The following is a 72,089-nucleotide window of genomic DNA, read 5'->3' on the forward strand; positions in this document are numbered from 1 at the left end:
TAAATTTTTTTCAAATTTAATTAAATAAAGTTTATAAAAACAAATTATGCTTTTTATTTTTGAGATATTTATGTTTCAAAATAAAATTCTTAATGAGAAATCTTGTATTAAATTGTTGTATAATGTAAACAGTCGTCAATGTTATTTGTATTGTTTTTTTTATAATACAGAGAGGATTAAATTTTAGCAAGTAATATGTTTTTATTAAAGTAAATCAGGCCTATGAATCTGATGTGCTGAGGCAACAACAACTTTATAACATATAACGCCACCAAACAACAGTGCGAAGACTCCAAGTCAGTCTGGGAGGAGTCCTGGTCAGTCATGTCAGTCATTTTATATTTTTCTTTTCTTTTTTAAGTATTATATTTTTTTTGTTTTTAATTTAAATAAAAATTATTTGTTTTTTTTAATACGTAAAAGAGTTCGATTAATTTGAAGGTAAGTATCAAGAAGTTTGTGGTAACAAAACTTTAGCAAGACATTATTATATTTATTTCTCTTCCAATACTCAGTGGTCAGTCGATAAATAGTACAATTTTGTCGAGGTTTAAGAGATCCCACTCTCAAACATCCAGTAGTCAATTGTTCGAGAGTAAAGCAACCTTAGAGTTATAGAGTATAAATCCTGCAGACTCTTATTAAACTATCCTTTGGACTGTACTCCTTAACGTGGTTACCAAAGGACGGTTGAGTAAGCTCTTGCCGCTGGTATCTATATTTGATGGTTTGGGAATCGGAAACCGAGATTCCTCTTATATGCGTCTAGCCATTGCTTGGTGTATACGACAAAATCATTAATCCTTGAAAATTAATCTTAACTTAACTTGAACATTTTATAAATTTGAAATCATAAAATAATTAACATATTTTCGCGATTTTGTTAAATCATGTTAAAATTTGATCAAAACATTTTTATAAAAAAAATCGTTTTTTTTTTATCTTTATTATTTTTAAATAGCTATTATAAAATGTAAAGAGAAACTTTATTTTATATTATCAAGTTTTTTTGATCGTGCTTACATTTTTCAAATGCATCGAAAAGCAATAACAAATACAAAAATAAAGGAAAAAGAATAAAAAAAAAATAAAAAAAATGAACAATTAAAATTAATTATTATTCAGAATTTAAATTATTTTGACATTTTTTGTTGTAGGTTTGTGTAGTATATATTGGATAATTATTTTATGTAATACATTTTTTATTACATTTTAAACATTATTTGATTCATATTTAAGCATAATCAAAATTAAAATACCGTCAAACTTTTCATATTAACTAAAATGCATTTAAGTTTACACTTAAAATATTAGTTCAAGATATTTGAACCTATTTTTTTTTTATTTATTTACTTTTTTTTTGAATTGTTGTATAAAAAAATTATATTCATTTTAGATTTTAAGTAATTTTTTCTAATATATTCTGATATTTTAGTATATGGAGTTGAACCTATGTTATTTTGACAACATAAGTTACGGTCATCGTATTGCTTTTTTAAGTATTAGACGGATATGGTATTAGGTTTTTGTAAGTAAGAATATACAAAATGTATCTAATTACATATGTTTAATATAGGCAATTATAGATATCTAAATTTATATAGATACAGATATGTTTTTATTATGCTACTATTGCTACTACATTTTAAAACGTTACTGATATTAACCTGTCAAAGTTAAATGAAGTCAATTTATTAGCTATTTATGTAGAAACGTCATCACTCAATAACTGTTTCTCTTTAATATATATTTTTCAGTTATCAATATTGTAATAATGTCGTACTATTGAAAAGGAGTAACTTACACTTAAAAAAGATTTGATCAGAATACATGTAAATTAAATTTTGATTTTTATGTTACAATACTTGATGGCTTATTAATAAAATATTTGCATAAATAATGGAAATATTATTATTTTCATTTAATGAAAAAAACCAAATTCGTAAAATGTTAAGATATGTACAGAGATTTTAGAAATAAATACCTATATGTATCGCTGTCTAATATATTTTTAAACTACGATATCGATCATACTTGTAGTACCTACTATATACCTTTATCCTTCCTAGGATTGTTCCCCAAGGTTTTACTAATTTATTTATAATGTTGGGAGATTGAAAATACTATAGATTGAAAATGTAGTGTTTGGATTTAAAATATTTTCTAATGTCTAGGACTAAATAAAAAGACTAGGAAATAGCTTTGCTGTATAGTATAGTTACATGAGCTTATCTTTTTCCAATTAATTTTAAAAATACTGGGAATTTTTTTCTATTGACCCCCCCAAAGTATCAACTAGGACCATTTTGTTACTAGAAATTACCATCAAAATATGATTGATGCATTTTTCTGTTATAAAACGTGATGATAACAGACACACACACAAAATACATGAATGTAGAATCAATGTATTCATTGTCCTCCTTAAAATCTAAAATAAAAATAATTAAAAGTTAAGGTATGAATAAAATTATATATATATATATATTTATGTAAGAAACGATATTGTATAACATTGTATTATTAGATAAAAATCCATTACTTTTTTTTTTTATAAAGGTTAAGCCGTTTTTTAATTATATTATATATTAGACTGTTTAGTACTTAATGCATTAATATACTTGGGTCCTAGATACTTGAATCAACTCGTAAAATTAGTCAGATTTAAATTTAATCATATCAATTAATATTATTGCATCAGATTTTTGACCATTGTGGTTAATACTTATTAAAATAACATAATTACTATATCTACAATATATTAACATGGGCGTCTTCTTATAGGTTTGAGTAGAGCATGTATCGAACAATATATATTAAAGGCGTTTATTAAAACTTGTATAAAAATAATTTCCTGATGTAACAAGTCAAGCTATTATTTGATGGATTCTTTATTCTGGGCTTCTTCATCGATAATCGATATCAATCTATGGTATTACTTTGAGTTGTTTTTATAGAGAAACTAATATTCACAAAATCTGGATCAAGGCTGAATTGGAAGGTAATAATTAACGATTCTGTAAGAAAAATATATAGATGTTTAATTTTTTTGTATTTTATAAGCAATGTTAGTGGTGATACGATGATTTGAAAATTCAATGAAAGAACATAAGGGTATAGTTATAGTGGGTACATATCAATTGTGACCTGAAAAACATAATATATAGAAATATATAATAAATGATAAATAAAGAATTCGTTGAATTTATAATTTTAATATCTATAATCATGTAATATTTCTAAATATTTCTAAAATATTAATATATATTTTTGATTTAACTAGAGAGTTCAGATTAAGTTATATTCAAAGTTTTACTTTAAAAATATCTATCATTCTTATTTTTCAAGTATGAACATGTAGGTAATAATATTTATATAATTTGAATTTTGAAATGGGTCGGTGTCGGGTGCAATATTATTGATTTACCGAATACCTTTTTTTAATTTATTTTTATCAAATTTTATTTTTTATTTTCTCCTTTGACTTTTGGTACAAATTATGCGTGTCCAAAATGAATACAGTCCCAGAGTTGGCCTTCCCCTCCTGGTCAGGCTCAGGAACATTTCGATTACTGACCGAAATTCTGCAGGCAAGTATGAGGTAATATACATGAGCAGTTAGCAGCAGGATTTGGCGACCGATCGACTGGCGATAGACACACGCACACACATGCTTTTTGAACAGACCCTTTGAAGCAATATTATTACTGCAAGTACATAGGTATATATAACTAATGTTAGTATATATATTGGTTGCGGGGATGTTTCGTTTAAGGCAAGGGGGATAGCGTTCGCGCGGGCGCGCGTGCAGGGCGGATGGTGTAAAAGATTGCGGGGGCGGGACCGACGCGGAGTTAGTGTATATAACGTGTTGTCATGGGGTGTCAAGCCGCACACGACGTTTAAAAAAATATCGCGGCTGACTATAGTATTTAATATTATCTATAATAACATATTAGATCCATTTCCAGCACATCTCGTCATCGCATGCGGCCGTCGTTGGTCTGATATCCGCGATCGAGTCGATTTTTTTTTCGCAACAAAAACATAATATTTTCACTCTCCGGCACCACACGCGCACGTTAGTGCCACAACTTGGATCCGTACACCTTTGAGTCGTCATCGTCGTCGTCGTCCGCACACACGGCGTTGCACGCAACAGGCTTTTGATCTGCCACTGCCTTATACGCCAACGGCACGCAAACGGCGTACACGCGTGTACATTTAACACCGTTCGTCTGACTACCGGATAACCGCAGAAAAGGTTTGTACCTTAAAAATAATAATAATAATAATAATAATAATAATAATAATAATTGTATATTTTTAAAATACTCACTCCCATAATATAATAGACACAACAGTATAGTTGATATTCTATATTTTTATAGTTTAAAGAATAATTTTTTTTTTTTTTTACTATTTTTTATTATTCAAATAATAAGCACAAGTGTCGATATAATGATGAAGACTGTGAAAAAATTTGGTTTTAGATTTTTCAATATTCTTAGTATACCTTTTTAATTACTTATAAACTATTGCGTAATCAGCATAATTTTAGCTACAAAAATATTCGTGTACAATGGAATGATTTAGTTTTGAAATATAAAAAGTTTAACTGCAAACATAAAAATTATTTAATTATTTTAATGTACACGTAATTATTAAATATACATACTTACTAAAATAATTAGATAAGATTTTTTAGTTAAAATACGTTATCAATCAATATAATTTTCAATATTTATAAATTAGTATATTAATATATTATACCTACTTATCAGCAGCATTCTTTTGAAATATTTTAAAATATATTTTATTTTCAAATTCTGAAGAAAAAACACGGAAAAGCAGTGTTATACAATAATAAGTTTAAATAATAAAAACGATTTAAATAATAATAATTAGTCATACTGAAAATATACGTATTTTGAAATTTATTACTGTAATATTATAATGTATAATATTCCTGTTTTTCTGTTATTATTTAATCATAAAATACTAAACATTGAAAATATATTTATTGAGATAGTAGAGTTTATTGTTTAATATTTGCAGATAATGCATTATTCATTTTTTCCTTGAAGGCAGTTTTTTTAGTAAAATTTTTGTACTGTCAATTAATAATTAATTAAATTAGTCCTTTCCACATAACCGATTAAAAAAAAAAGTTATATGATTTCTTCTTAACTAGTTAACTGTACTTGCCATGATACAAATTTGTTGTTTAATTAATTTAACTCATTGATATTAATCTGTTGATTAAGTTGTTAACATAGAGATACTTATAATTCTATTGTTCATACCCCCTATAATATACTATGTACAAATTATATTCGAAGTAATATTGAATATAAATCTCAATGTTGTAATTCAATAAAGCTAGTTGCTTGACAAAATATCAAGTAGTGAAAAAAATGTTTTGTTAACATTACATTTTTAAAATATTTAAAAAAATTTTCATGCATAATATATTTGTATATTAAAATAAAAAATGTTTATTTTTTTTAAATTAAAAATAAATAAGAATTATAGTTTGGATATAAATTAATAATTGTTGATAATATTTAAGAACGTTATTAAAGAATAATTAAAGTGCATTTTTAAATTATATTACAAAAAACCAATTAAACGATAATTTTAAGTGTAATATATTTATCTAAGTAAAGTATTAGTTATTCAAATTTTAATAGTAAATAGTGTTGATAAATAAATAGAACACTTTGTGGCAAATTTTTATCAATTATAGTTATTAAAATGTGGGAACAAATTTAAATTTTAGTCAGGATATTTTTTATATTATTCGACTTTTGAAAAATGACAAACACTGTAATTAACTTCAGACTACTCCATTCGATATCATCGTATTATTCGTATTATCATGATATCGTAATATTTAATTGTTAATACACAATTATTTGTCAATGTTTGGTAGTTGAATAAAATAAATTTTAAACGTTTTTTCATTCAAGATGATAGTTGTATAGCTTGAAATTATTTTAGTTGTCTTTAGTTCTAAATTTATGGCTATATTTTATAAATTTGAAATTCTATGAAACAATATGGAAATGTTATTATAGAAATAAATAAGAATCAATAATGTTTTGTTGTAATACATAATAATAGTTAAATTCTAGGGATAGCTGATTTTATGTATAATTATAATGTTTTGACGATATAAGTTTTTATCACAATATTTATCTATTTCTATCATCACATATAATATTGTAATTTTATTCAAGATAGGTATAATTACATAGTGTATAAAGTTCAATAAAAGAAAAATTATTTTCAAAAATACAAGTAAAATTAAAAGTTATAATATAAGTGTAGTAGAAGTTTATAGAAATACCATTTAAAGTTTAATATTAAAAAAAAAATCGTTATTTTATACGTTCATCAAATTTTTGTATAAAAAATTTGAAACTTGTAAGCATAAATAGATCGAATAATGACAAATTTCTACTTCTAGAATCCAAATTATTGCGATATTCTATATCTAATATTATTTCTAGATTCAATTGACTGGTTAGATATTGAGAGAGGGGAAGCGTGTTTGTACTTATTTAGAAAAATCTCTATTGCGCTTAATAAAATTAAATAACGTTAAAATAGTTTTTGTGCCTCATATTTATACTTTATAAATCAATAAATTTAGCAACATTGCTAAATAAATAGCATAAAATATATTATAACTATTTTGGTTAGGTTAAAAATTTTTCATCGTTATTGTCTGATCGCTTTAATTTTTATTGTTTTTATTTTAAAATTATTTTTGTTACTTTGTAACTAAACATTTTTATAGAATTAATTGGTGATGTAGATATATCTCTAAATTTTTTAATGCCTTGATGTTTTTTATCGTGGCTTTATTTTTTGTTTGTATAATTTTAACAAAATTTATGTATCTGTTTAAAATTCTATAAAGAGTTTTATAAATTAAATGATTGACAGATGTACATTAAAAAAAACACAAATTAAAATGCTTGTGAAATAATTTATACGCGTTTGTTGTCTGTGCTTAATTATTACATCTGTATGCCTATAATTGTGAGGAAAATACAATATTTTTGCTTTTAAAATTTTCAACTAAATAATCAGATGATGATTGTATTTTTTAATATAATTTTCGAAATTAGTTTTAACAATCAATCTGATATTTCAAGTGGCTATAAAAATGGAAGGTCAAAACAATATTGTAAACATATTCCATCTAAAAAAGTGAAATAATATGCTAGTGGAAAGTTTTATTTCAAATGGCAAAAACTTAAAATTTAGATTTGAACATACATGATTCATATTTTCGAATACTAATATAAATATAAATACAATATTTATAGGCTTTATCACATTTTGATAGTAACAAATTAAATACCAGAGGTATATAATGATTATTATAAAAGTCATTAATGGTAAAAAATTTAAAGTAAAATAGAGTACAACAAATAAAATATAAATATACCATGAACGTATACTAAGTGATTATTTTATCGGACAACACTTAATATTTCAAAATCTTTTAACATTTAAAAATATTATTTTTATATAATTTCTAGACAATATAAAACATTTTATTAATTTATTTTTTTATTCAATTTTTTAATATTTTTTTTGTTATATTTAAGTTTTTTACTTTTTTAAATAACATATATTTTTAATGTTATATTCTAAATCAAAATATTTTTCGGAGTATTTCGATACACACATTTTGAAATTCATATGAATAGCTTATGAATTATAACTTATAAGTAAGTATTTAAAGTTTAGGTAAGCGGAGTAATAGAACAATATTTTGCTGGATATCCCCGTAAACTATAAGTACTTATAATTCATAAAATTATCAACCGAATTTTCATTTTTATTTATCGAAATACTCCAAAAAATATTATGCTTCAGAATATGAAATTAAAAATGTATTTTGTCATTCAAAAAAGTAAACATTTTAAAAAACACAATAGTTTTTAAAAATAGATAGTTTTATTTTGACTAGAAACTATTTAAAACTTTATTTAAATATATTCATCACTCCGTTTAGAATCTAAAAAAAATGTAGTTTTGTAAATAATGAATGCTGTTCGTTAAAATAACTGCCTTAAATAGTATTAACCATACTCAAAAATTATAAATTTATAGTATATGCAAAATGTAAAAATTATAATATTTTTTCTCTATCATTAACTGCAGCTGACATTGATTCGCTTTTAGATGATGAAATATTTTTTGATCGTAAAAATACTTGAATTTTAATAAAATCTTTTGAATTATTTTTTGTATGTTTCTACAAATGAATATTCTATTACAAATTAATTTTCAAATCCTCGTAATCTAACGTATAAAAACTATTCTTTATAATTTTAAAACTTATAATTTTAATTGAACGATCGTCATGTCTTTGATTTTTTTTATACACATGTAGAATAAATTGACGTTTAATATTTTTTTAAATTAACTTTTCATGTGATATGACTTCTTAAACTGTTTATTTAATCTAGTTTGTAGTTATAGTAAAATACTATCTAAGAAAGGAATATAAATTGATACTCGATAGTATTCTTCAAGACAAATTTTACTTTTTTTTTATGGTTACTCTATTAGTTTGTCTTCCACATACTGAACATACGGGGTATTTTTATTTCAATATTTACTTTGGTAGCAATTGAAGTTACTTCATTAAATATATCTTTGAAATGGTTGTCAACATATTCTCGAAAAGTTTTAAACCTCTCTTTACTACAGCGACATCAGCTAAAGTTTTTGATAAATCTTATTTTTTACTCTGTAAAATTTGACTCAAATTTACTGTGTAAGAAAAACAAGTAACCACCACTTTTATTGTAATTAAAAATTTACTTTTTGTTGTAGCACTTTCTAACACTATATAGCCAATCTTGACGTTTTTCTACTTGAATCTCCACATGATGACATTGTATGCATATTATAATAAACAGTAAACCGTATGTCAATTAAAATACACATTGATAATTACAAATAATTTTGCATATAAATGCTAATAATGTTATTTAATATTTCAAATATTTCAAAATTTAAATAATAACAATTGGTTGGATTATTTTATGCGTATAAACTATACGCAGAAATAATAAAATAATAGAATATTAGTTATTTAAAACAAATGATTGCTAATATTCTGACTGTAGATTTAATTTTTATTATTGTGTATTTATATAATAGTGAAGTACCTAATATTGTAATATATTATAGTTTAGCTATATAACATAATAAATATTTGTTTTAGTTTTAATATTGTTTAATGCTTGAGGGTAAAGAGCAGATGACAAATATACGTATATTTTTTTTTCTAATCTATTTATTTTTAGAATCTGAGCGAGAAGAGAAATGTACCTTTGGTTTTACAATGTATTTTTTTGTTTTGTTTTTTTCTAGTTGAAAAAAAACTGTACTCCTGCAATTGGCTCATGTGTAAAACTCATCTGTACATCGGAAATAGTACACTGCAAATAAAAGTAGCTTAGAAAGATCATTGTTAGAATTGTATGGTCGTATTATTAATTACCTATTAGCAATTATCAAAGATGTATAAAAAGCTAGACCACAATTTGATATTTTTGAGAATCAACCCTATTTTTAACAAGATACAATTTTTTTTGTATTCTGAAGAATAAAAATTATCAGCTTCAAGACTATTAAAATAATTTTGATAGGTTCCCAATTATTTATTATAATATGTGTATTTCATGTAAATGTTTTGTATAAGATGTTATATCGTGTCATTCGATTATTTTTTTTCTTATGAATTTTATTCAAACTATAGCAACTATAAAAAAAATAAAATAGAAAATACATCTTTCATATTCGTTTAAAGTTTGATTTAATGTGAAATTGATTGCTATCGGAAATAATGCTAATTTCTTAGATTTTGATCAGTGCAAGGCTGATATGAATTTTACAATGATGTGATGTTTTTATTTTATACTTTTTATGGCCATATAATAGAGAAGCTTAAAATACAACACTTATAACATGCATATATAATATTATAAATTCATAAACAGAGATTGTTTTTAAAATACGTAGTTTCCTGAATAAATTGCAAGAAGTTGTTGAAGATTTGTAAACAACCAATAAATTACACTATTGTTTTTTTACAAAATCTAAACACTATATAATAATTTTAAATGTTCTTAAAATTATTATGTGACCTAATAAATACCACTCTCATATTTATTTCATTTTCAAATTAGTTTATATATTCTTTAATTTATCAAAAGCTTACATAATAGTTACCTATTTTAGCTAAGAATCATTTTTTATCATCATTACTTTTAAATATATATATGAGTACTAAGTATAATATTAGTATTATAGGTACATTAAATGTATATTATATAGTAATTTTAGGTGTAACATTACTCAATAGTCATTAGACATTAGGTAGTGGGAAGAATACTCAATGCTCATCAGTATACAATTTTTCAGTTACTGAAGAAACAAAAAAAAAAAAACATTTTATTAATTATCTAGATAGCTCATTTCTAAATTATAAATTATACTTAAATATTTTTATTTTTTTAAATATATATGTGAATTTTTTTATTTTTTTGTCTTGTACGTCACGCAAAATACTTAAAAATATTAAAAAAGCCTGTAAAATTCATTCTAATTTTTTTTTCAATTAATACCATTTTTTAGATAATAAAAGCTAAATAAATACAATTTTATGAAGTAGTTGCTCACAGAAAAAATATATATTAGATTAATAATTAGTAAATATTGAACTTTAGCTGTCTTAAATTATATTTATAATATAATATAAAAAGATTGATTTTGGATTAAAAATTGAATATACCAACATTATATGGAAAACAACCATTATTTCTAAATGTTTTTCTCGATTATTGTTTGTGTAATTTTAAATCCAAAAATAAAAATAATATAACATTTTTGAAATTCAATATAATTAGAAAAAACGTAGATACATTATTAATCGTATTTGAGAATTATAAAAATAGTAGACAATTTTTTTTTTATTCGCTTTGAAATTTTGGAAAATTATCATCGTTTAAACGAAAAATGTTATAATTTATACCGTTATATGTTAAAATAATAATAAACGTAAAAAAGTAAAAATAAATATAACAAAATATTATTATCATATAAATAAAAATATGATTAATTTACTTATATACCATGTGTGCACATAAGAGTTATAATATAGAAATATTTAGTAATATTTCAATAATAACAATGGTACATAGTTATAGTAACGATAATCTTAAAATTTATAACAATAATATTTTAATTGTGTCTACCGTTATTCACTTAAAGTTTGAATGTTATATAGTTATATTAATTGTAAGTTATTTCAAAAAAATATTGTATTATTTTCATTCATTTGATCAGGAATTAAACTTTTTGCTATGTAATGACTCATTTTAAGTTTCAATTTATGTTCTTCTTATTGACTGAACTCGTTGAAAATATGTGTGATCTTTATGTCTTACCTACAGCTTCTGTGTTTGATTAAAATCTCAGTTATTAGACCTGTTTCAAACTTTTAGAGTACCTACCTATTTTCCACAAAGTCGTATTACTCGTCTTATGAAACAAAATGTTGTATATTATATTATTACATGTTGGTTAGATAACTTTTTTTATAATTTATATTTATATTTTTCATGGTACTATTATTCATGTTAATTGACAAAGTTCAGAAAAATTCAAAAAAAGTTCATATTGTCGCGGAAACAACTTCAAAACTCAAACAACAATCGATCTATAAACGATATATCGTATTTATAAATATAGACTCGTTATTTATTGTTATATCTATTTACTGGTGTGTAAACAGAAGTCACTTTTGTAAAATTAGTTCATGAAATAGAATTTTCAATTATATTATGATAGTTATTTTAAGCTTTGAGTATTACATTTATAATAATATTTTTTCAGCATTGACTGATGTATATAACAATAATAATATAATTGATAAACTGTAATATTAAATACAAAAGTAAATATTTTTAGTTATCACTACAAAAATTTTAAGTGGCCTATAACAGTATTACATGCAGAGTATTTATTATATATTATTATGTGAACAAATACTTACTGTGTGTTACATTCAAGCGGTAGCGATTGGTGAATTTGAAGTATTTATGGATTCTGCACCAGTGGGAGTATCAATTTAAAGTTTAAACTATGTTCAATGAATTTTATCAAAGTAACGACATTTTATTAATATACAATAAACTTTGTAACGCAAAATAATGAACATTCTTTTACAGTTGTACGTATGTTTCATACAATACGATTACAAATATATTATATATGCACATATAGTGTATGTTATGTGTACTATAGATTTCGGTAGTATACACAGGCCGACTATAATATAATTATAAATTTATCGTAAATATATTATACGTATAATGTTACGATGCTGCATTGGATATTTTGCGACATTCGTATTTTTCCGGCCCGCTCGTTAACGGCGGCCGCGCAGATATGTTCGTATAGTATCGCATGGTGTCGACGACTATATTTTGTCCGTCGTCGTATGTTTTAACGAAGTTTGAGAACATCGTTGCAAAAGATGATACCGTGTTTAATGTAATAATAATATTGTTACCGTATATAAGAAATGGAACGATATACGGATTTGTTCCCCGGAGACATTTTCAGACGGATATTTTTTCCCTCGGTGACGCAGACGCTACGGCTACATACCTGTAGCGGAGTTAAAAAATGCATTTCAAATGAACGCTGTTGCAATATCCCGATGCGGTTATAAACTACAACTATATAATGTTGCATCATTGAATTTTTAATTGATATTATGTACTTATTTACTACCAGCTATTCTAGTAATTTGTTAAATGTATAACTATATAATAATAACCCGTAGGTATATTAATATACGTATATGCACATAATATTATATTACAATCAATTGGCGAAAGTTCACTTAACATAAAATTATATTAGCATTATTTACAGTATTTTTTTGTATAGCGCTTGCAGGTATGTGCACGCTACGATGCATTTGGTAATGTGTACGTCACTCGATCGTTACAAAATAAAATCGGTTAGTTTTTAGTATATAGTAAGATCATTAATCAATTAATCATTATATAATATTATCAACCATAATTTCGTTGAAATGTTAATATGTAACAATATTTTACAATATTTGATAATTTTAACGAATTTTGATAAAAATTTACTTTTAAGTTTTAAATAAATAATTTAGTTCATTAGTATCTACTCGTAGTTGATAAATACCAAAGATATGTTTAGGTTTCATCATAATAAACCCAACTTTTTTTTTTTATAATACATTTATTCATATTCTGAGTTTTGAAATTTTTAAATGAAATTACTCTAAAACCACATTTTCAAATTCTTGAATTTTTCCGTACTACTAATAAATCAAATTTTTTATAATTACCTAATTCAAAATTTAAACGAGTAGCTTCTTGGTTATTAACTTTTATGTACTAAAAATAATAGTCCTTAAAAATGTATATACATAAATAAAATATTGATATAATATTGGATCTACTATTTATTATACTTGGGCTATTTAAAAAAAATATTTAAAATATTCAAAAATTATATTATGGTCCCCATATCTTTTAAACCAATTATCATGAATATTTTATTTTGAGTATACAAATTTAAAAAACTCATGAACTAGTCATTTGAATTTTTACTCTGATTCATCAATATTTTTAGAAATATTGTTAACTAAATAATTTACAGTAGCAAAGAAGAATTTTTTATTGAAGAAAAGCGGTTTATATTTCAACATAATATTCCTTAATTAGTATAAAAATGATTAGTCATACGCATTAGTTCTTTATTTTTTTCTTTAGATTTTCTTCATTTTGGGAATTTATTTATTCTTCACATAGTGAATTTATTCATTTTTTATGTATTTTTATAAACCCTAATTAAAAACTTCTAATTTCCGTTGTTTTAATAACGTTTCATACAATCTTCCATTCCGTATAATAAAATAACGAAAAACATAACATTTCAACATTCCAGTTTTCAATTTTATACTCAGAAATCTCTTTCATAAAATATCAAACTATTATAGTGCTTGGCTTTTGTACAAATTTCAATTTTATTTTTTTATTTTCTTACATCAAATCTGTTTTTATTATTACATCTAAAATATTTTAATTTGTAATGTCTTCAAATTATTATGAATTATATACTATATACTTGTTTAAATACCTACATGTTTATTAAAATATATGGTTCATTTATTATAAATAGTATTTTATTACAAAGATTTACTTTTAGAATTTGAATTACTGTTGGACATTATTATAAAAAATGAAATAATAGACATACCTCATACACGGCGTCAATGTTAGATAATACTCAATGTTTAAATGATGATTAAAGTTTATAAGTATAATAAATTTATTTCTCATTCAAAATTTATAAATATCATTAAATTTGCATGATTTGATTTTATCATCAATGCTCACCATCCATATATTAGTAGATCAAATGTAATAATAATTAAAATTGTATTTTACAACTAATACAAATAAAACTAAAAAATGATTGCATTTTTAGTGTTTTACTCATAGTGTATGATTAATTTGAATTTTGAACTGCTCGTTTTTTTTTTAATAGTAAAATTTAATTTATTTTATATAAACAATATTTTATCTTAAATTTTTAATTCTTTAGTATTGGAGATTTTAATAACTGATTATTTATTAAAATTTACTAATTTTAAATTATAAGCTTTATAATCTTTAATGATTTATTTATCATAGGGTTTATTTTTAGCCCAACACTAAATTCACTTACCTACGATTTTAAAATATATATATATATATATTTATAGTCAAGATAAGAGTAGATAATCAATTATTTACAAAATATAGAACATTTAATTTATATAGTCACACCCTGAAAAAATCTTAACACGACCTATGTTGATAGAAAGAAAGAATCGTTAGAATATGAAGGGCTACGGGGAAAAACGATAGTAGTCAATATTCCTAAAATGTTCAGTATTGCAATTTTAAAGTTTCAGAACTCAAAAACCCAAGAAATAAAGAACGAAATATTTCAAAAATATTTATTGTAGTTTTAAAAATAATTTTACGTCATATAACGAATAAAAAAAATATTAAATTTACTTTTTAAATTTTAGAAAAAAAAAAAATTAAAAAAAAAATATTGACATTGATCTTTTCTTCCTGTTATACATCTTCATTTTCATCAATTGGTATATTATCTGCATACTCTACATCTACGTCATCTGTATCTGTTTCATCTGACTTGAGTGTAGCATAGAATTGTTGTGCATCGGAGTTGGTTAAAAATTGCTTTAGGTATAGTAGGTCATTAAGTTTTGCTTTTTTTATTGGTAGGGGACCATCATATAAAGGACGAAGAGTAGAATTCTTATTTATTTTATTTTTTCGATTCCTTTTATTATGTATATATTAATTATACTGTACGTTTTAATTTAAACTCGGTAATATACAACCTGTTAAATGGGGTGATCAAACGAAAGCAATTTTTTTTTTAATCTGTTCCAGTAACTTATTTATGACGTGTATTCTATCAGATTTTTTTTTTAAACAACAAGACTTGAATTGAAAAAAATGCCCAGAGGCGTACAAAAGTAGGTAAACTGTAAAACTACGTGATTCGAATCACGTAAATCGTAATAAACAACTATAAAAAGGCTATTTTATGATAATTTATCGTATTTATAGTATTACGATGCACGCGGAAGTGAATGTTATTGTAATAAGACAATCAAAATTCAAGAATGTGAATGGTATACAGTCATTCAGATATATATTTATATACACTTATCCACACGCATTATTCACAATTATGTCAGCAAATATTTTTATTTTTAATCCTAAGGCAACAATACATTTTTAGTAATACATTATAACTACATAATATAGCCTATTTTTTTTTCTATACATATTGTATCTATTGAATGTAAATTTAATCAGATCTTTATATCAAATAATGTTAATATAAATACATTTAGGCTTAATTTAACTAGACTTTATTTACCTACTATAGATTATCAATAATAAAACAATCGTTTGCATATTATGGATTTAGAATGATCATCTATATGTATTGATTTCTATCAGTTTATTTTTAAATTTTTATCAAAAATTTTTCATTTCGTCTATACAAAACAGAGAATAATTATTATTTATTATAAATCACATAGTGAGTGACATGAATAATCTGAAATAAATATCTAAGAAACAAAATGTGGAAGTTCTGTAGTCTGTATTTTTGTATGATACATGCGTATAATTAATCGAATAGATTAAAATATGGGTAAGTGATTGTTACGTTTTGATTACTTGTCTTCGTTATACTTTACAGCCTACAGGCAAGACCTACCATACTGTAGTCTTAATTTCGTTTTCATCGCTTTGTTAAATAACATTTTGAATCTAACGAATTACTACGTAATATCTATTGTCATTTTTACGATCTTAATGTAAAATGCTATTGCTTATTACGTCTTATCGTTGATTGTTATCATATTATAAGTAATAAAACGAGGCTTGCATTTTTAATGCTAATCTTTCCTTTTTATAATTGTTCTTAAAGAACTAAAAACAAAAATTGAAGAAGTCGCTCAGCTATGTAGTAGTTTTCGAGTGTACCTCCAAATTGAGTAGGTTACTGTAATAATGAGTGTGTTCAATTTGAATTCAACAATAAATCGCATTGTTTATACAAAAAACGATTCTAAGCGAACAAGACAGGCGAATAAGTAAATATTTTTAAGTATATTATATTTATATTATTTTTTAATATTTTCTCAATAATATGATTCCAGTTTTTTCTTGCTTCTTATAAGTTTTTCCAAGGGTTAGATATAGAAATAAAAATAGGTAATTAATAAATGCAATAATTAGAATATCTTATTTTCCTATTTATGAAAATACTTTATCATAATTCTCATTATCAAGTTAATAAATTAGTCTCTTACTAATTTTTTCAAAAAGATTCTAAAAACTTTTATCAAAATATATCTTATCAATAGCAACGATATAAATATCTTACAAATTCTAATTTCGTTTTCACAATAACCATTTTACTGTACACTATAGGTACACTGATCAATAAAATCTCATTCGTTTTAAAAGAAAAACTCTAACTCATACAGGACTACAGGAGCCGTTTCTGTTGTCTTCCAAGTTTTTAATAAGGTCTGGATGCGGTCCTTCTATTTATTTTTCATTTATAAATGACATTTACAATCTGTTTACATGATAAATAGAATATTAAGTTAATTATTTAACGTTTGTATAAGACTTGAAAAACATGAGAAAAGAGAACATTTATCGACACTACTTTCAATTTATTATCTTAGGAAGGGTAAGTTGTTATAGATTATTTATAAAGTTACTATTTAAGCTTAAAGTTCTTTTATAACAATTATTATTTAATTATGAAATCCTACTTATAGAATCTAATTTTCTCTTTATCAGGGATAAATGATAGCGTGATCTAAAATACAGCAACCGTCCCTCTGCTTTTAACTTACTAATCAATATAGATTTGATCAATAAAATTCGATTTATACCCTAATTGAAGACTTTTCTGATAAAAAAGCTATTATAATTACTATTACTTGACTTCTTTCTATTTCTAAGGTTACTTTCACAGTCCATATGTTTTAAACCTGGTTCATAGTTTGGAAAGTAAAAATGAATGAGATTTAGTCAATTTATGATACCTTAATACTTAACAAGAAAATATATACTAGACAATCTTTTAAAACATTCTTTCCTCAAAATATCTTGACTAAATTAATACCCTTTTTTTCTCTTTCAGTCTCAAATTTTTCTCGAAATTTTATATTTTATATAATATTTAATCACGAGAATAACTAGTTTACTGCACTGAAATGAAAAAATATAGTTAGTATAATATTACGTGCGAACAAATACTCGGACCATAACTGACATTGAAAATAATATCTTGAATTTAATATATTACAAATTACCATGACATATTATATACATATAGTATGTACATTGTAAATACGTAAAGAATTCGAACGTGAAATAATTCCAGGGACCAGTCAACCTTCACCCACACTCCACAATTGAAAATGGCAGCCTATCTAGCACTGGGGAGTACTATAAACAATATGCATATTATAATAAGTTTAGCTTTAATATTATTTGGTTACAGGCTTGGACTCTGGGTCCCCTAGGGCTACGGTGTATGTGTTTTTTAAAACGTGCAGTTTTAGTCCCGTATTTCTTGCAATTAAACTGAAAATAAACGGATGACCATATTGATAATTCTAAGCATTCTCGTATACACATAAAATATAGAAAATCATAAAAAAAAAAAAAAAAAAAATAAAAATCATAGATACCTACTAAAACTAACCCATTACTATTATTACTAAAATTTAAAACAAATTCTTATTATGTTATTTTAAAATTTATTATAAGCAAAAATAACATTACACAAGAATAATATAAACTTCACATGTGTTATAGGTATCAGTGGCATATCTAAAGTTCCACTAAGGAATGAATTAGGTAATAATTTTATGATTATTCATAATCTACGAAGATGTCTCCTTCCTATTTAAGCTTAACAAAAGTCAAGTTTTTAAATTTTTTTCACTGGTCTCATTAATTTTTTATTTTATTTTTAGAATATTTTATACAATTATAAATACAGTACAAAAAAAAAAATAAACCAAGGCGCGAATTTCAATAGATCCATTTATCAAATTGTCATTATTTTGTATACAGCATATCAGATAATTTTAAACTTAAGGTAAAAATACTGTTATAATTTACATTAATGTTTTTGTTTTATCAAAATTTAAAATGGGACGTAGTATAATTTTTAGGACCTCATAAAAATATATCGTACAGGCTCCATAATTGTTTGCATTATACATATACTTGGAGGGTTCTACGTCGCAGATTTACCAAAAAATTAATCTAACAGTGATCCTATGTTAACAAAGTTCATATATTATACTATAATATAGGTACACTAGTTTGTATAATAATGAATTTAATGTACCTAAAATCTATATAAATTGCATGTATTTCATTACAAATATATAATTATTGAATAATGTATATATTATTGTCAATGTTGATAATTAGATATTATTGAAAATAGCTAGTTTATGTCGACTCTGACTGTATTTTATAGATATCAATATTATTGGCTAGTTATTTTAGAGAATGTTTAACTAAGACAGACAATGATAGAAATAATTTAATAGTAATACATAATTTTTATGGTTGGCCAACCATTGTCATTATTGACTAATACTATATATTTAATGAAAATTCAGTCAATGGAAAACTAACAGGGTTGTATTTAATTAGATTTTTTTCACAGTGCATACAGACATTTAAATAGGTCATAATAGTCTTCTTTAGAAATGCTACAATATTTTGTTTTTAATTTATAAATAATGCGGTCCCAACCACCATGACCCATGATCTATTGCAATATGCAGACTATCCTATAAAATATCAAATAATTTGTCATTTGATACATATGAGTGTATACTTTCGGAACCGTTGATTATAGATTTAATAAGTCATTCTTTTCCATTTGAGGCATCAGTACATCGTATTTACGAACGTATTTATAATTCTTTACACTTTTCTTCTCCATTTATTTTCCAAATTTTCTCTTATCTATTTTAATTTCTTGTATCATAAAGCATATTCCTCATGGTTTAAAAATAATTTATTATCATCACGTTTATTTTACATTAAATCTGATAACGTATCGTTAATTTTTTGACGCATTTCATTTGGATTCCTGTTTAAAAAAAATAATTTGACATTTAAAAATGAATTAAAATAACACAAGTTTATAATAAAAAAAAAATTGAACTAGGTAATATTCGCGCTATACATAAGTACAGTAAAGACTAACTAATGTATTAGATTAGTTGCTGTGTGTACTAAAACCATAAAAGATAACATTGAGCACAAGACGATGGAAAATGTTATAATGACTAGCCAATCTATCAAATTATAACATTGTCTGATTTATCAAGTCAATGTTAGGAATATATGTCCGTTATAAATAATGAATAACTAACCCAAACATTTGATGAATTGACTAATCAATATCGCCATTGTTTGAACTTACGACATTGATGGTAATATACTATATTATAGTGTAAGTATCTATATAATTTAATTAAATTTATTATTATTTATAAGTATTTATATAATATTAGACTGCCGTTAAATTATAATGCGTAATTTTTAATAAGTGTTATCAAATTAATGATTAAGTATTTATTATACCATATTTTAATATTTTACTAGTATTTGTCCCATAATTATCAAAATGCATCATGATCATTGTGTTAAATAACTTGATATGTATTTTAATGGAAATATAGTTGTACATTGAAATTTAAAAAAAATGTTTTTTATAAAAACTCATGAGAAATAATTACAATAACATACGAGTATTATTAACATCATAATTATTGTAATTAAATAAATTTAACATATGTATTAAAGTTATGTTATAGCTATTGGCCCAGAAGATAATAAACATTTAAAAACTTTATTATTATTAGTGTAAAAAATATATATTTTTATAATTTTCAAATTAAATTAATATATTATAGAAGTAAATTGCTAATTTATTGTAGGTACACGATTGTACAAAGAAAATAATACATATTATGCAGTTGTTAATTTAAACTCTTTTATCGATAAAAAAAATGAAGTTAAAAGTACTACAGGCAATAAGCACATAATATATGTTATTAAGTTTTTTATTTTTTCATAAATTAGAATCATTCTTATTGTAAGTAAATAATAGTTTATAATATAATATAATTATAAAGATCTTATGAGTATAACAAAATTAATTTGAAAATTTTTTACGTGAATCATCTTATTGAGCTTTTGATTTGACAAATAAAATTTTTATTTCGACTATAATTTTATTTAAGATATGTGATTTATACACATTTATGAAAAATAAATTTCGAGTTTTCATTGAACCTACATAATTAAAATAAGAAGCTTTAATATGGCTTATACCATAGTGGTAGGTACTTATTTCAATACCTAATATATTTATGAATAGGTTGCAAAACATTTAACTTTTAAATTTATTAGAAAAAAATTGTAGAAGGTTATTTTTTTGTTTTTTTTTTTTTTTGTTTTACATGTAAGTGAAAAATCAATTTATTATATTTTGTATTTAATTATAAGTATTTAAATGTATGTCAATGATAAAAATTAAAACGAATTAAACTCTGTGTAAAAACTTAAAGAATCAATAAACAATTAAAAATTGAATTTTTTTTTTTTTGAAAATCTATAGCATCAGTTTTAATGTTTAACTTTATTAAATCAAATTAAAATAAGCATTTTAAGGTTCAATTGAAAATACAATTTGCTTAGTTTTTCCAACCACTAACTACATAAGTTAGTGGTTGGAAAAACTGTTTACAATGCAGCTGTATTAATTTTTCGATAAAATAAAACAAAAAAAAAACAATTTCAATGAAAAATATTTTTTAGTGTTTTAAAAAAAGACAACAAGTAATAATCAATAACTGTCGTTAAGAATTTATTTCAATCGTTGACTTTATTAAACTGTTTTGTTGATTTTTGGTTTATAATTTATAATTTATATGTATAAACGTAATTATATTTTTTATAAAACGAATCGATTACGTACGAACCGTACACACAACTAGGTAGCTATAAAACCGTTAGTTCAATTATATTTGAAAGTATTGACATACTTTAATAACGTTTTTTCTTTAAGTTTGTGTAATTAAAATAACAAGTATTAAGTAATAAATAAAGTCTTGTTAAATGTTATTTTTTTTAAGTCTTATACAAACCACATTTTTTCAAGAGTTCTCAAAAAATATTTAACTTTTATGTTACACATATATATTTTGTTTTTAATTTAAGGAAATTCATATAGTCGTATAACTTTGTAAACGTTTATATTTCATACAACAGAATTTCGAGACCTTATAACAACACGATGTGTGTAAGAGAATTGATATAACCCAAAAACCAGAAAATAGTAAAATACTTTATTACAATCTATTTATCTATATATAGACGAAGGCTATATATTATACTTGGAATATATTTTAGGGAGAAGGAAATGTAAACGACTAATCGTTCGCAATGACAATTAATAATTCGTTCAGTGAACTCTCATGGTTGTACAGTTTTATCAAACCGTAGTGAAAAACGGCGGGGGCGGAAAGAATAAAAAAAAAAATACGTTGTACACGAAAGATACATGGATGGGTTTTTTTGAAGCGGAAAAAAAATAAAAGAACAACTCAAGTATAAAATGATCGTACAATCATAGATCCTTGATGCATTGAGTGTATATATGTATCATATACTTTATTTACGAGCGTTAATATAGTACTATAATACATAGATCTCCTTTCCCAGCAGTCAGTAACAAACGATTTAATGGTGACAATGAATATTGAAAATCTTAAAACAAGACTGTATATTTTGATGATAGAAAAAATGCATTATATAAATCATATGTTTTGTTTAACCCCAAATGACTATGATTTTTTTCGTTTGATAACTTAACATTTTTTCTCGTAAGGTTTCAAAACTCTGTCATTATTTATGGACTTTTAAAATCATTTATGAACATTATTCATTAAAAAGCCCATTAGTATTAATTTTTTAATTAAAATTTAACTTTTCAAAAACATAAGAAAAATATACTTAGTATAATACTTACCATTAAAAAAACACTACCACTACCGTTTACCAATTTTGGTAGATGTTCCAAGTATGATCATAAAACTTTTGTACAAAATAATCTATATTATATCATGGATGTTATTTGATAAATGTTTTTAATATTTCTTTTAAAATAATTAGTATGAAGTATTATCCTTAATGGCAGTTATTGTTGTTGGCAACTTGTATAAAGTTACATTTATTTTAATAAATCATAAAAAGAGAATTGACAGTTTTGAAAATCATAAAATTATCAGTTTCTAATTATAATATTAAAATTAATACGATTCGAAAATATATATAACAATGCTATATAAGTAGTTTTTTTTACCTTTAAATTTAATATATTTAAATATTAAAAGTATAAGATATTTTTATTCAACAAAAGCATTACATCATTTATATCATAATGTTTAAATAAAAAATAAGATACTGTACATAATAACATACAGCCACATTGATAATATAGATAATGCAAACTGGTTTATAAAAATGTTATAATTATTCTTATATACTACATAAATTATATTTTAATGAGAGATAAATAATGATGATCATTACTTGTTTATATTAAACAATTAACCTTTATGAAATAGTAATCAAGCTTGGAAAAATGCCAAAAATAAAAATACATATATATATATATCTCATCCGAATTATAATGTGTATATAATTAACGAGTACCTCCTATATTACAAGATCACAAGTTTAAAATGTTAAATTATATTTTTGTTTATTAGTTTAAAAAATTATAAATATGTAATTGAAAAATGTATCGTAAATTAGTACTTTTTATTTATTAAATATTCATTTCATTTTTTTCACAATCAGAAATTTTATTTATACTGCTAACTTAAAATGTTATTATACAACATTGAATTAAAAAAGATTCATACTATTGAGTAAAAATTAAAATTTCATATTAGCCGAACGAAATGAAACAAATTAACTATGCATTGCTTAATAAATCTAATAAATTTTTAATAGGTAAAAATTATAATTTTTACTCGTTATTATATTAGTTTTGTGTAAATAATTTTCATATGGAATGATTAGAATCACGAATAATAGATGAAAGACAATTTATTATAAACTACACAACGATTAACAATAATTATTATCATTTGTCGTAGTTTGTAAAAATGTCCATTTATTTTAACCCGATTAAGCGGAATGATTACAACAAAAAATGTAAACGTTGTAAACACGAAATTGTCCTGCTATTTTACCAGATAAAAAAGTTTTTGAAAAAAAGAAACAAATTAAATTAATTATTGAATTTATTGTAGAAAGTTTTTTAATTCTACTTTTACCACTGAATTGAAAATAAAAGAATATTTCCATGAGTTATTTTCATTGTAATTATGTGTAATGCTATAATTATAACTATACAGTAGAAGGGTGCATGTTGTAGTAGGAACGAAGAATAATGAAAAAGTTTCGAAATAATTCCAAAAAAAAACTAATTGGATGATGGGTCCAACAATTTTTTCAATTACGGTAGTATGCTCATTTTTAAATTAAAATTGTTGCGTATTTATGTTTGTCTGAATCACAGAAACCATTAGGTTAAAAAAAAATAAACCTAAACAAATGAATGTGACAATGATTAGTTTCAATGAAAATGAATTGACAAAAAAATGTTTTTAGCTTATACTTTATTCTTAGCATATTAATTTAAAGTGCAGGTAGGTTAAACCTAACTTTTTTCTCAATCTAATGGCATATAAATTATACGAGTATAAATACAGAAACTGAAGTTAAAATTTACTTATACTGCTGCCCTACAATATATATCTCTAATATTATCATATACATAGGTATGTTAGATAAGTCATGCATTTGATATTTTAAGGTGTAAGTGAATTTTGTAACAATAAAAAATGGATGCTAAAAAAGCTAAATTATTAATTAATTGTTTAAAAAAGTTAATGAAAAATAGTAAAAAAAAAAAACCGTAATTATTCAGAAATAATATTAAATTATACAAGTATTATTTAAATTTGTGGTTTTTGTAGATAAAAAAAATATTGTGTTGCAAATTAATTTTACTAGATTTTTCTAATTAAATATTAAATTGTTATTATCATATTATTTGCTAAACTCATATTTTTATGTTTATATTTATATAATTTTATTTTTCATAATATATAAATACATCGTTTTGTTTAAAGGATTTTATAAATATTCTTTTATTTTTAAAAAATAAATAATGAAACTAATGTACCAATACTGTCATTTTAGTGAAGGTATCCGATATATTTATTAATCTTTCAGTTATTATTAATAAACCATTTATTTTATTTGTTTTCCTTTCAAATTGCAGGGCGATTATCTCGGTTATGTTTTTATTTATTATTAGGGCTAGGATTTATATGCAATAAAAAATTGTAAAATATGTACTTAGCTTATTAAAAATATGCAAAAAATATGCATTTATACTATAAACGCAAAAAAATATGAAATATACACTTAAAAAAATTCATATGTTTTAAAATTAATTAAATAATATTCTTATCTATTCACACTATTCTAATGTATTACACAAAACAATTACATGGTGTTTTAAATTTTCAAAACTGGACAGTCTTTAGTGAGACCTAAATATAGGTATACTTTAAATAGGTATTTTTGAACAGCGTCAATGCATACTGTTATAGTGTTATATGATAAAAACGTTTAATAACCAAATATACCATAAAATATGCATTTATCGCATTTTTTTAGTCGAAATATGCAATAATATTAATTTTATTGAAAATATGCAAAACTATGTAAAATAAAATCACCACTGTTTATCTCATCATGAGGTAATTCGTGGATATTACTTACAAAAGTAATAATCAGAAGTTGCAAAAAAAATATACTGTTGCATATAAATCCTAGCCCTATTATTTATTACCAAGTTATTTCACACGACCCTTTTTTTTTTTTTTTAATAAACATGACATTTTATAATAATTGTTCACTTGGTAAATTTCGATTATTCTATCATTTCAGATTTTTCATTAAACATTTTAAATATCATTATTTGTGATTGATTTTTTTTGTAAGCCAACAATATGTATGTTAATAAATATTTATGCTTCCTGTTTAGTATTACCTTTGTTTTTCTCGTGTATATATATATATATTTTTTTTTCTTAAACATTCTAAGAACATATACTTATAGAGTTTCTGTAAATGATCAAACTTCTAAATTTACGGGTTGAGTGATTTTACTCGTTTTTCTCAAACTTTTACTTCTACATTCGGCGTAAGGTACCTATACCATCAAAGATCAAACTTTATATTTACCTACCTTTTAAGTTATATCTGTATACTTTTACAAAAAAACAGTTTAAAATTCAAGTGATTAAAATGTTAGCACATTTTTATACGTATAGTTTTTCAATATAGATATGCGTATTTAAATATTGGTATCACAATAACTATACTCGTATAGTTACATGATATACTATTATGAATATATTACAACTATATTTAATTAATTATAGGTTATAAACATCTATTATAATTTACCGATAGCTAGTCATAATTTTACAGATTTCCATTTAATTTGATATACTTATAAAGAATATAATATGATAGAATACCTACTCAAATAGAGTACTACCGATCTTTATATTGTAGATAATGTTGATTTATATCTTCAATCCACCCTTACATATAGTATCTAAATATTTAAACACAATCGATTGCTTTACATAATTACGTCCAAAAGAGTAATTCACAATTATTACTATCTCTTATATTTTTTAGAAAGGTTATTACCTATCATATAAATTATATTAACTAATTAAAAACCACGTTACATAATCTATCATGCACTAGTAATTTATAACTTATAAATACTATTACGAATATTTTGAATTATATTTACATTACATATTAGATGCTTATGTTTTAATATGCAAGGCCATGCAAATTGAGTTAATAATAATTAACTTCATTACATTTTGAAAAAAAACATTTATTATGTAATTACCTATTTTTATACAAGAAGATATTAAGTTATACATTGATGATAATCATAATAGACTTTAAATCTTGTATTGTCGGAGCATAAGTAAATTGAATGCAACAGGCAAGATACAATAATAGATACTTGACTTGATAAATGAAACAACGATTACTGTACATACGTACCAATCGTTTTCAATATATTATTAATTTGTTATTAGGTACAGTTTCAATGTTGCACAATTTCCAACATGATACACCATTTAAATAATTATTAACACATTTTATACTATAAAATAGGGAAACAAAAACAAAGGAAAAAATCAAAAAAACAGTCCGATAATTGAATCACTCAACTTCACTCGATCACCATATTTTTACAATAATTTATTTTTGATTATTTTATTAGTGATCGAATGATTAAAATGTACCTATAGTACTAAAATTATTCCACAAGTATTAACACAGTTATTGAATAAAAATAATAAAACCACATTGAATACCTCAAAGAATTTATATTTATAGAGTATTCATAAATAACAAATAATGTTTACTATCAAAATCAAACGTACGTTAGTACCTGACTACCTGACGTAATTTATCAAAAGAAAATAGAAAAAACACAACGTCATGAGTTACGTTTAGAGTATTATTTTTTCGTGTAATATGTTACGTGGAAAAAGTTCTCAAGCGCATGTGAACTTTTTTTTTGTACGTCAAACAATATAAGCGCATTCATCACTGCAAACGGTTTGCATCTTTTTCGCATTATGCACACCACCGTTCCCCTCCCAATCACCAATCTTCCAGATGCGGTCCCGCCGACACTTGCAGGCCCGCACGCACGTTGCTTAATACTGCAGAGATTTAAAAATTATTATCAATTTATTTACGAAATGTTACTTTTTATGATTATTATTTTTTTTTCTCGTCAACTGCCGAAGAGATAGTGTTTCTTACAATACAGATGACCTATATGGTGGGCAATGCGAAAAACAGGTTACGCGGGACGTTAATTTACCGATGCATTTCACTTTCCATACTTCTTTGCCATATAATTTACCATAATAATATAATGTGTTATTAAATTGTTGTTTACTGCTGAATTATGCTAAACTATGTTTATATGTTTAAACCGTAAATTTTACAGATAAATTATGTTTTACGATATAACATACTTTTCTTATGTTTTTTTCCTATGCGTGTAAAAATACACAGAATAATAGTAAATGTATGTAAAATAATACCATTTACTATTTAATGTTATACTTGTTTAAACAAACCGACGAAATAACATAAAACAACAATTCCGGTGGTTATAATAGTTCTTTGTTGTTGTATTTTTATAATGAATTTATCTACATAATATTATTGTCGAGTGTCAAGTATAGGTAAACGTCAATACAAAACGCAATATTATATCATGGCGTTTATAAATAAATATGCAAGTGCTAAACGATAACATTTTATTTTGTTTAAACTGTTTTATGTTTACTAAAATTTAACGATACATAATAATGTTTGTTGAATTAATTAATAAACATGTATAATTGCAATATTATGGCGGTACTGTAACAGGTCCGGCCATTAACCAAAATTAAATATTAATTTTATAAACACGGACGAAAATACTAAAGCTCATCTATCAGTAGGGGCATATGTAAAGTAGATCCCCCTATGACCTTTTTTTAAGTTATTGTGATATTTTTATTTAAATTTATTATAATATTATTTAGACGCCATTTAATATTTATTGTATTCAATTAGACGAATTAATAAAAATTATTTAGTATATATTATGTAGGTTTAGTATTTAGTAAGACAAAAGGAAACAACATTTATTATTCACTAAAAACAGAAATACGTCTTGGCAAAATGTAAAAAATAGTTTTGCATTTATTGAAAGCAAAATGTTTAAAGCTAAAAACTTTCTAAAATACTCGAATAGTTAGATACCATTAAACTTTGTAATACTAATATATTTACTAACATATTATATTAATTATTAAAATTTTTTTATTCATTTCCTATGTCAATAGTTAAACCTGAACGGATATTTTTTTTGTATTAAAATGTTAAAATGTTGAAAATTATTTAAGAAATACCAAGAGAAAATTAAATGTTTGTTTTTCAAATTTAATGAGTAAAAAGTTAGTAGATAATTTAAATTTTGTACAAATTACTGTGGACAGTCTACATAATAATTATTAATGATGATCAACTGTTCATTAAATAGGTATTTAAATTTTAAATAGTGCTACTATATGTAATTGTGTTTATCTAAAACTATCTCAATGCATTTACCAGGATAACAATATAAAAGTAAATTTTAAAAACTTTGGATAAGATATTAGTTGAATGATTAGATAAATGATTACTTTAAATTAAACTATAAAATTTGATCACAATTCTTTCAGTTTTAAAGTTTTTTTTTTTTTTTATATTGATTGTAGGTAAAGCATTGCTGTATGATAATATATTATACAGTCGGCTATTAAATGTATATTTTATGTTGTGTACTAATGTTAATACCTACTCACATTTGGATTGTGTGATATAGTTAAATTATAATGATATGTTATACGAATAGTAAACTCATATGTCATCGGTTTTTTTTTCCATAAATAATTTTATAATCATCAACTATAAGAAATAAATGTGTATACGCCCTTGCAGTGATTGACACTGTATGACAGGACAGCCCTCCATGTTTAAACAAATATCAACTAACAAACAAAAAAATAACCTAAATAAATATTAAAAACAATGAAAATTTCATTATCGTGTGAATGATTTATTTAAAAAAAAACCGGACATTGAGAAATTGAAAGAAAATGCAACCTAAGTAAACCAAAGTAATTATCGTAATACATAATTATCAAATAGCTAAAGAATTTTACTAGTTTATAAAATGATGTTAAAAATATATCTTTTTAGCCATAACTCTATATAATAGCAGGTAGTGTATATATAAAATTTACTTTTTATATTTTTAATTTTATGATATCGTTAAGCTATATTTTATAATATGTGATTTATGTATACTATAGTATAAGTAATAATAATGACAATAAATTGTAGATAAATATAAAATAAACATAAATTACACTCTTTTCAATTATTTTTTATACATTTATTTAACAATTATGTATTATTTTACCTAAAATAATAGTCATTAGTCGAAGAGTAATAGGTAATGACAATAAACAATCCAGTTTTATGTTTTCTTTATGCAAAACATACTTACTTACCTACCTATATTATTTATTCTAAATGGCCTATTTAATTTAAATGAAAAGATTTGTCAAGAGTTTGAATGTAAATATACTTATACTGATATGTTTTGTAAATTGATGATTAACTTAGACAACTTTAAAATTATTATAATATTATACATACAACATTTTTAATACTAAGTGATGGTTTCTATTTGGAAAAATTACTAACACGGTTATCAATACAAGAAGATTGGAAGCACGATAAGAATATTATACTTATAAACGTCGTGATTATCATATTAATGAGGTTTTTTATTTGCTGATTGCCTGGTTATGATAATATTTAGTAGCTATTTTATACATTCAACTTGATTCACTTCAACCAATAAATTCAAAAATGTATTTAAAAAAAAAATCTGATATTTTGGTAAAATAATATAAGTAAATGAAAAACAACTGATTAAAAACAGAAAAAATAAACGTTTGATTAAAAAAATTAAAAATTGTGTAGTAATATACTGTTAAAAGCACCTCAAATTTAATTTAAAATATAATAAGTTTATGCTTTAGTCTATTTAAATAAAACCCATTAAAATATAAAACATTTTACTAAAATAAAATATTATTTATATATAAATATGTAATGAATGCTAGACATTTCTAATGTTGGTTTTTATTAATGACAATATTTATATATGCATTGTATGTTTATAGTGGTGATAAGTATGGTTTGTTTTTACATGAAATTAAATATAATATTATGTTTTGAGTATTTAATCGTTTAAATAATAATTTATAAGTTTCATAAAATTTACTTTTAGTTACAATATAATATTCATAAATTATAAATTAGTATTACCAGCGAAAAAGACTATTTTACTTATTTGTTTTAGGAAATAACTTAAGTGGCGGAATGCAGAATGTTTTAAGGAGGATAGCGGCCACATTGGTTATTTTATGTCCAGTAATTGTCTTTTCAATACCGGAATCTGCTATTCAAGCATCATCAATCAAATCAAGTCAATCTGAACAAGTAAAGAAATATCATTTTGAATCAATTTATATTTATACTTTGTAAAAGTAAAATTAACTTTTACCTTTTAATAACCATTTAACTAAAATTCTTCAATTTAAAATGTATAATATATTCACGGAAACCACTTTTAAGCATACTTACAAAATAAATACAAATGTAGTCATCAATAAAAGTGTATCGTTTTATTATACACTAAGTTCTGATAAATAAAATCATATTATATATCTACAAAAATCATATTATATATCTAAATTGTGTTATAACTTAAGTTTAATATGTGAGCACTAGTAATAGTGAAGCAAGTATGTTTACCTTGTCCTTAATAAATATATTGCTTTCTTAATATATTACATTTTTTTTAAATATAGTGGTACAACAATTGATTTAACTTATTATTTTTACTTTTATTAAAAAAAGAAATCTATTTCTATGTTTCAACAAAACAATACACTTCTTAATAATTGTTATGTATATTTACTCAGTCATATTTATTTTTTTTCTTTGAAAAATATCCACTATAGTTATTTATTTTTAGTAGTTTATAAGAATAAAATTATAGATGTATGTATGAATACAACTATGTAAGTTAAATAACATTCAAATGATTATTAATCATAGTACTACACTTTAAACATAATATTAAATAGTTCTATATTTTAATAGCACACTTGTATCAAAGTATAATATATGTTGGAATAACTGTATATAGGATAACTCGGACTATACGAGATCTTTTGACGAAGATCAAGAGGAAAAACGGGCATGGCGAGATTTGCAGACGGCTGGTTGGGGCAAACGTGGTTGGCAAAACTTAAAAACCACGTGGGGCAAACGGGCACAAGATTGGCAGAATTTACATTCATCGTGGGGCAAGAGGCAAGGCTGGCAAAAATTACACGGTGGATGGGGAAAACGTGGATGGAAAGATATGCAGTCCGGAGGCTGGGGAAAGAGGTTTAAGGATCAGGTACGTGTATTTTGGTATTAACGTGTAGGTCGTCGTTCAGAGTTATATGATTTACAGTGTATGCTTGCAGTATTGCACTTTCACATATTATTATTGTTGACGTCAATTAAATATTTATCATGCATAGTAATGATATAATATAATATATGATTGTTATTTTAATATAGCCTAGAAGTGATCAATTATCTCAGTTTGACGAATATTTAAACAAATACGAAGACGAAAATCCTAATGAAGCAGAAAAACGGTCATGGGACAATTTCCAAGGATCTTGGGGTAAGAGAGCAGCTGATTGGACAAGCTTTAGAGGTAAGCCGGTAAGCTAAACATTTTATTTAATTTAGTTTAAGCCAGATCTTTATTTTTATTTTATTTTTTTTTTTTATTGAACTTAAGCTTCGGCGACTAAGGCCATTAGCTATTGTAGGGGTTATGAACTGTGGTAGGGGTAAGGTTGGTATGGTAGGTTGTTTTTTTTTTATGATTGTTACGGCTGATAGTAAACACACGTGTATGTGTGGCAAGGTTTTTAACCACTATGATCCCGGGTGGTCACCCATCCGGAAGCTAGTAGCTGTGGTCGTTACTTACTCTCAGTCGCATTCCGCGGCTGGTAGCAGCCAATGCGCCACGTCAAGCCACCAGATCTTTATTGCCGATATGTTAAATGCTGTAATTTACAATAAAATATTATAATTGATCTGTTAAGGTTTGCTTTTATTTATTATTCATTTAATATAATAAATAATCTATTGATCTTTTTAAATATAAAATCTATTATTATTTTTATCATTTGAGCAATAATTAATTTGAGTTCCTAATTTAATTACACATTATATGCGTATATACATTGCGTATTACATACATTAAATACGCTTTAATGTATTATCAAAATGAATACTATAGTATATATACGCACCATAGTATATAGGTTTTTATAAACTACAACACAATGTTGCTTAAAATATTCTTTAATTATCCAATATTTTAATTTTTAAATGCAACTACCCTTAGAGAATTATTTTAATTTTAAACAAAAATACATATTTTTCAATACGTTATAAATTATATATACAAAATACAAATACAATTAAAAATAAGACAATTATACATGTTTCTCATAAATTTGTACCTACTTATTATTCAGCAAGATTTAAATATTTAACCATTAAAGGGGTTTCTCAAATACCAAGTAGTTCTTAAAAAGGTTTCTCTAAGCTTCTTGAAGATTCTAAAGACTTTCCGATTTCAAGTATTTCCATTAGGATAAATAACAAAACTGTCAATTGTACCTCATAGTTATATAATTATTAATTAATTAGGTTATATGAACGGTAAATTTTAATTTTAATAATAACTATTAAAATTTACTAAGTCATTCATTCTTTTTTTTCATCGGATAAAATAATTACTTATATAATAAAACATAATGTTAAAACAATAACTTTTTATACATGGTTTCTGAATTAAAGTTAAGTAAAAGCTTCGTAAATTCCATGGCTCCTATCAGAAACCTCCAACTGAAAGCTTAAAGAAAAATTATTTTTGGATTACATAATATGCTATGAGAGTTTAAGACTGAAATTAACTATAAGTGATATTTTGAATTAAAAGGATTATGATAATCTTCATTTAAACAAAATCATCTTTAAGCATTCAAATCTTTCGTGTTGAAATCATAGTTATTAAAATATTAGGTTATATTCTATTAACATGTTGTGCTTATGCAAAACTATGCAAAATATGTTTACAAATTATTATGCTCTACTTCTGCATTTCAATATTACATAATAATACACATATTATAGCTAAATTATTATTTCTCTATTTCACCGTATTAATATATTATTACCATAACATAATAATTGAGCTAAAACCTTTTATTTGTAATATTTTTTAAAAATAGAAAAATACATTCCGAAAAAAATGTTATCAAAAGAAAAATTATATAATAGGTTAATGATTGTATTGTTGATTTTTAACACAATAACTTTAATACAGAAATAGTAAAACTAAAAATAAATTAATATTAAATTAATTTTTAATTAATTTTTATAGATCTTAAAACAAATTAACTAATAACAATTAATGTTTAGAATTTTTTTATGTTATTAATAGAATAAAAAATGTTTAATAAATATATACTCTAAACGTAAACAATATACATTGCAGTGTCTCAGGTGTTTTAATATAGTTTTATAAAAATTATACTTTTCAATTGGCTAATAATTTTACAGCCGATTAGTTATAGATAATCAAAATGATATTATTTGTATTGTTACATTGCATTATGTAGTTTTAATATTTTGAAAATATATTATTCAACATAATTAATACTTATAAGTCATTATTTATACAATAAGTTAATGTACGTAAGAAGTACAGATGTCCTAGATAGAAAAATATTCATAGCATATTGGTGGTAATATAAGTAAACAAGAGTATACTTTTGATTATATTCATTATAATATACATCACATTAACATATGGAATTTAATATAAATTAACGTTTTAGCCATGAGGGATGTATTTATATTTAAACTTGAATTATAATGTTAATATTTAGTAATGCTATACAATAATATTATGATGTAATGTGTATAAATATTTAATGTTTTCAATTTATTTAATATCAAATTTTAAATGATAAGTACTTATACTGGCTGCAGTTGCTAATGGTGGGCAACTTATCAACACAATACTATTTTAATGTGTTGTAAGTGTAAAATAAATAGATTAAACTTCTTACGCTGAAGTTTATTATACGCAGATATATTGTAAATAAAAAAAAAAAAAAATGAATAAATAATAATAATAATCTTTGTGTACAAACAGGTTCGTGGGGAAAAAGAAATCCCGTGGACTATATGAACGAGTATTCAGGATATGGAGACAGCGATAATTACAAAGCTTATATTTTTCCGTCAGGTAAATTATGTTTAAATTGAATACTTGATGTATACCTATTCGTTTACAATATGGGTTTGAAGTCGATTGTCACGCTTGTAATTTGAATTGAAAATATGTGTTAAGCACCTGCTATTAGACATAGTCATTTACAACAGGTGTATATTATTTTATTCAAAATTAAAGTTATTTATTAACGGTTTCAAAAGAAAATTATTAAACAGTTATTCAATAAATATCATCATATATACTCCGGTATAATTAGGTATTATTGTATCTGCGATAATAATTGCTTAATTTTAATATATAAAAACAATAAACTTAAAATTAAGAGTAAAAAAATATTTTGAATATTTTTAAATGTTTTAAATAATTTAAAAAAATGTGTGTACCTATCATTTTTAGGTGTTAAGAATGCTGTAAAAATTTAATTTTATTCGTAATTCAATTTCTATAGAAATTAATTATTAGTGGAGACAAAAGGTATTTTAAAAAACTCATTTATGAAATTCCCCAATGGATTCCTAGAAAATATGAAAAATTGTAACTGAATATTGCTTGACAAATCTAGATTTAAATCCCGACTGAGAGCAAAACTTTTTATATTTTATTACATACTTGAAACGACTTATTGTTCAGACATTTTAAATTTTAATTCCAAATACTCTAAGAAATTTAACCATATAACGTGATATCCATTAAAGTATTACAAACATTGACATCAGATTTTTTTTTTAATTACATAGAAACTTTTTTTTATTTTTACAAATAATGAAATAACTGTGTAATTTCATAACAATATCATATTTAAATTTAAATTTGTAAAAGGTTCATATCCGTGATTATTTTACTTTACGTTTTTATCTATTTTATAAAATGTTCAAATTTAAATTTATTAATTTTACGCTGGTAGTATTTATAACTTAATTTTTGAAAAATCCAAATGATTTTTGTCTTTTTGGTCTGTTATTTTTCTCATTTTCAAGTCATATTACATAATTATAATTTTCTCAGACTACATGTATCTTATGTCTTCTTGCTATTTCTTCTAACCACTTAAAGTCTAACTTATTCTTAATCGAGTGCGCATCATAAGACACTTTGTCTATCGAACCATCAATGAAGGCTTTAATAAACATGTTTAGTTCTTATACGACAATTATTCATGTATTATAATATCATCGTATGAAATCATATGAAATCTCATCTTTTCACATTTCTTTTCAAAATTTTCATTTACGTTTCCCATTTGCAAACATTTTCACTTTCAATATTCTGGAAAAGATAATATAGTTTGAGGTGTGTAACTCACTCATTCGCGATTCTATACTAACCAAAAACATAATCTACCTAGCTCATTTTCGATTACGCATAAGATATTAGCGTATTTAAAGTGAACGATAATTACTAATTACTTATATTTACCAACTATTCATATCATAATTTCGTCAACTCTAATTCCACACAGATTTAATAACACAACTTCGATTTCGCTTTCTTTTAATTCTAAAAATCTTACTTTTTGTCTCCCAATACCGTCTCCTGGCTGAATCAAATGACACTAATCAGTTTATATTTCACTTATATATATAAACTATAAAAATCTTGTTTTATTTTATACTTACAGTAATAAATTACTATTATGTTAAAATAAAGTAATAGTTTAACTAAAATATTTATTTAACATAAGCATTGATAATTATATATTTTATATTTCAGGTTACAATAGTTATTTACCCAACTTCCAAGCGGAATACGAAAAATGAGACATAAATTCTCAATTTTTGAAAGTACTACCACAAAAAAATATTAACTATTAGCCCTAAATTTACAGACTATATACTATTACATCAGATTGTGAAATAAAATTAATATATTATGTACCCATGCCTCCGTAATAATACTATTACATTCAAGTAATCAATTAAAAATATTTTTGTGCATTTATATATACTTTTTTTTGTTCAAGTAAATATTAAATATTAATAACCAAAATTATATATATATATATATATATATTTTTTTATCTTATGAACAAAAATTATGTTTCCTCATTCATAATATGAGCTAGTTATAGATTTATATTATGTATATGTATTAACTTATTACATATATAGTATAAACTAATGCATATTCAAACAAATGCATTAAGTAAAATAAATAGAACAAAAACGAATAACAATTATTCAAACGTAAATTTGCATAGGCTCAAACTGTTATATTAATCAGTTATATATTGAAATTATCTTATCAACTTATAGAAAATTGCAATTGCAGATGTTTTTAATTAAATATGAATAAATAACGACTATAATTAGATTATAAATATTAAATATAATAAAATATGCTGAGGAATACGTTACCATAAAAATAAATATACAAATTAAACAAATTATCAACTTACAAATGCATTTTTATACATAATACACTAAAAAAAATAAAATAATATTCACAATTGAACTATATAAAATAGGAATAATAGAACAAGTATTTTATACTATTCAAATATATTATGCTTAAAAAAAAGTTATGAAAAAATTAAACATTTTTTGTGTTAGAATATAGAATTACAATTGTCCAAACTCGTGCGGTTAATTAATATAAGTTAAGTAGACACCTTGTAAATCTTGTTAAATTTAAACATCAGCTATTTTTACTAATGTTAATTTCCGCTTTTATTAATAGTTTATTACATTTAATTATTTCTGTCCGTTCTAAGTCCGCTACCTATGTAATTATTTCTTATTATTATACAACATTAGGATGTAATAAACTATCAATTACCAAACAACAAAATCAAAAACCATGACTAAGACTAATACAACGTTTTAGATTTTTATTTTCCAGTTTAATTCCTGTGTATAAAATTAAAATAATTTATACTTTAAATCAATTAACATGCTAACCAGATAAAACGTGTTTTAAGTCCATGAAAAACAACTCGTCAACGGTAAAATAGATTATGTTTAGGTGAAATTTGTAACCCTGCAGGTTTTCAATTCTTGAATGTCAACAATAGAAAATATACATTTTATCCAAAAAAATAAACTTGACAATACATCGGATACTTGCACATATAACGCTACTCTGTCCCCCCATACAAAAATAATGTTATAATTGTTCACCGTAGCGTATCCGTACAATTTCCGTTCATACATCGTTGAATTTCTTGGTATCAACTTCAACCGGAATTAAACATCTGTTTAACCTTAAAAATTGTATAGTAATAAATTTAAGATTTTTAAGTGAAAAACACAGTAGTGTATTATGCGAAAAAATGCATAACATATCTGTGTACAAATACAAAATATAGTATTCACTTGTACGTACATACTTGATGATACACAAACTAATTATGTAAGTATGTTTATATGCATATTTAATATTTATTTATTTAAATTCATAATAAAAAAATACAATTCTTTAGAATGATTAAATAATAACTATAATACAATTTATTTTAAATATAATATTTATACTTTAACAAAACGTCTAATACTTACGTCTTTTTGAATATAACACTACAAAATGTCTGTACTGAAAAAATCATGAATAAATTGTTTCTAATCAATATAGTTAAAATATTTTACTTTATAACTATTATATTAAATTTATTTATTCATCGATGTTAGATAAATTCAACAATCAAATTTAAAAATTAACTTATTTTTCATTTCAATGACAACATTTAATATTTTAATTTGATTCACGATAAGTCTGAAAAAAAAGCTATGCAAGCTAATGAAATTTTATTTTTTTTGTAGAAGTACATGATGAAGTGCGTGATCTTAAACATCGAGTAGATTGTGTGGTAATTTGGCCAAATGATTTTTAAAAGAATCATTACGTTCTTAGTTATTATTAAATCATTTCTAAAAATCGTCAATGATATACTATTTGTAAGTGTGATATAGACTCGTTCTAATAATTTTAAAACTTTAATATACTTGACAAGCATTAAACAACTATTTTCGGTTGTAATTATTTAATTTGATTTTAATCCTAAAATTGAGTATTCCTCATAAACCAGCTATCTTACCCAACTCGTCTGTCGTCTATACATTAATCGGCTCTAGTGTAGTGTATATAAGTATTTACAGCCAATCTTATTTTTTTTTAAACAAACTAGGATTTAAACACAAAAACACGCATTTTTACGCTTTTTGCTACTAAAGTACAGAATAAAACTAGTTAACCACCGTCATAAATGCATCTTATCTATTAAAACCGTCAGTGTAGATAATAAATGTATATCGTGTTTTAAAACAAGAAAAGTAAATGCGAAAAAATCTTCATCAATACAATGCTAAATAATATCACATTTTTACAATTACATTATATATTTATGTATATCATCAAATTTTAATACCTTTTAAGTTCTAATAGTTTGTTGAGCCACAAAATTCTATATACCTATGACTAAAACCTATAAAAACTACAGCACTTTAATTTAAATTTATTGATTTTATTTAAATATATTCATTAATTTAGTCGATACTTTAAATAATTAAGATAATGTATTTTATGTATTATCAATATTAAAATAAATGAAATCGGTTAGAATAAAAAGTATAGTTAGTGAAATTAATCATTACATTCCATTATTGAATTTGTTTAAGTTTACTTCATTAAGTTTAAAATATGTTTTGATTTATTATTATATTACATTGATCTACATAGGTTTACTAACAAATTCATTATAACTAGTAATATTTAATTCTTATTGAAATGTATGCATTTTATAATATAGATAATAATGATAATATTTAATCATCAGTTAACTATACTTATCTATGTAGAGTTTTTTTTTTCCCAACAGTGACGTTTAATCAGTTCTTTGTTTCTATGGTAGAACAAAAACAAAACTTTATCGATAATTTTAAATTTTCCTATATGGCTATATCCGAACTTTTTACGCTTATTGGTAATTTGGTACCTACATAGGTATTATAAGCAATTGACAAATATAATATTCAAATTGATGTATTAGTGCTCACTCTGGATATGAAGTCACGTAGTTTTTTGAAACTTTTTACATGACCAATGAAATAAAATGTCAAACAATGTAAACATGGTATTATATGCGTATTCGTATTTACTAATTGTAACTAATACGATTTATCGTCATTTGAAAAATTAGGTTTATTATTGATGAGTTATCATGAAAAAGTCTATAAGTATTTCGATTTACCTACCTAAAATTATTATAAAAAAAATTAAACGGTGAGTATATAACATAGATCTATTGAATAAATAATGTATGCACCGATGTTTAAAAGCGATCTTCAAAAAATAAAAATAAAATGAAAAAATGAGTACAAAAATATGATTGTTCAAGTTTTTTTTTTAATGACGTTTATTGATACATTTACAAACTATACATCTACTCGTATTAGTGAAATTTATTTATGCATTAAGTAAATTTGAGGAAAGATTGATAATGATGGGATTGTGAAAAAGAAGCTCACAGTAGATTTAATATAAATTATACGTTGTTGAGGAGATCTCTTGACAAATTCCTATTGAAACGTTTGAAATTGTTTAATCTTATGAGAATTTAATACGCAAAAAATTAATATTCTTCAATAATAAATAACTTTATTTTTAAAACCACATGAATGGCTTAAGACTATTAATTTTAATGAATAAAATGTTGTACTATTCAAAAAATAGGTGTATTAAATGTTTATCTATAATTTTAATGATTTTTTCCTTGAGCCAATTTTGTACTAAGCAATTTTGATAAAAGGTAATTGTTATACCTAAACATTTTTGTGTGTGGAAATAAATTCCTAGACATTTTTAAATTTTATTACTACCCAATATACCTATATAGTTTACATTTTGTTGTAATTTGTAGATATGGCAATGAATAAATGATTACACTCACAAATGAGCTGATAATCGTATAATAAGTACAGTAGACGGTAAACAATATAAGATACGAAGACGTCTGTATCTATGTGTATATAATAGTTAAAATAAGTAAATTATGTACTCTGATTGCTCGACTCCGATAGTCGTAATTCGCAAGATCAAACGCAATTCTACTTTTTTTTTATCATATTTATATTACAATGGCTGTAAATTAAACATTTTGGTTCAAACTTATAGAAATATTTTATTTTTAGAAACATTTTATTTTTGTTTATATATATATATATATATATCCTTTTTAATACAGGACAATTTTTTTCCAATAATTTGAATTCATAGAATTTAAATATTACTGTGACACATATAATATACATGTGCAATAACAATTATTATAATATTTACACTATTCAACAAGTTTGATATGATGTCTAATGTGAAATTAGAATTCAGAGAACACTTACATTTATTTCAATTATCTTCTTCACAGTGATGCTTAGGTATAGTCACGTACCGCTACTAAATTGTTAACTACAAAGGTGGTGTGTAAATCAAATATTAGATTACATTTTAAGCAAAGGTAAGTGTTGTTTTCATTAGGTTTAATTTAATATGTATTATTAATAATTACGTTGGTACTATGATAAAATTTGTGCGTAATAAGCTTAAAGTATTTTTACAAATTATGAAAGTGAACTCACCATTTATCGTAGGATTACAATAATCTTTTTTAATTTGTTATAATATTAAACATAAATTTAAAATTCTAACAATCTTTTGTAAAAAAAAAACGTTATCTATATTATTGACTCATTAAATGTTTAGTGTAAAATACAATTAAATAAGTAACAACAATTTATTACTTAAAAATTGACTAAGTTATTGTTTTTTAAAACATTCACAATAATATATTATATGAAAATTATATTAGTAGTTCTATGATCTAGTATACTAAGTCAGTACCGTATACTGTGTAATATTTGTCTTGAAGTATGAAAACTCTAAAATAGTGATGTACTTAAGTCTATTATACCTAAATCAAATTAAAAATTTATTATTAACTTGTTTAAAACTACAATAAAACCATAATATGCATACCCACCACTCAACCGAAAAAGCGTGTGCTATACGATCACCACACAACTTCCATCGGTTTTCATTACATATTATGTTTGAAATCTAACCCACGTTAGACTCCCTACAGACGTGTAGTCTCATATCATATTATCTATTATTTCTTGTTGCTTTTCTGTATATTCTTATGTATACCAATCATGCACTAAAGAACTATCAAGTAAATCTTCACTTCAACGTTATTTATTAATTAACTCTATTTTTTTGTTTGATTTTTCCTTTGAATCATATAAAGTTTCATGATTTTACCATTTACATAAATAAATACTGGCGATTATTTTTATTTTTTTAATTATTACTTTAATTAACATAGCTTCTGTTATTAATTATATTACGCACATCTAAACAATAATAATATGTGTTTCATTTTTTTTCTTAGTTTTGTTTGTAATTTAGCGAAGTCAAAAATAAACAAAATATTTATGATAAAATTCCTCAAAATTACAAATATGAATAATGATATCAATTATTTTATTATTGTTCAAAAACATTATTAATGAGGACATACAAATATTACGTATATTATTATATTTTGAACACACAATAATATTTTAAAATACAATGTTTTCGGTAAAAATTATTTCAACCTACCGTAAAAACTAATAATAAAATAAACATCTTTATTCAATATCAATATCAAAAAACGTAACATGAATTATACTTAGGTAAAGCAAAATTACTTTAGAGTGACTGAACTCGCTTTATTGAGAATAATGAAAAATAAAACATTCATTGTTCATAAAAAATCCACGCACTGTTAAAACAGTCAGAAATCAGAATAAAACTTTTTGTCTTCAGTCATGAAGATATGATGGCATATAATATATATATATATATATATATATATATCATCATGATTGATATTGGTTTGTTGAAATAGAACATGTTATATTTTAATTAGTCAAAAAACAAATAATTTCAGTCACTTACTGCTACCGCTATAGAGTCACATATCATTGCTCGTATATTATTATTCACGTTTTCATACGTATATTATTTAAACATTTTATTAAATTCTATTCATTTTCTATACATCATTTATTATATAATAGGTATATTTAGTATTCATATTTACGTCGAAGTTAAAATATACAGGTAAAATAAATAATATAAATGTACTATTGAAATTAAATTAAATACATTATTAATTATTATGTTGTATTTTACTGTAGTATTCTTATTTTTGTGATAAATTATGTAAAATTTATAAATTATTGTTAAAACTGTTAAAATAATAATAATTCATTTATATAGACAGATAATTATCTCATAAAAATCGTTTTTTTTTTTTTTACACACACTGATATATTATTAAATTTAAATTTATAATACATCCTTCAACTATCACGACCCATTATTGCACAGCAGATCAGTGCCCGTTTGCCCACCTTTTTTTTATTTATATTTAATACAATTTATTATAAAATGTTATTTATTATTATTATATTTCATTTTGAAAAATATCAAAAATTATTAAAATAAAATTTTCTAACACTAGATGTTATTTGCCTACTCTAGTACTATATATTCATTACATAGTGAATTAAGTTATTATTTAATTTAACTAAATAATTTCATCAAGAAAAAATATCAGTGTATATACTATATAGAACATAGGTACTTATGTACTTATGATTATTTACTGTTCAGAATCCTTGACGAGAAAGGGTATTGTCCATATTTGTTTCTATTTTAATCAGAAATGATAAATATTTTATGTTCCGTCTTGAGCTAATTTTAAGAAAGTGATAAAAAAAAGAATAAAAACAGTTTATGATCCAATAGCATTTAATATTAAATTTCATAGTTTCAACAAAGAATAGAGAAAATTATTTTTAGCACCAATTTAATTGCGTATTATATGCCACTATTTTTTTTTTTTAATCTATCAACGTTTCAAAATTTAAACAACTGCGTATAATCCAATAACATTGTTATTTTCTTAATAAATTAATTTTCATGAAACATTTTACAAAAATAATCAGTTTCTTAATTAATAAATCTAGATAAATGTGAAAAAATTAAATAACTTCCTTATTATTCCTATGTATAGTAAAAAATACAGAGTTTCGTACAAAAAAAAAAATACAGTTTTATTTTATTAAAATAAAATAAAAAATCATCGAAAAATTACTACTGAGATTTTGAAAAGTAGGTACCTGGGTGTATATTTAATGTTAGGTTATAGATTAATACAATCAATTATATTCTTTTTTGGTCTCTATATAATTAATTTACCATGATATTTTTAGTAAATTAAATCATGAACAATTATTGTTTCTTTGATAATAAACACAATTAAAAGTTACTTTATTACTAAATTTTGTAAATTAAATATTATTTAACATTGTTTTTATTTTTGTAAATATATGTTTAGTTTAATAAAACTCTATAATTTACAAATATCTTTTAACTGTAAACAGAAACCAAATAGTATTTTATAAAACGATTTTTAAAACGCAGTTCAGTTATACACATCAGCGATTAACGTTATTAAACATAGATTTAAAAATAAAAAATTAAAATTAATGATAGATCATTTCTGCCATTTTACAGTTATAGTTATAACTTATAGCAAAATGGTGGTCTTCTGGTTTTCTTTACTATACCTACACGCTATTTGCTTTTTATTTCGGAATTCTTAATGATTTTGCAATTTGCAATAACTAATAGATAATAATAGCTTTAATACAGCTTTAATATGTATGTGTTTCTTCACTTGCTGAATATCGTAAATTCAATTTATGAAAAATATATATTTTGTTTGTAAACCTAATAAATCAAAGATCTTTTACTAAAATTATTATATAAAAAGATTATAAATAAAAGTAAAATATTTAAAATGAATTGAATTTTTTGTCGATTTATAAATTCCTCATAATACAAACACAATGCTTGGATAAATGAAGCTATTTTATAAGCAAACATAAATTAAATGAAAATATTAATAAGTATTATGTTAAAGAAGCGCATGGATTTATAAATAATAGGTAAATCATAAAAGTGCAGCTAGTGATTTAATGCATCTTATTTATTCTATAATAAAATATAAAATTTCGAAAAAATTCATAATATTCAAATGGTTAAATATTTTATTGGAAACATACATTTATTTCATATATTATAATTTATTTCAGTATACAAAATATTTTTAATATAAGTATATTAAAATTCATTAAATGATTTTTTTTTTAAATCCAAAACTTAAAAAGTAAAAAACACTTAATTTCAATTTCTTAAAATAATAAAATATACTATATTATAGTGTAATAAATTTCACTCGTGTATATAATAAGAAAATATATTATTTAGAAATAAATGATATGCATAATTCCTGGGAACAATATTGTACACCGAAAATAAAATTCGTGACAGGCTCATATAACTAGCCTATAATAGAGCTGTGGAAAGCATTTTTATCTTGTGTAAACAATCACTACAGGCAGTGTGTTTTTTTGTGGAGGGGAGAGGAGTATATCTACGTGAGGAACATCAAGATCGTTTAATCAAATAATCAGCTGTGATGTATTTGAATTTTGTATCTATTCAAGAAAATCTTTAAAATACCCAAAATTAGTTTCTCAAACTAACCAAGACGTCAATAATAAAAACAATAATTTAAAAAAGAAAATATATATATCCATCAAAATCTACACACATATTTATATATATATATATTACATGTATAATAGTTATGTGTGTGGATTTTGATGGATATCAAATGACTGTATATGTTATTTGAATCATTAAAATAATAATTTTATATACTTGTTGTTAAACATGATCTTATGATGTACCTATAAATTATATATTAGAATTTAGAAATTTAAATATTGTATGGTTGGCATCGCCATCGCTTTCAGTGACATTTCTAATTTAATAATTAATTTTTATCATTCAGGTAAGAAATATTGGTCATTTGGTTCTATTAATAGTTAATACTACATATTTTACAGGGGAAGGTAACGTTATGTTAGTACATTCCTTAATTTATATTGTATTCAATTTAAAATATATACAAGTATAATTACATTATTATTCTATTAAATGAAAAATGTGTATATGCAGTAAATTAAATAAATTACTTAAATTAATAAGTACAATAACATAATATAATAAAATATATTGTAACGAAACCAATTTAACTATTTTCAATTTTTAGATTTTATTATAGAAAACTAAAAATTTATTTATAGTTTAAAATGTTTAATTAAAAATGATGTAATTTAATTGCCTACAAAAGGCGATGAGTATCTTATGTTTTTCATTTTGGAAGTGTACAAACATATTATAATGATGTTTTATAATATTAAGGGTACGCGTAGTATGTTAAAGCTGGTGACATCGAGTATTTATGTTGACAGATAAATATAAAAACCAGTTTGTACAGAAGTTTTTTTAGTATATGCTTAAAAAATAAACGTCGAGCTAAAACTAGGAAATAAATACTCTCATTATAAGGAAAAATTGAAATTCCTAACGGTTGAATGTGTTAAAAATATGTTTAAAAAATATATTATTTATTTAAATCCAATTGAAAATAAAAATTTAATAAATGAATACTTGAGTAATTACGTTATACAATTTAGAATTAATATGAAAATATGTATTATTTTTAAATTTAGCAGTTTTAACTAAATATGGTTAGTCTGAAAAAAAAGTTTTCGATGTTGTATGCAAAAATATTAATAATTTATAGAAAAAAAAAAAATGTATATATTATTTTTTTTTTACCCAGCTATAAGTAGTATTACAAGCATTAAAAAAAATAATAATAATTATAGGTTCACATTTGTTTTTTAAGCGGTAGGAAAGTCATTTAAACGCAGTTCGAACGACTTAAGACCGGTAGCAGCACGCAGTCGTGTATTGGATAATTAATTGAACGTCGTCTCGGGTGGTAATCATAATCGAATAAAAATCGCGTGATATTATTGCGCGATATCCTACAACATACATATAATATTATTATATACCGATAATAATACATAAAATATGTATAATATTATGGTATACCTATAATATTGGTAATAATGATAATATAATCGTATATTATAACGTCAGAAGTGGTTTTGTTTTTCACCTGAGGCGTGCGACCTGCCAAAACCGATTCGATAAAACGTTATAAATACTATAACGCAGTATGCTAATTGGTATAGTAGTATACGCATTATATTGGTGTGTACAGTTTTACAACTAAGATGTCCCGTCTGGGTTGGACGGATTCTATAGGTACAGAGCCTACACTGTCAGTAGAATTTATGCATAAATTAAAAATTAAAATTTATAATATTATATAAAAAAAATATGTTTTCATAAAACATTACGAGTGGGGCAAATGAACCCTCAACCTCACGTGATGGCCTAGTGCTATACAGCTGTTTGGACTAGGTGCGCGGACAACCGACAAATTATAATTAATAATAAAAACAAAAACAACAATTTCAATTGTGGGTAGACCAAGCAAATTTTGTAAATTTTTAAAATATTGCAATAAATCACTATTAAAGTTGTACTTATTTTTCAAGAACATCAATTAGAAAAATAGTTATCGATTGCATTCACGTAAAAACTTTGTATTATGTAATATTATATCCACTTTTATTTATCATCGTATTTTAGCGAATAACAATAATTGGTGGTTCAAGACGATAAATGGTTTAGTCAAACCAATCAAACATTATTCTATTCTATATCGATTGCACGCGGCACACGCACTTATACACTCTCGTTGCGGTTTATGACGATCGATGATTGGCGTGTCTTGTCTCTTGTAAACGATTTTTGACGGAAAACCGATGACGTATATACACACATGTATTCATAAATATATAGAAGTAATAATAGCGATATACGTATCGTGATCATGATCATGATGATCACGACGAAAATGATAATAATAGTGAACCGAAATCGCGTTATTTCGGTCAGTTTCGAGATGCGCGAGATGTTTGACGAGTGCGTCTCGAAACTGATTTCGGCTCTCCGAGAAATTACCTAACGATATTACCTGTAATATAGAGTACAAATAATAATAATATCTATATAATAAGCGAATTATAATGAAGAATATATTTATTTTTTAGTATAAGACACCCTTTTATCAAGTGACAGTATTTAGGGTTACTTTATTTTAATTTTATATAAACTGGAACAACGAATAAAGATTTTTTGTGTAATTTTTAAGTAAAAAATCGTATCATTCCTTCACGGTTAACACATATTTGCTATTTGACAAATACATAAACTCCACGTATTACCATATCATAAAATATAAATCAATAAATAAAACATTTAAACCGTTTTTAATAGGTACAATAAGTATATATTATAATTTTTTTATGTATATAAATAAAATAAAATTATTTTAATAAAAATAAAAATTATTTTCAATCCATGTTTATTTGAAAATTTGTTAGTTAATTTGATATTATTATCGAAACCATATTGTTTTTCTACTAGAGATATTAAAAAAGTTAACATTGAGGTTAAATCTCTAAACAATTTACAACTATAGTTTATATTCATAACTGCAACAGTTCAAGTAAAATTGGGAGGTATGACAACCCTTAAAGTATACTTAAAAATTCCAAATCGGTATTTATTCTCACATAAATTGTATGCAAAAATATATATATAATATGAGTTGCTATCAATAAATATGTATAATTTTAATTTCTATAGAATTTTATCCATATTTTCATCTTTTATTATGCTTGAAATTACATTCATTGGTACTAACTAAATAATACCTCCCTTAATCAACACTCGACTCTTTACGGTTAGATAATTAGAAGAAGGAAGATCGCTAGATAACCACCACTCATAAAATAATAATTGAGAAGTTGAGTGTCTCGGAGAAATCCTATTAAATCTTTTATTCACTTGTGTACTCTGTTCATCCGAAAAGCAGTATTTAAACGGTCGTAATCGTAAATAATAATTATTAACGATATTCAAAAATTTAATTAAACGTGAGAGTATAATGGATTAAAAAAGGAGAAACCCTGCGATAAATCACAACAATAAAAAATAGTTAATATTTATGATTTTTCCGCAAAAACGTATTGCAATTTATTATAATTATATAATAATTTGCAATACCGTATCTCATTATCTTACTGTTACCTTACTGCTCAACAAAATGTAAAAATAAAATGCACCCAAGACAATAGAATAATATTAATATTACAGTTATGACTCGATAAAAAATAGATAGAAAAAAAATGTTCAGCTTAGTGTGTAAAATTAAATTACATTTATAAATGTATATATATATTATAATACGAAGTTCATAGAAGATAGCGCAGGTGTATAATAATACGGTGTTGTTTCGATAGACACGTAGGTACTATACATTTAGTTCAATTATAATAGCTTCACGTAGACGTAGTGCAATAACACGACATCGTAGGATTTCCGGGATTTTGAGATTGATCTCGTGGTCGCGCGATGGGCACAATGCAACGTATAGACGTACATAATGTCTATTATATCGTATAAATATAGGTAAGTACATCGCCGCCGCCCAAGAAATGTGGGTCTCGTAGCGATGACGTAAGAACTCACCTCCACTGCCCGAACGATGTGATGCAGTCGCGCACATTATGTACACGCATAAACATTATCGTAATGTAGTGGGAGTCGACTGCGGACACGCCGCTTGCGTACGGCCCGTCGACCAGACCGATTCCGTGTGTTTCTACGTTTTGTTGTATTCTTGTTTTTTCGTTTTTGAATGAGCAGTGTTCAGTGTGACGCGAACCGCGGCCTGGCCATCACCGTGCGAGTAACAGTCATCGATGACTCCGTAGTCTAATTCGTCTCGACCGGGACACGCGGCCGAGATCGGCACGTATACTCACAAGTCACAACTCGTCGAGTGATTGATTCGCATAAAAATACAATATAAATTATCGTACTCGTCTGTCATAATTGTGACAATTATATTTACCGCCGAAGTTCTCTCGCGAACGAGTGCTATATTATATATATACGCGCCTGTATATATCGCGTGTATACGACTGAAATGTGTTAGCGGCCGCGAATGCGACCTTTTTGAGATGATCGTACGTATGAAATCTCGGTAAGTCCATGTCCTATGATCACTTGTCAAAAAATTAAAAAGTAAAACTTTTTAAGCACAACACTATTACTATACGTTGTTATATATCTGTTTTTTTTTGTATACTTACGTTCGAAATAAAATATCAAATCGCTATTGGGTTTCGTGGCGAGTTCGCGCCGCACGCGGTACTGCGTTAAAGTCTCTCCACGGACTCCATATACTACATACGTCATAATATTTGGTATAAAATATCATTTGTGCAATATGATATAGTAGATATTTTCTATTGTGTATGTACTTTTTGATATAAACAGAATACCACACGCGCGTCTTATAATGATATTATTACAGTATTATTATTATTATTATTATTATTATTACGTGTAGCGCGGATAGGAACTACGAATCGTTTAATACCGCCTACACGCGATAGTAGTAATACAATATCATAATATTAATAATGATTATTTTCTTTCAACCGAACGTCGCCGGTAGGGAAACTTTTTGAGTCAGACCACGTCGAGTTAGGGTCGAATACGAAATCTGCAGAGCTTGAGCCAGTCACGATAAACGATGATAATATACGAAATATACATACGTCATAATATTATATATTCTTTTATATATATATATTATATAAAAGAGAAGACGCACATACATTATTGTAATTAGGTTCATCTGAAAAATGCACAGTTATGAATCATTTTATTCGAGAGTTATACAATATACAAATTTATCAAGTAACGTAGATATTTGTCATAAACAAAAACGTATTTATAGTATAATAACGTCCCCGATCATAATACATTTGAATTTAAAATATACCATTAGAATAATATGATAATATATATTTTACTCATTTATATTATATAATAAGTTAATATGAATCTACTACTTATAAAAAAACATATATTTAATAATGCATAGATCATATACCTAAATTAATATCTTTTACATTAATATCATTATAATTTATAAGTTATACGAATCGATACTTTTTAATTAATACTATTTATGGGTTTTTTTGTAAAAGAAAAACGTGTTTTACTATCTAAAAAGATAATTAACTAACTATACATAATGTATCATATATATGAAATGGAATTTTACTAATAAAGAAGAGCTAATGAATTGCATATTATACATACAATAAAAACATAACAAAAAACACTTGTCATCAATTTTATTTAAATTTGAAATTCAGTCGAGTAGATATGCCGAAAATAAACATAGTAAAATATTATATCTTGCAGTAATTTACACAAATATTTTCTTATAAAATAGTTAACTATAGAGAAACTAAAAATTGAATTTGTAGACTTATTTTTGTTGGAACTATAAGAATATTGTCTATTACATTTAAATCGTAATGTTTATAAACATTATACATTATATAGCGTATTAAAATGTACGTAACGTTACCTTGACGAATGTAATCATAAAATAGTATTAAGTCTAGAGACGTTTGTTTTACGCATTATTTACAATGCTGAATAATGATTATTTGACGTTACTTATATCTGTACGTTTATGTTACTTCAGATACTTGAAAACTATTTTAAACGTTCATCATGATAAAATATAATAATTAAAATATGATAACTTACCCATCTATCATTCAAATGTTTAAAAATCTTAATTCTCAAATAAATGTAATGACTGAAACATACATAATATGTCAACCGATTATAATACATATTATGTAAATTTATAGGTGTACACGATCTTGAGAAAATGCGTCGTATTAAACTGTTTATAGTGTTTATGTATTAAACCTACCTACTTAATTCATTGTTAAATGTTGGAAGTAGTTATGCAATTTATATTTTATGCACCTTGTTTTACGTTAGTAATATTGTATACAATTATGTTAACACATCTTTTAAGTATAGACACTATATATTATAATAGTTATACAAATAAATCAAACTATATAATAATAACACTGTATTTATTGTTTAGCCATTTAAATAAAATAATTGTTTAACACTAGCTATTGTAAAAACAAAAAAATATATTTATAAACTTAAAAATTAGATGCAATAATATTTATTAAGTCTACGATTTGGAAAATAATCATTCATTTTTAACTAGAAATTGATTGCTCAAAGGAACAAATTACTTAATTCTTGTCGTATTTTCCACGGCATTGTTGTATATTTTCTATTACTTTTTAACCTATGATACCACACTACCTTGGCTATTTCACATTTTATTTATTACAAATCTTCACGAATGATATCATACTTTGAAAAGGTATTAAATCTAAGTACAATATAGATCGATTTTTGACCTTGTACTGAGTTATACCATCGAATGAAAGATTTTTTTTTAAGAATATATTATGTACTTTTTATTTTATTGTGTTGGTAATATCTCTATAGCCTATAGAAAATGTTTAGTTTAACAAAAAAGTTTCTGCAATTTAATACTGCACATAGACTCCAATAGTTTTATAATAAATTAAATGTTTAATGTAGACATATAACAATATAATGGGAGAATTACGGCTTAAAAAATAAATTATTATCACTATTTATTTATATTTATTTATTTTAAATATTATATAAAATTACAAATTTTTTATAATATGCAAATAATTGTAATTTTTATACTTCATACTTTAATATTACAAATTCTAGTTTCAAAATTAAACTTTTCACTAAATACAACTAATATTATTTTTATTTTTAAATGTATTAACTGGTTCTTTTGTGTTATCGTACTTATAATATGTAAATATCAACTCGGATCACAGAGGAAAGAATTTTGTAGTCGCCGTCTTGCGCTTACGTTTTAACTTATGTGTGAATTCCAGATGAATGATTGTCCGAGATTTTATAGCGACGTACATCATGTCTCGTTTTATCTGACGAAAAAATAATTGAAATAGTTATAATACTAATATATTATATAAATACATTAAACTTAAATGAATAAAAAATAATTTATTATATATTTGTGTATACATTATTATTTTTTAAATGTAAGTTATACATATATTATTGTAAAAATACATTATTCTTAATGTATAAATCTGGTCATACTTGTATTTGTAACAGATGAAAAAATATCTTCATAAAGATCTAAAAAAATGTAAAATTTTATTTTTAAATTTAATTTTTAATGAGACTATAATATTATAATACTCAATAAACATTAAAACTAACTTTGATAATCAAAACATTTATCATAAACGACATAAACTATATATGTAAGTAATAAATACCATCAAATTTTCAGGAATTCTTATTAAATAAAGACACTCGCGACGAGTATTAAAATGAACCTATAATTAATTTTACGTGAATATTTACGATTCGTAAATATGAATATATATATACTTGTGTGACTAAATTAAAATGTCTTGAATGTTTTATATAATAACTGATTGTTTGAGATATTTAAAAGAATTAACGTTTAGATACTAGCATTAATTATGTGTTTAAAACAAAAAACAGTAAACCTACGTACATTGATAAAGTAGCATATAATAATATTTAACTATAATTAAAATGTTTTTTATATTCTAAACACAAATAAAGTCTAATGGAACACGTAACATACAATAAACACAGTAAAACGTATCATTTAGTCATGAGTTTGTTGCAGTTACTGTACTGCAATCGTTATCAAATAAATAAGTATGGGTAAACGTACCTAGTTAATACGTTTTGCTAAGTCAACCCAATAATACAGGGATAATATTCCGGTAAGTAGGTATAAAAAGTTTGGTCAGATAGGCTGAAAATGACGATATAAGAAATACCGTGGTATAGGTTAACTTGCATCATATTATTGTAACATTTATTGATTCAACGACCTTAAATTTATTGGATACGTTTATCAATAAATCATAAACAATCATTTTCGAACGTTGACCTGCTACAGGCACATTGACATATTATCGTTATTACTTATTTTATATGAACTGAAATGAACTAAAGACTTATGGGTAGGTACTCAAATATATCTTATACGAGTTGCGGCTTTTCACGCGACTAACTACTTGAAATGCGCATAAATAATATTGTACTCCAAGCTTCAATACTTGAGACTCATTTCATAAACAATGATATATTTTTTTTTTTACCAAACGTATAACATACAAAACAGACCATGTATGATTACTTTGATGTGCGGTGTATAATAAATGTATACGTATATACTTTAAATAAACCATTTATTTCTAAAATCATTAATGACCATGTAATAATATATAGTAATACATACCATTTTAGTAATTTTCACACTCATATTATGGTATATAGTATATATTCGTTCATACCCATTAACTTGTAACAACACACAATGCTCAATGATTATCTTGTCAGAATAATATAATATTTCAATAGTGTTAAATTGCTCTCAATTGCTCTTCGCGAAAAATCAAATACTACCGCGGAGTTGTTTGATTAAAATCGATTCCCTCGCGTTCCAGATATTTTCAATAAAGTATCTTTCTTTTGATAACAATTGCAACCTTTATTCTTCTAGTTACATCGGTTAAATATGCGTATAATGTGGTCTACATATTTAAGTTTAACCGTTTTTTGACAATCAGTCAATATCGATAGCACATAATTAGTTTCCAGTAAATTTTCTTCTTTGAATATTAATTTAGTGTTCATGGGTAACGTTATATTGTACAAACGATGTCGGCACAAATGCGGTCAACACTTTTTTGGTGGCACTTGCAGTTACTTTTTTTTTTATACCTATGAACTGGTTTTAAAATACTGATATAATAATAATAATAATAAAATCAAACTTATACAAGAGCAAATCAAAGTTACCTACTTTTATGTTATTTTTATGTACAAACTGGTACAACGTTATCGATATTAATGTGATAATAATAATTACAATCGTAAAAACAACCTACCGTACCAACCTTACCTCTGCCCAAAGTTCATAACTCCTACAACAACTATTGGCCCAAATCGCCCGGCTTAATTTCAATAAAAAAAAATAATAATAATTTTAATATTGCATTGCGATTACGACGAGTAAGTTGTATTAAGTTGTATTTTTCGATATAATTATTAATTTGTAGACTCAATTTTATTGAGATATGTCAGTTATTAATAGTTTATTTTATTTTATATTAAATAAGTTTTTGCTCTAAAAAATGAATTTTTAGAATTTTAAAAATAACATAAAAGAAGAAAAGTTTGATTTTACTCTGATATAATCTTTACTTATTGTTATTATGTCAGAATTGTAAAACCAGTTCATAAGTATAAAAAAAAAGAGTGGTAGCAAGTGCACCAAAAAGTTATTGACCGCAACTGTACCGATATCGTACAAACAATATAATGAACTTCAATAATATAGAATCAAATAATTTTCAATAATATAAAATCTAATTAACTCATTTAAAATCATAATTAGGATAAAATAATTTATGAAAAACATTTAAGTAAGATAAATGTCATTATAAACGTGTTTTTTCATGTAAAAACGTAATTTAAGTTGTACTTATTTGATTATTTGAAATTATTTGTATTTTTTAATAATTACGCAGGTTTAAATATAACAGATATTATGCAAACCAATAACTTAAATTTGATTACCTATAATTTATAGTAATATAATTTGAATTTTTTCTTATCTAAACGAAACATAGGTTATATGTGTAATATAAATATAAAATGAAACTTAAGTCGAATTATTACACCGGAATATCTGAGATATCTTCGAAGACATCCTATTACAATCATTACCATTTAAGCACTGTTTTTTATTTCAAACTACAAATTATATTACCTTCTATTTTTTGGTTATTTTTATTTTTGTTTACTCAGATACATGAACTTATCTTGAAAAATATATATTAATTAATTGATATAGCTGTATTAAGTTTATTTTATCAACAATAATTTATTGCTTACATAGTTACATGTTACATTCCAAACGTTCCAATATGACACTGTGTGTACCGCGTACAACCGTCTTTATTATACCTATAAAGTAAATCACCGACACCTTATAGCTACCAATTTTTATTTAGATACTTTCCATTATTATTATATATTATAAATGTGCTGGCGAAGTGTCAAAATTCAACTATGTTTTGCTGTCAACGGAATTCAAAACAACATACCGTGTCCGTGGGTATTGTGAAATATAATATTATACACATGATGTATATTGCACATATAATATATTTTCTACGTGATTAAAATGACAAAATGTAAAAGTGGGGATGACAATGATAACGTTGACGATGTGAGAATGTGACGGGAAGAGGATGTTATTATATTATATACAGGTACGACGCGGTAGAATTGTAATTTTCATATACATGTATAGTGTATACATATAATATACTCGTATGTATAGATACCAGTAACTAGTAACTACACTCACCTTATATAAACAGTTAGTCGCATCCTAAAACAAATGAATTAGTCACATCATAAACTTTTTAATTTCGGCAATATAAACATATATAATATTACTCGCCTACAGTTTTTTATTGCTTCTTTAAAAATGTATAAATAATGCATAATATATATAGGCAATGATAATTGATAATACAGCGTATAATATTAGATTGGCGTGAATTAATAACCACACTTCGAATATATATTATGAACAATATGACTCATATACTCTTTGGCGATATAACATCCTTTTATATAATTCTAACTGCAGCATACACAGCACACCCGGATGTATGTCTTATTATATACAAATAAAACGCACAAAGTATTATATATTTGTTAACGAGCGAAACGATAAGATGTATAACACGGATCGGTACACTACTTATAATATTGTGTACAGTAGTAAAATAGTATGTGGTTTGATGTTTGTTTTTTCTGGCGCCGACTGTCCAAGTCATAAAAATATAAAATTCAATACGAAGTTTTTATGGTAGAAATGAACGCATTTTTCAGTACATTTCTATAATACAATACTGCCCAGTAAATATAATTACGGCGAAGAAGAAAGAGATCTCCGCTTTTTTTCGAACCTATAAAAATGAAAATTTGCTTCTTACGCCGAAACATATGTCGTATAACTTTTATTTCTATTTGTACCTGCTTATTAACTGTAGATTTATAGTTGAATTATAAATATTATAAAAATGTTGAATTATGAAGCATCTTAATCATAATACTGCTGGGCGTAGTGACAACATAGTAATGTAATTACATGAAAAGTAGAAAATAAAAGGCGTGTAAGACGTGTAACTATTATTCATTCATCAGATTAAAAAATTTATGATAATTTAATTTGAAAAAACTTTAATTAAACTCGTAAGTATTCTTCATTTTATGAAATAATTTACTGGTATCATAAATACACTATATTTGAATATATTTTAGTTATTAATTAATTATGCATATAAAATACTATTATTACTCTAGTAAATTATATCTCATTATAAATTTAAGCAATTATTATTGTGTTGATATTTATTAAAAAGTATTTCAAAATCAATTTAAGTGTAGTATACATTTTTTTAAGAGATACCTACAACATAGTAAACGTTTTTTTGAATTTAAAACGATTAAAACAACAATAATTATAATTTATTATTTAATAACAATATTTATTCCTATAAAACTATATGTTTTAATTTTAATTTTGTGTGCTTATAGTAATTAAATATTATTATGCAGAATAACCAATCAAATATGTCACCACCATTTTTCCTTGAATAATGATTTTTTTCAAATTAGGATATTTGGAATTTTTACGTATTTACTTAGATTTTTATGTCATTTAACAAGTATTCTGCTGATACAAACTTTCTTTTAATGAAAAGTTATTGGGTACTATAAGTTTATGAGAAAATTAAACACAGTGTTTAAAACTTAATCTCAACAAAAAATTATACTTGGAATTCTTATTAAATTAGAATAACACATTTAACACAAGAGAAGTTTATAACGTTAAAAAATATTGCTTTTGTATGAAAACAGTTTGTTTAATCTTATTATTCCATTTAAATTAATATTTATATACTTTATATATTCTAAATTGTTTATTTCATAATTTCCTATTTCTCAATAGATATGACAATTAATTTTATATTGAATTATTGAAGAGTTTGCTTTTTTAATATTCATTAATTTTCAATAAATTTTGCATAACAATTTTTTTAAATTTAATTTCTATACTTTTGCCATATTACATTTTTGGTATTTATAAATAATATTTTCATCTTAATTATTTTATATCGTGAAGACTAACGATTCTTGAATAAAAATTTGATGAAACTATAATTTAGTTTTAATTATTTAAGTACCTATTCGATTATTTGTTTGAAGACAGGGGTGCCATCCAATCGATTAACAAATTTTAAAAGAAATTAGTGGTGACAGCATATCTATCCAATTATAAATCTCTTACAAATCATCGTCATTTGTTATCTAGAGACGGGGACATTTTTTATCATATCACAACTTTATGTAAAAACTTATATTTTTTTTTAAAAGTTTTATTTCAAAAACAATAAACATTATGGTTCAAATATTAAAATATTGATTGATACTTAACTGGGTCTTTAACTAGAGTTCTTTTTACGTTTTCAATTCGAATATATATTGAGCATGAGACTATTTCAATAATGTAAAAATTTTCTTTTTAATGTATATGTGCTCATAGTAAAAAAATCTATGCAGTTAGTAGCGTACATATTTTTATATATATTCATGTATTGTAGCATAGGAAATCTCCGATTGCAACAGTGACACAAATATCTAAATCACCAAATTACGTGACTAAAAATTGGCATACTTTTCTATAACGTTATTATCATTCCACTAATGGGTTATAAATAATACCTTCATAATATTATAATACTCAGTATAAAAAATAAACTGAATGGTCACTCCACAGCAATTACTGTATCTTAAAATAGTTAAAACTGCATAATACCTATATCATATTAACACATTTAAGTGCGCGTATTACGATTCGAAAAAGGAACCTATTATACATGCACACTAAATGTAGTTATATGTAGGAATTGTAATTTTATATACATACAGAAACACTAAAATTTGTCGGTCGGCTCGGCGCCACTGTTTATATGCCAGTGAAGTAATTATACATTTAAATATTCAATATAATGTGTACGGCAATAACGATGCGAATAAAATCAAATTTGATGGTATCGTATAGTCCGTATAGCTATGTGTTATATAGTTATACATAAATTATCGTCTTTCAAGTAGAATGCGACACATATTAATATGCAGTCTATTTTATAATAAATTGATTAAAGATATGCATTTGCGCATATTTTTTTGGATAAGTGTATTTTATTAAAAATAAAGTCATCACTAGTTTGAAAATGTTCAGGTCGGCTTTACTGTTACTATTACGGTGGTCGCGAGATACGTTAATTAGCCATATATTTTATCATGTATGTTACTTATTATCTATTCAGAAAACCTCAAAAATTTGGTGTTGCGGGAAAAATTGTCGCCAATGAAAGAACTTCTGCATGTCGAGCGTGTGTCGTTTTTCTTGTGCTCCGTGTGAAAATGTAGAATATAGTCACTTTGAAGATGTTAGCGATTGCGACGTGAACTAGATTATTATCATCATTATGATGATTGTCGTCAAATAAAAAACTGAACTCGTACAATGAATAAATTTAGATTTTGGCATATGTATAGTATTCCTAAAGCATGTCCATTGCTCATCTCCTTTTATCTTTTGATAATACATTTATTTAAATTATAATTTCTGGGATTTTTATTAGTATAATATACTTAAGAAATGTTTATAACATTTATATCAAGTTTTAAATTCTAGTTTGAATAAAAAGTTTATATCATCACTGTAGAATGTACATTAATCTATCTAGTTTATTTATTTTTGAATTACAATAAAAAAATAAATGCGATTATATAGTTTTGCATAAAAATTTCCGTTTTTCCTTAAAATGTTTTTGTTTCTTTAAAAATGCTGATTATTTTTTAATTTTTATTCCCTCGAAGTACCAACTAGATCCAATTATTCACTACCGAAAACTGCCATCACCCTCCAAACCAAGCATTTTTACTACTCTCAGAGGTGACTTCATACAGGAAGAAATACAATTAATATGGTTCTTAATTTTCTTAACTGTTTTTACTATGCTTAAAAAAAATATCACAAGAATAGTGCCACGTGATTTTATAGAGCCCTCTGTATTACTGCTAAAAGCACGTTTTGAGAATTTTATAATGCTTATCGTATTATCTAAATACTTAATAATATAGATTAAAATTCTGCTAGTATCTACTTGTATATATATTATAGTATAAATAAACTAACTCTTGGCGATCGCACATGCACCAACCTCGTCAATTGTTACTGCACTGAAGCCTTTCTTGAATTTCGCCAATTTGCGTCACTATTCAACGATCATGGATACACGATAAAAAAAATATGAGATAATTTATTAATATATCTTAACATCAGTAACATCAGTTCAGAGGACAATGCATAATAATAATTGTTATAATACTATACATAATGCACACCATATTCTATAGGTACTATATGCTATTTTATACAGAACTAAAATTGTCTTTCTCACGTTATACCATTTTTATATTTTTGTTATTTAAAACCGATGTTAAAGATGGTACATACTTTGAAATCATATCTATACTGTAAGTATTAATAATATTATGTATAGTGTTTTATTGGTAATATTATATATAAAGAAAAATATATCTAATTTATTATTTAGGACAAGAAATATAATATGAATCTTCGTATACCAATGTTTATAATTTATCGCGAACTCAATCCTGATATTATATTCTTCGTCACAGGCTTTCATGTTTAGATCATAAGATTTGAAGTCAATCAATACTAGTAATAATTTATAAATAATGACTTGCATATATTTTTAGAATGCACGATATAACTGACGTATGATCCAAAATATACTTTAAGTAATGTAAGTAAAATTAAATTGAAGTGTGTTGTATTTTTGGATCATGTACTATATGTCTATATGTATGAATATATGATTTAAGGTTGTATTATAATCAGAATTAGTGTTAGTGTTAAAGACAATGTCCCATAATCAGGTGACTTTTATAAAACATCATATTATTACTCAGGAATCATTAATCTTCGTGGTATTATAATTAAGATAGAAATATTATTTGCAAATACCTGCCGAAAATGTAATACATAACAAATGTATGATAATCAAATAACCAAATTGAACGCAAAACAGTATGAAAATTAACAATTGTTAAATAATTGTTCAATAATTCATATAAGATATAATTAATTACTATTAATTATGACGTGTGTTAAATAACCCAAATAATTTTCAATAAAATAAAATTAAAACCAATTTAGAAACTATTTAATAATTTAAATGAAATAATATTATGATTAGGGTACGTAAAAAAAATTATATTTAACTATAAAAAACCAACATTTTTTTAATACTATAAATTTTTCTCGTGTTAAATATGTTCTCCAAACTTTATAACAATATTAATATAATACTGATAGTGAAAATACTTTTTTGAGATTAAGTTTTTAGTATTATGAATATATTTAACATAAATATAATAAGTATCCACTATCCAATAGCCAATAAAAATAAAATTAATTGAGTATCATATTATGTATTAATAATGAACACACTAGGTACCTAGTAAAACAAATAATACAATATAATATTATATTATGACTATTTCTAAAAAATTAAATATTAAATGTTGGATTATTTGTTGAAATGTTTTCAATTTAAATTTTTCCCTTGCACTGCACATCATAAATTCAATAAAATTTTCATCCTACCTCTAACAAATTGTAAATTGAATAATTCATTTAGTTCTTTTAGCTTAGTTATGAAACTGTAAATAAAATTATCTTAATTCAAAATTCTTGATTATATTATTTTATTTTATTGTTTAAAATAACATATCTACGTAGATGTATTGATAATATCGTTATTTTATTTTATAGGCACACTTTTTTTTTTTTTTAATGAGAATGTAAATCTTGCGATAGGTCATCGTTTGTTACAGTCATAATATTGTGTAGAAAAAAAAATTAATGAAAAAGAATCTCAGGATCAAAAAAGAAGCATTAACGTAATTTTTTAGTACAATTTGGGTCAAGGTAATATTTTAATGTTATAATTATATAATATTATCTAAACTGTATTATATTTTTAAATAAGGTAGAAACAAAATTATTAGGAAAATGTTTAATTAACTGAATTGCGCATGTTTTATACCGAGGACAAGACACTATACAAGAATACACATAGCAAAATAATAAAAATCATCTATTTTATACATCTATCAATTCACGTTAAATTTAAATTTATGCTGCTGCAATTACTGCCGTCTGTCAAACTTGAATAATGTATTACAAAATGGTTGACATATTATATTATTCGTAGAAAATCAATCGTAAGTGTTGGTCTTAAATTGAGAGTACGAGGTATAGATATCGTACACACTCGGCACTTCGTGAAGAGTATTCACCTTAATAATTTTATTTAATATTTATTACCCATAAAATAGTATAAAACGTAACCGACCTTTAATTAAAAATGCAAATATTCAAAATTATTTCAATTCAACTTCTTTTGGACGAAATATCATGAAATAAAATTGCACTTAACACGCGTCATGCGCGTGCGCTTAACCATCGACAATATTCAATTAATAGTACGTGTCATCAACAACGATAATAATATTTTTTGTGCAAACAACAGCCGGCACACAAAAAAAGCAAGAAAACTTGCACGCATGTCTCTACCGTGTGATGAGGAGGTAACACATTGTTCCACATCGTTTATTCTTTCGGGTTGCACTGGATGCAATATAATATTACAGCTATCACATATAAACTATTAGTTATGTACTCCAGAGCAGCCGAGTGGCTGAGCATATATATATATATATATATAAAACATAATAATACATTTAGTAGTTCGAACGATCCCCGTAGCTAAAGGGTTATAAATATACACATAGCTTGATGCGTCTACCCGCAATCTGGAGTGTTTAACCATAGTGTTATATTGTATATACGTACGAGTGTATCCTATCTTTATTAAATTTTTTTTGTACACCTCCGCGCATTGAATAGGGTGCAGTTTGGGCACCACGACTGTCGTCAATTGTCCAATTTAACGAGCCGTGGAAATTGGCTCCTTTCAAACGGCATGTCGACGCGTCACAAAAAAAGTAAAAACGCGTTCGAGTCTTGCTTAGCAGCGTGCCCGTAATATATAATAACGTACCTACCTACAACAATAATAATAATAACCGGGCTGTGGTGGCTTTCTATAGAGACACACACAGACTTGAACGCACTCTCTCACACGCTCACACACACACAAATTTTATATTATGTTATTATACGTAAGAGACACTATGCATGTGAGAAATGACATTGAAAACGACAATAGCTTTTAGTACGGCTCATTTGTCCGTGTAATAACGAATAGTCTGCTACACATTCATCTCGTGAAAACGACGGCGGCGACGTTTCAATCGGACAAATTATTATTATTATTACGAATTATTATACAATTCGCCGATCTCCCGACAGAGCTAGGCGACGAGTCGTATTATGGTAGGAACGATACTTATATTATTCTGATATTGCGTGTAATGTGATGACTTAATAAAGGTGTATTTTTTCTCTTCTATAGATTACCAACTATTTCTTTTATGAAACATTTAAAAATGTCAATACAAAATATATAATTATTATATACGAACAGATATATACTCGCTGCACGTTTTAAACACGTCAGTAAATCTAATAAAAAATTAACCGATATTAATTTAAAATTATACACCACCAGGTTCTCAATCTAGGTAACCTTCAAATCTGACATTGAAAACCATCATATAGGTACAGTATATTATTAGATTGAAATACTTGTTATTAATTTTTTGTTGGCATACTAAAACTTTGATTTTATAACCAATCTGTTTAGGTTACTATAATATATTATGTAGTATATACAGCAGTATTGCTAGCCGCTAGGTAAAAAGTTAGTCCTACAAAATATTTCAGCTGAATGACCTTAGATTGAAATAGAGTTTTCTGTAAGTGAAAAGGAGTATCAAAATACAGATTTTAAGAAAATTTCAAACGTTTAATCTTTTCAATATTTATTTTTAAATAAATCGATGACAATTTATTTTTTTATAAATTTTTTGATGTAATAAAGATAAAATATGATCATGGTCAAAAATAAATTATTTGTAAATTTCAACTTACTATAACTTACTGTTAATTTTACAAATAAAAATGTATACTTCTTGTAAAAAAATTGTTTAAATAAATCATCTGTGAATCCGTGGAATAAATTGTCATTACCATTGTAAAAAGAAAGTCAATTATGCAGCCCAGGTGCATACCGAAAAGGTATGAAAATATTAAATTTTCTCAAAATGTATACTTTATTTAGAATTAATTAATTATTTCAATTATTTAAAATCTCATCTCAATTCGATCCATATTATAATCATCCAGTTGAAATCATTAGTGATACTTATCGTCTCTTTAATACATAAATATAGATTTAAAATTTCTATTCTACCAAAAAAAACGTAACTCACGTTTTTTTTCCAAAATTCATTCCTTGTATTTAATTTGATCGATTATTTTAATTAATGAAAAATCTAATTTTTACAATAAATAAATAAATGTGTTAAAAAATAATCGATTATTTACTAGCTCTAAAACAAGAGGTTAGTTGAGTAAACCTGCGTATTGTAAATTGTGATACACAATGTATCCTAATATTATATAGACATACTAGAACTAAAACATTTTAGAACATAGTATTTATAAATTTTAGTGTTTCGTGTACCTAATTAAACTAGATGTCTATTTTTTTTAACCATAAGCAACGATATAGATGTATTGCTGGAAAATAATTATCACGGTTCGCATAACACCTGTGAGACTATGATTGGTACCTATGCGATTATAACATGAAAATTAAGGTTTTCTATACTGCAATTATTATTGTGGATTGCGCAATGTGCAGGTTACTATTTTGAAGTTCAAGGTTTTTTTTTTAATTAAATTAAATAGGCTGGCGTGCATGTAATATACCGTTAATTAATAAATTAATAACTGACCATTAGCCATAAAAATACATTATGTTTACAAAAATAAAAATCCATTGTTTATGGAAAATCTTAAATATTAATTGAAATAAGAATCCTCAGTGTCAGTATTAATAACAAAAATATTAGCAAACAATAAAGCAATAAGAACAACCACTAAAATAATTTAACAGTGAGTGTGTATTATAACATTTATAACTGTTCGTCTATTTTTATTTGAATTTTACTTTAACTTTCCATAGTAATTTAAATACACTTCCGTTGGCCTTGTAAAGAACAATATTTTTGATATTTTACTATAACTATGACACTTAGTACATATGCATAAATGAGTAAATATTATTTTATACCACATATTGCTATAAATTATGAAACGATTATAGATTAAAAACATATTATAAATGAGGACAGTTAGTCATTTTGAAATATAACGTATAAAATATTATTATAAACAAGTATAATTTTAATATTATACCTATGCGCGTACACTTATATTATGTATATATTATATGCATTTTCGAAAACCAACCACCGTGAAAGACAACTTTTTGACTATATTAGAGTTTGTAGTCGTCGACTAATCAGTGTAGGTATTTTCGAAATTTTATGACGAATATATATATTGCACAATATATATTATTTATAATCATAGTATATATTTAAATGTTATATTAGTATAGATAAATAAAATATAAATTTTTTTAGATAATTTATTGTACAATAATATGTGTGTCCCGAACAATTTTCTATCAATTTTGGTAGTTACATTTTTTCAGCGAATATTGAGAAAATTTAAAACGTCAAATAGATATGCATAATGATTTATATTACATATGAAGGGACTACACTTTAATGCGATTCGACAGCTTATCTTAACTTTAAGGAATTAATCAATAAAAGAACCATATATACGTATATAATATTATACAAAGCTGAGACATCATGCTGCAGTATAAGTTTATTCTTTATCCCCATCAATTATACTTGTTTAAAATTGGTATTTTTGAAACATTATACTCAAGTTTATTATCATGTTATAAGTAGTTATTTGATTTTACTGAAACTTCAAATAAATTTTTAAAACAAATTAAATTTCTGTTTTACATATATTATGCATTTAGACTTAAAATTCTAAGATAGAAAATGTATGGAATGGCTACAATTTACATTAATATTTTAAACGTTGAATTATTAACTTAAATTAATTATTCAAATATAGTAATAACTTATAAGTAAGTTTCCTAGTATACTGTATAGACGGAATAAACCATAGATAATTTTGTGGCAGTAGAGTAGTAGGTTAGATATACAATGTATAATGTAGTTGATTGTCGAGTATACGTAGTTGATAGGTGCCTATATAAATATAATATAAACACGGCGAGTCACAGTTAAATAATATTATATATTATATTATAATACTTTATTTACCTACTTTTGTATACCTAACATAAATTAAAACTTGTTATTTGTGTGTTTTACAATAATATTTACGTAGTTGTAATAGTACAGGTGGAATATTATACTATTACACTTAGTATATATACTAAGAGTACTAAGCATATAAATCGGGTTATCTAGATTTTACACTATAAAACCGGTAGAGATTAAGAGGTATCAACAATAAAATTGTATACAATTTCTACCAAAATTTTTATGCTACTAGTTATCATAACACAGCATTTTTATTATTCTACAGTATTAATTATTAAATGTAATACCTATATCTCGGTGTCCATTTACATAGTTTTTATTTGTTTGTGTATAATAAAATGTCAACAAAATGCAGTTGTCGTCGTATAGTTGGTAATAGATTCATCTGAAACAACAACAAGAGATATATAGATTTAAAGTAAATAGATTATTATTGTTATTTACACGAGCAGTATTATGGTATAATGAACGTAATGTTATTATTTTATTATAAACAACAGCGAACTAGAAATTGCATTTTAAACGACCGCTTTGAATTTCACGCAAGACATTATGTATATTATATAATTTAATATTATTATACACGGAGAAAAAATTACTTCTAACGACTGTTTAGATAGAATGGTGTAAGTATAATAAAATAATAGTAAAGTGACGGTGGTGATACTAATATAATATAATATCACGCTGAATATATTTATTTTTGTAATATAACTAAATAAATATATGGTGTGTATAGGTAGCAGTCGGGATGCACAGTGTTATAAATTAATGAAGCGTTGGACGCGCACGAAAATATGGCTTAAAAATTATTTTGATTTCGATTACACGCGAAATTATGCAATATTATATATTTTATACACGGTAACTGATTTTCAAAAAAGTATTCCATTTAAACTAAAAAAAATAAACCCTCCCATCAGATATATGTATAGATATAAAACGTAAAGTTATACGCTTAAACGCCATTTTCAGTGTTGAATTCAAACAATTTCTCAGGAGGGGGAATCATATGAGATTGTGCATTTGTGCATTTAATAGATAGGTACATTTTGTTGAGTTGTATTTATCAGGGGATGCAAAAAAAATTTCAAAGGGGCACATTTCCCTTGAAGTATACCTGGATTCAACACCGGGCATTTTTATAATACATATAACTACATTTATTATATACATGCATACAGACTACAGACTACAGAGTGCAATCACATCGTATTTGTTATCATACACCACAGCCTAATCAGAAATTTATTACAGTGAAAACTCAAGATACCAGACACTCTCGGTCGTTGCAATGTTGTTTGTTATTCGGAGATATCCATTAGCGGAAATTTCACTGATACACTCCTGTCTAAACTTTGAAACGTATACATAATATGATTTAATACATTATATTACCGTACTCGAACACTGAATGGAAAATAGTTGTTGGAACGTTAAAATAATAATTATATAAAGTGATAGATGAGAATTTATTGTCCTAGAATAATTTTTTTTAAATATTAAATAGATACAAGTAATTGACGGGGTACAAGCATCGCGGTGAAACACTACTCTCGGCTGCAACAGTACAATATATATATACATATATAACAATATTATTGTGATATATTCATGGATATAATCATGAATAAAATAATATGTACTATAATACGCATAACTTTTACAATAGACATATATATATATAATAATTATCGTACCCACGAAAATAACAATGGACAGCCAGGGATAGATTATTATATTATATTATAATATATATATATATATATATATATATGCGTGTGTGCCTGTGTGTGTATGTATATATTATAATAATAGACCAATATAATAATAATAATAATAATAATAATATGTACCTACTTACACTGCACTATGGGAAATACGCACGACGTTTCGTTCTATTATATTATGACTTCTATAAATCGTGGCGTGTATAAAACATGTAATATAAGCACCACTTCGGACTACACAATACAATGTGATGTTATTATAATACATATATATACATATATATATATTTATGAGTGGTGTATACTGAATACGTACATAACACGCGAATATTACAGGAATATATTTTAGACACCACAGAAAACAATACCTGCATTCGGGTGCACAATCCATGCATAATCGAGTGATTATCATCTCGCCGCAATACAGTAATATATATATTTAGGCAATTTCACGCGACGATAATTATTATTTATTAATAATAATTCGTCTTGCACTGTAACGTGCACTAAAAAATAGACGAGATGTGGTTTTCCAACTTAAATACGTTTGGGTGTAATATACTCGTAACTGAAACTGATGGTTGCCGGATGATATAAATTATATATATATTTAATTGTTTTTAATATCGATTCTATTTCACATTTTCACGCCTACAACGATTAATTTCATAATGTGGTGTGTACATCAGTCGTTGTATCCCTGGAAAATAATATTATATAACTCATATTAAATTTTAAGACTGTTATTTGCTCAAAATGACAAGTGTTTTAAGAATTAAGACATAATAATAATATTTACCATGTATCTATGATAAATATATATATATACTATATAGTCATATAGAAATTGTTTATTTTCTGATTACATATTATGCTATAGTACACAAAATAATAATGATTATATCCGGTTTAGTTTAGGAAACTATTGTTTCACACAAGAGAAAACATCTTTCGGGAGCAAATAATAGAAAATCAAAATAAATTACATTTCTGTATCCACGATATCACATAGTTAATTATTACTTCATTAATACTTCATCCAGTACAATCGTCCGATTCATTTTTATTACTATTATCATTATTATTATTATTATTCGTAGAAAGTCCATTAGGTAGACGTGTAGTATAGCTGTATAATATATAAATTATAAATATAATATAGTAACTATATTATAGAAACCTGATAGGTACGCTATGCGAATACAAACCGAAATAAATAAAGTATAAATATATATTAGGTGTTTGTAAATTGTAATACTGCAGGAGAAATCTATGTAACTAGAATTTTTGTTCAAGTCAAATCCACTGGAAAACCAAACACACGCGTACACACACACACACACACACACATAATGTAGATTCGAGTAAATCATTTGATAGATATAATAATACAGATGAATAGAGTGATATGTGGTTTCCTGTGAAAAACTAAAAAAAAAAATTTTAATGAAATATATTTGTGAATATTATATGACGCGCCTCGTTGCCTCTGCGTACGATTGGATTAATAGAAAAGAAAAAAATCTAGGTACGCGTAGAAAAATATTACTCGAAAACCAAAAATTATCTTTTTACATCTTGAAAAAAAACTCGTAGATAGGTAGGTGTTCACATCTCAGACACGTTTTTACCTCCCAGTGGTCTTCCTAATAATACACAATAATAATTGTTATTATTATTGTCCACGCCGCGTCGGTCTGTTTTAAAACGTTTGGCTTTCACTCATGCGGTACTGCCATTGCTCGATTGCACCAACAATAATAAATAATGATGACGACGACGAAAAAGGAAAATATTAATATTCTGATAAGAATACAAAAGTTAAAATATTAAAAAATCACTATAATTCAAAATCGTGAAATCGATCAGACTTTTTATCATACAATCAAAATATTTTTGAAAAAAACAAAACAAAAATAATTACCCATACAAAATGAAATTGAAGTGTCTTGCAACTTGCGCCACTGTAATATAAAGTCACGTTTCTACATACCTACTTATATTTTGAATTATCACATTTTTAGTGTAAGGCAGTAAATAATTATTTCAACAATACAGATATTAGTGTTAAAAAGTATTTTTAAGTTTTCCTGAACGTAATATATCAATATACTATATGTTTATAATATATCCTACAGTGGCGTAGCCAGGATTTTTGTTCGGGTGGGGGGTGATCAATTTTTTACATAGCTGTGGTTTACTTAGGTTATTCCATAATTTGAACATGCAGATGTTGAAGTTTTATTATAGATTTTTGTTCCTATAACCCTTAACAATATATTGATTTTATTTTAATATAGTATTATACAATAAGTTTTAAATTTTCTTAAAATTTCGGGAGGGGGCACGGCCCCCTCAGCCTTCCCCTTGGCTACGCCACTGATATCCAATGTACTTCTATAGACGAGTTTGTTAAAAATAAGAACATTTTGTGGAAGAAAGCGTCTGTGATTATTTAAATCGTTGAATGTCCATAGGCGTAACTAGGGGGGACTTGGGGGGGCTTAGTTCCCCCAACATAATTTTTAGCCCCCCCTGTCATAATTCCTAGTCCCACAGTCCCGCCAATATTAGTAACATTTTTAAACTTAAATTTAAAATATTGCTTTATTTTTTTTATTTAATATCTTTGAAAAATATTAATTTAAACTATATTATTGTATGTAATGATCCTGTGTAAGACGCATCATGTTGTGTAATTTTTACTACACAAATACTCTCTAACTAAGAAGTTGTCAATAAACTAAAAATCGTTAAATTTCTTTATATCTAAAATAATACTTAATAATACGTTAATATATATATAAATATTTAACCTCAATACCACTTGGTTTATTATTTGTTTTATAATTAATTATTAATTTACATTCATATTATATGTATAATCAATGAATGTATGGTGTTGGGGGGTATGGGGGTCAGAGCCTCCCACTTAATTTACTTATAATAAAAATTCTAGGGCTGAAGCCCCCCTAACTTTAAGGTCTAGTTACGCCTATGTGAATGTAATATTGAACATTCTTTAATCCCTATACGTATTTTATTAACAGTTTGAATTTTGCTCTCATCGTTCTCTGTGTCTACTTTAATCTGAAATAAAAAAATCAGGTAATCTAGGTTTGCCGTTGGTAAAACAAACCAATTCTCATAACATAAATATCACGTGAAAGCACACGTCTTCGGATTCAAACATATTTACATCAAATTTTTAATTTTTAATTATCTAACTTATTTTACTTATTATTAAATAGACAGTTGCAAACGTCGAGTTGACACTATCGCAAATACTGTTATTATATACCTATAAGGCTGTAGATATTATTGTAATGCATTAACAAAACTAATAAAATGGACTGAGATATATAACAATATTTATGTAGTTGTAATGCACACGTCACACGAATGCTTGTTGTGCAAGACCGATCTCCTTGGTTATACTGAGTCACTCGAATCTCAATGGTTTTAAACCGAATTAAAGTGTAGAATATATTTATTAGGTATATTTAAACGTAAGAAACAGATTCCTATATTCTATCTACGGGGGAAACTGAAAATGCGTTTAAACATGTCACATCTTTCGGAAACGTACAGTACCTATAGTGTAGCATTTTTAACACGCGTACCTAGTTAAAACGAATTAAAAATAAACATACGTGTATACTAATAATAAGTATGTCATCTTATAGGTTTACTCTTCTTCAAATCGAACACGAATTATATCCGCGTAATATATAACAGAATAATATAATATTTAAAAATCAAAATAACTTTTTTAAATACAAAAAAAAAAAATTATCTTCTGCAAGCTCTAACTTTTTTTTACACCGGTATTTAAACACTTGTACAGTTGTACACACTTAATTTTTGTACCAGAGAAGTCCAATAATTTTTTTTTCC

General features: G+C 24.6%; 2 protein-coding genes across 3 annotated transcripts in view; both read left to right on the top strand.

The window, feature by feature from the left end:
• Positions 1–3,903: 3,903 nt before the first annotated feature.
• Positions 3,904–36,795, top strand: LOC112594170 (prothoracicostatic peptides). 2 transcript variants are annotated; one of them, XR_003114641.1, is made up of 6 exons: positions 3,904–4,264; positions 30,847–30,986; positions 31,699–31,956; positions 32,124–32,273; positions 34,792–34,884; positions 36,583–36,795. XR_003114641.1 is itself a non-coding variant. In XM_025338826.1 (6 exons), exons 2-6 carry the CDS (start codon positions 30,867–30,869, stop codon positions 36,627–36,629), a joined length of 660 nt encoding a protein of 219 aa, XP_025194611.1. In that variant the 5' UTR covers positions 3,904–4,264; positions 30,847–30,866; the 3' UTR covers positions 36,630–36,795. The 2 variants fall into 2 exon arrangements, 1 of the variants encoding a protein (XP_025194611.1); XM_025338826.1 differs by having other exon boundaries at positions 32,124–32,265.
• Positions 36,796–49,591: 12,796 nt separating this feature from the next.
• Positions 49,592–72,089, top strand: part of LOC112594151 — a 23,961-nt gene continuing 1,463 nt past the window's right edge. The window contains exon 1 of the mRNA XM_025338807.1: positions 49,592–49,957. The gene's annotated coding sequence lies outside the window, so the exon portion shown is untranslated. The remainder of the gene's footprint in view (positions 49,958–72,089) is intronic.

This window comes from Melanaphis sacchari, unplaced genomic scaffold (assembly GCF_002803265.2).
Source record: "Melanaphis sacchari strain LSU unplaced genomic scaffold, SCAv2.0 Contig221_pilon_pilon, whole genome shotgun sequence".
Lineage (NCBI taxonomy): Eukaryota > Metazoa > Arthropoda > Insecta > Hemiptera > Aphididae > Melanaphis > Melanaphis sacchari.

Coding starts and splice junctions, on each gene's coding strand:
- LOC112594170 (XM_025338826.1), top strand. CDS start 30,867: ATGCAGAATGTTTTAAGGAGGATAGCGGCCACATTGGTTATTTTATGT. Junction 30,987..31,698: donor AATCAAGTCAATCTGAACAA/GTAAAGAAATAT, acceptor AACTGTATATAG/GATAACTCGGACTATACGAG. Junction 34,885..36,582: donor AGCTTATATTTTTCCGTCAG/GTAAATTATGTT, acceptor TTTATATTTCAG/GTTACAATAGTTATTTACCC.